The sequence below is a fragment of the Macaca thibetana genome, chromosome 5 (genome assembly GCF_024542745.1).
Source record: "Macaca thibetana thibetana isolate TM-01 chromosome 5, ASM2454274v1, whole genome shotgun sequence".
Lineage (NCBI taxonomy): Eukaryota > Metazoa > Chordata > Mammalia > Primates > Cercopithecidae > Macaca > Macaca thibetana.
Genome location: NC_065582.1, coordinates 78,145,857 through 78,217,945, shown reverse-complemented (window position 1 = coordinate 78,217,945; position 72,089 = coordinate 78,145,857).

The window sequence follows — 72,089 nt, the reverse complement described above, 5'->3', positions numbered from 1 at the left end:
TTACTCAGGGTGAGGCCAGGAGGAGCTTGTCAATGCCCTTCAGTATGTCTAGAAAAACTTCATGGAGACAGAGATTAAGAAGGGAGTGAAGTCACTAAGTTTGCAGAGAAAGAGTGTGTTAGATGTAAGATATGTGGTCATGAAGATGGCTTATTATTATTAGAGTAAGAAGATTAAATAAGGAAGGCAAAGGGTAGATTTGCTTCCTGGGAATGGTATATAAAAACACAATGATATGTTTTCATGAGCTAATGCAAGCAAAAGAGATTGATGAGCAGAAAAATAACCTCAGCAAAAGTGTCAAGAATCAAATAGAGAGAAATGTACCTGAGTGGGAGAGAGTCAGCTGATATTGTCTAGCTCATAGGATTGAGAGGAGATATTTGAGGTGTGAAGAAAGATGGGACAGGGGTTAGAAATGTCAGGATGTACACTGAAGTAGCTTGAATATGAAACAAGTAAGAGAGGAGCAAAAACTCAAGGAGAAAACATGTGTACTGAAATATTCCTTATACACAGAGAGAGGGAATTTTTATCAAAAGCTGTGGATTCATATGATTTAGTCTTTGAGGAATTAATTTAAAAGAACTGTTAAAATGTGTTCTTTGTGTTCCCGTATAGGCCACAGGGAATTGATAATGTTCTTAGAAGTTGTAATCAGCTCAATTGAGTATAGACCCTTTACCCTAGGACCATAGCCATTATCATAGCCCAAAACACCTCCAAGTGCCCATTGGCCATTTGACCCAGTTCTAGGTACTGTGTAGCCAAGCTTTTGGGACACAGTTTTCAAAATCAGATCAAAATATTTTTGAGGCATAGCAATCATCTAATCTGCCTGAAGAATTATGTTACCGTGAAAAGTGATGTCTTAAACCCATAAATTTGCAATGTTAGAATGAGTCATTTTTTATATCCTTTACAAGTTAAAAAGTACTCAGGCCTGTTGACAAAGCAAAGAAATGGTGTCAAAAATAATTTTAAAACCTTTTGACCTATAAGGTTTAAAAGAATTAGGCACAGATTCTTTGCTTTAAGCCTCTTGGTGACAAGAAATATGGTACTCTGCCAGACTGTTTGATTGACAGTAGCGTTTGTAGTTTCAGCTGCTAATACAGTATGCTTCTTGTATATTCTGGGTGGGTAAATATAGAAGACTATTTGTCACCTGGGTTGATGGATTACAAATAAGTAAGACAATGTGTTTAGGATTCTGAAGCATAAATGAAAAGTCAAAAACCTTATATTATTTACAATATAACGTTTATGCTTTCAGATTTGTTATCCCTATTACATCAATAAAACTGGTTGTGTTTTAAAATAAGCATGCAACTCATTTTTTTAACCATGTCTTTTCATTACATAGTTATTTGCTACAAGATTGCATCAATTAAGTGTGCAAAAAACTGGTTAGAATGAAGAACTTATTATAGATAGTTGCATTTATTTTTAAAGATCATGATTCAAGTATCTTAAAATTTTTCCACTCATAGGACCTATGACTAATGGCATGTTTCTCCACCCTAATAAAGCTTGTTGTTTTCAGTACCTAATTAATGTTCGAGCTTGTTGTACACACTTATGCTTAGAACAGTGGCATTTCTGAAAAGATCTTGGTCAACAGCCCTCTAATAATATTGATTTCTCTTTGTACAACATTTTGAATTTGCTAAAGTGTTACAAGTGGTATAACATAATTTCAAAATGATATCGTGAATGGTTCAGTAATTAATATTTTCAAAGAATCGTGCTATTCAAGATGAAAAGATTATTAAGGTGATATTACTGGGTCTTTGGATTTAGAAAGAAAATTTGCTTTGGAAAGCACATTATCACCTTTAAGGACAAGAAGCAAGATTGGCATTTTTAGCATGCTACTCTTATCTTTATTTGCTGATAAAGAAAGAATCCAGAGTTTTTCAAAACTTTAAATAAAAGCCTATGGTGAGGTTCACATTACCCAATGTTAAAAGAAGAAATAAAAACTCCAGACATAAAGGATGGGAACAAAATCAAAACAATAGTCTTGACATTTTATTTTAGAGCTTTTAAAAAATATTACTATTCGAAACAAAACATAACATATGAAGTCTACTTGTTTTCATCTACATAATACAGTATTGAAGTACATGGAAGTGTAAAAGCTAATGTTCTGTAACTTCGTGTATAACACTATCATTTCATAATGGATATTCAGCTTCTTTTTGAGTAGGTTTTCTTTTGATGTCTATGTTTGAAGACCATATATGTTAAATGGGAGGAAACACACTTAATTCTTATTGTTACAACTTGTGGTTTGTTTGGTTTAGAGAACTGTGGAGAGGCAAACAGCATTTTCTTGTGAATCTCTGTTATGAGATAACTGTTACTTAAAACTGCCTGCATTTGACTGTGTGTGCCATCAGAATAATGGGAGAAGTCAGCTTAAGTTGTATTAAGTAAATTACAATTCAATATTTTGAAATACATAATATTTAAAAAATCAGTACCATATAAATTAGAACTATATACCAATAGTACACATTTGGTTAAATACAACAGTTAAAAATTCTTTCAGTGTGATTTTATCATTCTTTACAAATTATTTTTGTGTGCTACAAAAATTCTTTTATATTCTCATTCCACAAGCATAGAACCATAATCCAGACAGGAATTGTTAGTTGCTACATTATTTGAATATCAGTCTGGTTACTGACATGCTCAGAGAAATGTTAGATTAGTTTACAAGCTTAAGTTGAATGGCTGACATTAAATTCACTGTATATCTTGTTAAAATTTGAAACCAGAGACTTTAAGTTGTACATTAAGATTTCAAACTAATGAGATCAAACCAGAATAGCTAATAAACTCAGATATCAACTTCTTATTTTGTTTCTTAGAAAAAACAGTGATTAGATATTACAATGTTAAATATCTTATAGTCTAGTCTCCTTACTATATGGATAAATAAATGCAGGTGTGAGGTAAGGAAGTATTGTGATGAAGGTAACGTAACAGTGAGGGGGCAATGGAACTAAAGAGCAATGCTGCTTTTACTACACAACATGGCTACTAATGGACCAGGATAATTTAACCTAGTATTTCCTGGAACTCTGTAAATTCCCTGATTCTCTTCACAGAAATACTACACTATATGTTGCTTACAGATAATAGTATTTTGGGGATACAACAATAACAACAAAAATAATTTTTAATTGAAAGAGTACAATTTGTAGATCTTTAACAGACACAGAGCTATGGACACCAAAGGAGCCACCTCTGTTTTTGCTCTTGACACATTTATGGTAGAAAGAGTGGAGGGGGCTATGAGACATTTCGAGCTGCATTCACTCTTTAATCTTAGAGGATTAAAATAGAAAGTATTTCTCTTATTTTTGCTCATGGAGATGCTTTTAAGAAGTTAAAATTTGATGATGTTTCATATTTGCGTAGAGCTCATTGTCTAAATAATTTGAAAACACTTAAGTACCATTCGATTTAATGGTTTCCAACAAATTGACACGACTCGTAGAAATAGCACTGAGCAGCCTAGCCAGTCTCGGGGTGAAAACCCACAGAACAACTTTTCCAATTGAGGTAAAATGTAGCCTCTGAGGAATCTAAGAAATGAAGCACAAGGACAATTATGTGTATAAATTAAAGCTTGTGTACCCAATTAGGAAGACCTCTTGTTAGTGTTATTGTTAGTGCTTCTTGAAAACATAGAAATTCCCATTGCTTTACTCATGGGTTTGTTTGTTTGTTGTTTGAATGTGATGTGTTAACTATTAAAATATGAGGTGTGAAATATTGTTACAAAAATGTAAACAATTACAATTTTAATATAATATCTTTAAAGTATTGTCAGGTAGGGTTAAATTAATTCACCTGTGGGTAGTGGTGAATCTAACAGCCGGCCTGTGCCTCTAGATTTCTAGTTCATTATCCTCTTAAGTTCGAAGTTAGGCACACTTTATGACATATACAGAAATTAGAAGATGTTTGCAGGTTTAGAGGCTGAAGAAAATGAGGAGACATCATATAGAATGTAAATAAGGACATCAAAAAGAATTGTAAAAGTCAAACAAGAGTTCTGATACTAAATTCATTGAGGACACTGATACCATTGTCATGAATGGTGACACTGGCACTATAAAAATTGTTTTATGTATAAGAATGACTGTGACAACGTTTTAATTTTTGAAAATATAGTTGTATAAGGTTTCTCATGTCTGACATTTTAGTTTTTGGTTTGAGAATTATTTTAAAAGAATATAGGTCGATTCAGTTACTGGATTGGTATTCAAACTACTGGACTTAATATTCTTCATGCAAAATCGAAATCCAAAAGAACAGATTTATTCTCATATCTAATAGGAATCTAGTAGACAATGCTAAAATTAGTGAACTAAGTAAGGCGAATCAAAGTTAGAACCCAAATTATGTTCAATGCAAGCCAACCTTATTGCTTTTGGTAAGAACAATTCAATGTGATAATGTATGTCAATTAATTGAAGCAGTCTGATAGATGAGCTTCTGGTAAATGTACCCAGTTTTATATGAGAAACTCAGGGTTTTATGGACTGTCAAAGTAAGACTTAGTAAGAAATACATCGTGATTAAACGAGTATACAATGTGTGAAGAATGTTTACACCAGTACAAGAAAACCTAGTTGGTCATCTGCTAGAAAGTCAAATCGGCAGTGGTTGTTTCTAACATATCTTTTTTCTGTGTGATGTGCCATATGTATGGTGATTGTATTTTAGGTAGAGTGAATGACTCTATCAAACATTTATCAGATACCTTCACTGTAAGATGCCAAGGAGGTGCCTCATGTAAACCACCATAGTTAAACCTAAAGAGCAGCCCTATGGATTTGGCAATTTTATTCTCAACTTCATTTTAGAGGTGAGGAAGTTAAAGCAAAGACAACTTAAGTAATTTTTCCAAGGGTCTAAGATTGTGCTCAAAGACAGGATTTTAATTCCAATGTCTTTTTTCTTTCTATCACATCACACAGTGGTTGCAACTTGCTTTTCTGTAAATGTAATGAAGGAAACATCACAGACCTTGTACAAAACTCATCTACAAATTGTTTGGTAGTTAGGTCTTTTTAGTGCTACTTTGATAATGAATTCTGATAAAAAACGTTCTTTTATAATAATAAAATGTTTTGAAAAATGCTCCTTGAATTTTCTTAAGTGTGATAGCAGATAATGCAGCTGTGAATGATAAAAATACCTCACTGCACTGTTTCTATGTGTCATTGCTCAGCTGTGACCATAGCTTAGAGACTTCTGAAAGTTATTTTCCCATTTTAATCTACCATATATTAAGTGGTTACTTTGTGCCAGCTAGAATGCCAGTTAGATACTCTGTGTTCATTTTTTTAAAAGTAGTGTAGCTTTATTGTTTTCTGGTTTTGCCATTTTAAAAATTCTTCTCCCTACTCCTCGCCTACATCAGGCCATCTTCCTCTCACACCACTGAATCAGGGAAGAATCTGCTACCGTACAATAGTATTTACTCACCGAGAGATAACTGTACCTCATTTTGAAGGTGATTCCTCTTGTTACCTAAACTGTATTAGTATTTTTAAATCTTCAGGTAGTGTACATCAGAATCACTAGTTAACTTGTAAAAAGGCATAGTTTTAAGCACCACCTAGGTATTTTAAATCACTACATTTTAAATGCATCCCAGTTTACTGCACGTAAAGAAGGTTTGCTTCTTGATGGAAAGGCATCTTTTCCACGAACAGAATCTAGAGACTAGTTGGGGATCCTGGTGGGAGGATTGTTTGGAACAGAAGCATCCCAAGAATCATAACATTATAGGCTTTCCATCTCCAGAGTTATGCTTTTCTTTTTCTTTTCCTTATCTATTCATTTATTTATTCATCCATTCTTCAGGCATTTGTGATTTGCTGGCAACAATGGATAAGAAGCAGTCTTGGCAAATAAGGAGCTCACAGTCTAGCCAGGAGACATACACATCATTCCTAAAAACAGCATCACCCTTAGGCCCAGGGAAGAGGAGGCCCTGCCTTGGCCTGTGTGCTTTAGAGAGCTTCTCTCTGGTCTGCCAGTTGGCTGTGCCCCTTCCCATGGGAGTGGGAATTTGGAGAGACAAAATAATGAAATCAACTGCAGTTTACCTCTCCTAGACGATGGGATTATCTGCTGGTCTAGCCCCCGGGCTGTGCCTCTTTCCTGAGTCCATTCCTTGGACTCTGCCACTGGTTTGCACACACCTAAGCCCAAGGGATCGTCCAAATACCTAGCTGTTTTCAGGGACAATGGATGGAACGTGGACAGGGCTGAGATACCTATGTGTACACACGTGAAGCTATTGTAGTGTGGAATGAAGATAGAGGTGGCAGGACTGGTTCAGAAGAGAAGCTTATGTTCTGGGATTGAAGGGCAGGTCTCCCAGCGTGGCAAGTTCTGACTCAGAGAAGTACAAGGAGTTTGAGAATTCTAACTTTGAACCTAACTGTCTAGAAAGAAATATTTCGCAGGGCAGGAGGAGATAATATATTTTATTTAACAGTTTGTCAACTTGATTTACAACTTTTAAATATTTGAGTATATAACAAGTGAGCATCCATTTGTACTGTTGCCCTAGACCCTGCAAATATTAAGGGAGGGCTGCACTTGGAATTAAGAGAGTCCTGAGGAGTGGTGGCACCCAGCTTGTCTGAATCAGGCAACACTTTAGCTTGATGTTAAGTGATGGTTAATTGGCAAGATAAATGGATTGAAGATGAGAGAAAATGGCAGGATAAGGCGGGGCAGGACATGGAATTGACAAGCTCATTTAATGCATGAACCAAGGCAAAAAGGCAGCAAATGGCATGAAGTGTGTTTGGGCCTTAAAATACAAGTAGAGCAGAGTTTACTAGAAAGCTAGGGAAGTTCCGCCTTTAGGTTTTCTCACTTGAACAGTCCCTGATGAGTTCTGAGGATTTCTAGGGGCTATAGGGGTTTTAGGTAGAAAGGGGATGCTAGATTGCAATCTGGAATCATTTCTGTGTAAACATTTCTATTTAATTGCCAAAGGAGATTTCAAAGAAAGAGACCCGTATTTTTAAGTCCCAGTATTTGTTGTGATTTCTTTTTTGTTCTAGATAAATATTTACTTTTTTCTCTAATTTTGTATCCTTTTACTTCAATAGAACTCTCTCCTAAATTATAGATGCCTCAGATCTCACCCAAAGTGGATTCACCTCTGAGTTCAATATATCTTGGAAAGATGAGGCTAAAGTTGCAGAGAACCAAGCTTGATTCTTTGCAGGCCACGGAGCCATGAGATTTAGTCAGGGAAGTGACCTGGGTATTTATACTTTGGGTATTTTCCACATGATGGACCATTTGGAGACAATATACATATTGGAGAGTCTTTTAACAATCCCGCAGAGTAAAAATGTGGTTTTGAACCAGGGCAGTGGAGAGAAAATATTTATTGAGTAAAATTGGCAAGACTTAGTGTTTGATTAGAAATGCATAGTGGAAAAGTTTAAGGAAGAGTTGGGCAATTTCTAATTTTGGGGTCTTATAAATTATATACAGTTTTAATTGTGTTGAGTTTATGTCTGCATAGAATATGCAAGTAGAGACATCTAGCAGTCAGTTAAGTGAGTGATTCTGAAGCTTGCGGGAGACAGCTGGGCTGGCTGGGGATATCTATGAATATGTGTGTGTTTGTGTGTGTGTGTGTGTGTACTGACATACATTCACACACACATACGAATACCTATGTATATTTGCATCTGCATTTACATATACATGCATATATTTTTGAACCCAAATATATATTTGGGAGTTATCAGTATACAGTTGAAACTACCAGAATGAATGAAGTTAATCAGGAAAAGCATTTAAAATGAGCACACCAGAGAGCTGATATCAGAAACCTGAGAAACGCAAATGCTTCAGTAACGAGCAGAGGAAGAGGACAATAGAAAGGACACAGCAAAGTAAGAATTTACTCAAAATCTTAAGAATCACAGGAGGGCAATTTTTTAAAGGAGGGAATAATTGACAGTGTCAATAAAGCAATGATAATTAAAAAGTGCCATTTGGTAACTAGGAAGTCATTGGAGATTTTCTGGAGTTTAACAGGGAATGGAAAGCAGCTTTCAGTGGGATGAGAAGTGACCTGGAAATGAGGAATGTATCTTTTTTGAAGAATACAGTTACTCTTAAAAGTTAAGTTGTAAACATGTGAAAGATTGTCTGTACTCTGAAGGGAACTGGAAGTCAAGTGAGGTATCTCTTCTTTTCTCTGTTTCTCCATTCTCTGTCTTCCGGCTGAGAGGCTTGGGCATGTTCATGATGACTCACGGAGTCAGGTCCCAGGGTCAGGTATGATTCAAGAGTCTTAGTGGGACTCATTATCTGATGTGCATGAAGGAAATAAGATGATGATGATGCTTATAGTGAAGTAAAAGTGTTGGTAGCTGGTGTTTCACTTTGCTAGAGCAAGATATGAAAACAGTGAGTGGCAACAAATTACTCTGGTATGATATCTTCAGGTGTACTCATTCCTTTGCACAGATAATAGATTTGAGTTTGGTATTCAGCTGGGAGGTGTAATAGACATTAATGGGTAATACGGTTTGGCTGTGTCCCCACCTAAATCTCATCTTGAATCGTAGCTCCCATAATTCCCATGTATTGTGAGTGGGACCCGGTGGGAGATAATTGAATCAAGGCGGTAGTTTTCCCCATACTGTTCTCGTGGTAGTGAATAAGTCTCATGAGATCTGATGGTTTATAAGGGGAAACCCGTTTTGCTTTTTTTTTTTTTTTGTAAGGGGGAGTTCCCCTGCACATGCTCTCTTCTTGCCTGCTGCCATGTACGAGGCGACTTTGCTTCTCCTTGCCTTCCGCCATGATTGTGAGGCCTCCCCAGCCATGAGGAACTGTGAGTCAATTAAGCGTCTTTCCTTTATAAATGCCCAGTCTCCGGTATGTCTTTATTAGCAGCATGAGAACGGACTAATACTATGGGTACAAGAAATGGAATGTTCTAGAACCGTGGTCCCCAACCTTTTTGGCACCAGGGTCTGGTTTTGTGGAAGACAATTTTTCCATGGATGGGGGTTATAGCTTTGGGATGATTCAAGTGCATTATATTTATTGTGCATTTTATTTCTATTATTATTACATTGTAATATATAAGGAAATAATTATACAACTCACCATAATGTAGAATCAGTGGGAGCCTTGAGCTTGTTTCCTGCACTTAGATGGACCCATCTGGGGGTGATGGGAGACAATGACAGATCATCAGGCATTAGATTCTCATAAAGAACATGCAACAGAGACCCCTCACATGTGCAGTTCACAATAGGGTGTATGCTCCTATGAAAATCTAATGCCACGGCTGATCTGACAGGAGGTGGTACTCAGGTGGTAATGCGAACAATGGGGAGCAGCTGTAAATACAGATGAAGCTTCACTCACTTACTGTCTGCCCACCTCCTGCTGTGTGGCCCCCTAACAGGCCACAGACTGGTAATAGTCTGTGGTCCAGGGGTTGGGGACCCCTGTTCTAGAGGTTAAAGTATAGTTAGAAAATCAACAATGGGGATTGAGGTCGAACCAGGAAAAGAGAGAAACCAAGAGATAGTCGACAATCTCAGAAGAACTTGAAAAGGTCAGGACTTTGATAAATTAACGGAGAAGGGTGAATAAAGAAAGGATCTGAGGGAGCTTGGGTGGTAGAACATGGGGTTAGAGTTTTAAGAGTTTAAGATTGCAGAGATGTAAAGATGTGTGATGATGACAGAATTGAGACTCTAGCTGAAGTTTTTGAAGTCTACGGTTGAAATTGGTTGAAAGTGAAAATTATTCAATTTAACAAGGTTTAGAAACCTCAGATGGAGAATGAAAAATTCTAGACTTCCCAAGATACATTAAAAAAATAATTTCAACTTCTATTTAGATTGAGGGGGTATGTGTGCAGGCTTGTTACATGGGTATGTGTTTGTGGTATGGATGATCCTATCACTCAGGTAGTGAGTATAATACTCAATAGGTAGTTTTTCAGCCCTTACTCCCTCCTCTCTCTACCTGCCAGTAGCCCCAGGTATCTATGGTTTCCATCTTTGTGTCTATGTGTACCTAATATTTAGCTTCTACCCACAAGTGAAAATATGCAATATTCAGTTTCTGTTTCTGTGTTAATTCACTTAGAATAATGGCCTTCACCTGCATCTATGTTGTTGTAAATGACATGATTTCATTCTTTTTTATGGCTATGTAGTATTCCGTGATGTATATGTACCACATTTTCTTTATCCAATCCACAGTTGATGGGCACCTAGTCATGTCTTTGCTATTGTGCATAATGCTGCAGTGGTGCAAGTGCATGTATCCTTTGGTAGAACAATTTATTTTCCTTTGGGTATATACCCAATAATACATCAAAGAGTAACTCTGTTTTAAGTTCTTTGAGAAATCTTCAAATTGCTTTTCGTAGTGGCTGAACTAATTTAATTCCCACCCACAGTGTGTAAGTATTCCCTTTTCTTCACAATCTTACCAGCACCCAAGATAAAATTTTGAGGAAGAAAGTGTTAAGGAAAGAGAGAGGTCATTAATTTTCTTTATATTTTGGGTTGCAAGGTTTTAAAAAATCATATTATGATTATTGGATATCAATGATAATATCAACGTTTCCCTTTGAAACAATATTAATGTTTCATAGTATTAATGTCACAGCTTCTTGTTTTACCTTTAGCATATGTGCTGGAAATAGTGAGGAATTTAGAATCAGAAAAACTGCTTAATTCCCATTTCTATTGTGTGCTGGTGGTGGACCTAAAGCCAGCCACTCACTCTGTAGGCCTTTTTCTAATCTAAATAAAAGAGATAATATCTATTTGTAGGGTAGTTAGTGGTAATAAAATGTATGTGTAAGTGCTTGTTTTTGTTTGTTTTTTAAATCATCAAATGCTAGGCAAGACTTAATTGATGTAGTTGTTTTATTCCTACCTAAGGATGTTGAAAATAGCAAAGTTTTGTTGTTCTCTCTAAACTGGAGTTCCAGCATAACTTGTAACATTTGCTTGACTAGTTGATTAAGCAGTAAATTTAAATTCATGTATTAAACAGAAATCTTTTAAACATAAATTTTAGTAAAGTAAATTTTAGGGGTGAATATAAAACTGGCTATAATTTTGTGCTTTAAACATTTTATATCTCTTATATAGTTCACAGGTACAATGTTTTCAAACTAGTTATTTTTGAATACATAGGTTTAGAGATAAGCTGAGATATTTAAAAAATAACTATTATAAATAGGCTGTTTATATGCTAGGCATACTTTTTCTTACAGAATTAAGCTATTAATAAGAATAGTTTTTAGTTAATTAAGCATCGGGAAATCTTCGATATAGTACAAGGAGCTTAAGTTGCACATGTTTCTACGACATTACTTTGTAGTAGGATACAACTGCTCTTTCCGCATTTCACTGTTGAGAAGACACTAAAAAAAGGATAATTAGAAAAGCCAACTAGAACTTTGCTTTGGTGTGGGGCAGATAGAGTTATAGGGGTGATGGGAAGAATGAGTTTTGAATATACATCATACAGTTGGCAAGGCTCCCCCCATATGTCATCTCATGTACTCCTTGTCATAACCCCCTGAAGTGGGTGCACATGGCCCCATTTTATAGATGAGGGCATTGAGAAGTAAAGGGGTTAAGGGAGCTAAGTTCACTTTGACTAGAGAAAGAAAAACTTTGCGAACTTTGACACCAGGTGGAGCTGCAGAAGCTGGGAAGTGTGTTCATAATAAACAAGTTTATGGATCATATTATATTGAAATCATACTAGTAAATGAGCAGTGTCTTTAAGTTATAGACAACAGATTCAAATCCGAGTCCAATTATTTAATACTTAAGTGATCTTGGGTGGGTTACCTAACCACTTTGTACCTGAATTTCCTCACCTATAAAATGAGAGGGGGCATACTACCTTTTTTAAAAAGCTGCTGTGAGAATGAAATGAAGCAGTGTGGCAGAAGCATGCAACGCCATGCCTAGGAGACGGTGGAAGGTTAAAACATAAGTCAATGGGTTTTATTTATTTATTTATTTTCAGGGTTAAACTTGCACTTAGGTTTAAATATCATCTGGTTCTAAAATGTGGCTGAAACTATTATACACTGTTACTAAGCTTGACTGTGTCAGAAACCTTACCTTTTTTTGATTTTTAGAAAAGAAGTCATATATTTGTAACTTTTCCCAAGGACTCAGAAAGCATCATATCTTGAAACCTTTGGACCCATAAACTACATGTGCTTCACAAATAGGTGACAGTTTTTCCTAATTGCAAGCAAATAAATTATAGGGAATAGAGGTCCTTAGTAGCGTTCAACTTTTTAACTTGTGAATTTATTTTGGTAAAGGACAGTAACATCATATAACCAATGTTAACATGAATCCAATATATAAACAAATAGAAGTGGTAACTGAATTTTAACTGGACCAGGGGAACAATGCCTGTCATCATTATCCTCCTCAGCTGTTATATTACTATCTTGACACTATGTACAATTTTATGGTTTTTATAACATACAGTCTTTTGGAATCATGATTTCACTTTGCCATGGAATGCCTTTATTCCTCGGAACGATAGCCATTGCTTTAGAAAAAAGAAAGTGATATATTTTACTGGCTGCAAAGAAAATAAACACAAAAGATCCCTGCTCATTGAAATGAGTGAAGTACCATGTGGCTGACAACATTAAATTCATTGTTTAATATTAATGGTAAGCTTAGGTATGTAAAGCAAGACCTTCTATTATTTTTACATGAATGTGTTAGCATCAGACATAAGTACGTCTTAAAAGGAGAGGAATTTGGTTCATTTTCCATAAGCACCCAGAAATTCAGATGCTTATGTAAAGCTTATCTGAACTACCTAAACACAGTTAAGTCTGCAAATCTTAGCAGAGCAGGACTGCTTGTGAGATTGTCAGCATTTAGCTGCCAACTCAGATACAAATATTAAGAAAGAAGACTGTTTCTGGCATTCTGTTATTTCTACATCTAATTTCCATTGTCAAACTCAAAATGAAAAAGTGAAATTTGAGACCAGGATTTGAGACCCAGTTCATTCCTAGTCCCCCAAGGTGGTAGTTAACTTAGCTCATATTGACAATGAATTGTTGTCCTTAGACACGTGTTTGAGAAAGAGTTGATGATTTGTTTTAATAAGTTAATTGTGTATATAAGCACAAAGAAGCAGAATTCTAACAAGTTCACAAGTATCTTTCATTCGTGGAGGTAAGTTAGCAAGTTAAGTAAGGTGACTCATTGTAATCATACTGATTGGCCTTTGTCACCTTCCAACAGTAGTTTCTTTGCAATGCAAATGACACCTCATGACAGATGGCAACAGCAGGGAGGCCTAACCATCTAGAATAATTTTCTAAAGTTCAGAATAAAAGTAACAAACTGCCAAATGAAGCTATGAGAATTTGCTAAAATTTCTAGACATAAATAACAGTCTAAACATCTTCTCTTAAACCTGCTCTTCTTAGATGACCAAATCTGATTACCCCACAAGCATTATTTTGTCTATTCCAAAGTTGAAGAATTCTGGAAGGGTTATGGAGCAGTGAAAGAAGCATCAAGATGAGTTGATTTATTTCAAAGCGTAAATGGGGCAGGGCCATTGGGCACTACTGGAACAGCCTACAGGGCTGTTCAGTTTTTCAGAGGCTTATTGTTTGATATTTAAAAAAATCTTCATTTCATAGTACAGTAGAGAGACTATAGTTAACAATAATTTATTATGTATTTCAAAATAGCTAGAAAAATTGGAATGTTTCCAACACAAAGATGAATGTTTGAGGACATTCATCTTTGAATGGATGTGATGGATATCCCAATTGCCCTGACATAACCCTTACACATTGTATACATGTACCAAAATATCACGTATATCCCCAAAATATATACAACTACTATAGAGCATCAAAAAAGAAAAAGAATACCCTTCATTTGATTCTAAATAGAATAAATTATAAAATAGAGATTAATATTCAATACAATATCTGCCATTCATTCATATTTAATTTTATTATTTATAAAGATTTTTACATTAGCAATTTGTAGTTTAGGTTCTTTTCTCTTTCGGAAGGATTAGCAAATATGCATTATAATTGCTGAGAAATCATGACCAGCTGTGACTTAAATTAGTTCTTTGTGGTCAAGTAATATCAAAAGGCAAATTATTAAAATCTTGAAATTATATTTAATATGATTGAGACATCATCTTAGTATGTTTGATGTAGTAGGGAACAGGGTTCCCAAATATAAGAGAGCTGAAGGTCTAGGAATGTATTCATTTGGGAAAACATTGGGGAATACTGATTTGAGAATGAGGCATCCTAGATGCATGTAAACATATAGAAAATTTGAATGTTTATCTGCTCAGCAGCTACGAGAGCCTGAATTGTTGTAGCTACAAACAACAGACCATGAGTGTTGGTCAGGAAAGGAGAGTATAACTCTTTGAGTCTAATTAGTGTTGGGTTTAAAGTTTGTGGTTAATGCGTATTTGTTATTTCTTTTCATTTTCTGGTATAATGTTTCCATTTCTTTCTTCAGATTTGTATAAACTGGTATAAATAACTCTTCCTTATTTATGTTATCCAATACCGATTTTTCTTAGAACATATAGAAAGGTATACATCATTTATTTTGGGAAGCCTTTAGTACACTGAGTATTCATTGTTAGGAAGAGGCATGGATTGGATTAAATCATTAGTGAATTGTATCATAAAGTTTACAAGTTAATTAAATGTAGAAGATGACAGTGACTTATGATGATATGTTAAATCTGTCTTAAATGTTCCTGATAGAGTAATGTTAGGTTTTTGTGAAAAGAAAGAATTTTTCGATTCCACCAATGATCTACTTAATATGACTCTGTAGGAGAGAGGTCTACCAATTGAATGTCATCAGATGGTTCTTCTGATCAGATATGCTTGATAAACGTGGCATTAACTCAGTATTCTCAGAAAATATTGTTATTTGGTCTAAAAACTGGAAATACTCATTATGATAAAGTCTATTCTGAGCCACTCTTTAATTTGGCCAGCTTTGTTGATTAGAACATACTGATTATGTGATTGACGGCCAGTTGTCTTCTGCCCCTTTGTTGTGAATTATACTTTTATCTCTGACTTGTCAAAGGTAAGGAGGAGGAAATGAAATACCCAGTAAACATAGATAAGTCAACAGAAATGTGCAGGAAAACCTATAACCTTTTGATACTCAAAATAATTCCAACGTTAAGCTTGTGCCATCTTGTCAGAGGATCGTTGTTATTGTGTGCATGACAATAACACATTTAAAAATAATACCTCAATTCTTGGGAGTAGAGAGCTTAAATATCTTTATTATATAATAAAATTGGAAATATATCTGAATTCAAAATAAAAAATGAGTCTAATGAATAAATACTTAAGAGGGGAAGAAAAAAGTTTACAAACATGTAAAAATCATTTTCACAATCTGATTATTATAATATATGGCAAGATAAAATTAATGAAGTCAGGATCTATAATGTAGGTGTTGAGAAGAAGAAAGAGGAGGCAGGATCTCAATAAAAAAGAAAGCAGTAACAATAATTGGCTTAATTTTCATGTTAATCAGTCTTATTTTATCACATTAAGTCAGTAAGAAGACACTGTTTACTCTTTTGGTCTCTTCAAACTTTATGCAGACCTTTATTTTTGCACCTGCCAACTTTGGTATAGTTTTCTCTCTTTCTTATCAAGGACAATGTTTTGTTCCTAATTCTTTCATCCTCAGATACTAACATTAGCTAATATAAAGCAATAGCATAAACATTCAACAATAATTGACAGATTGCATTTTTTAAAAAACCTGGTCCTTATCCACAATGCTACTCAATATAGACTCAATCAGAAGAATAATTGTTTTGTGTAATTGAAGTTAGTTCTATTATTTAATAGTTTTAAAAAATCATTTTTTAGACCAACTTTTTTCAAAAAGGTGTAGCAGTTATAATAAAAATATTCAAAGACGGCTGGACACTGTGGCTCATGCCTGTAATGCCAGCTCTTCGGGAGGCCGAGGCAGGCAGATCACGAGGTCAGGAGATCGAGACCCTCCTAGCTAACATGGTGAAACCCCATCTCTACTAAAAATACAAAAAAATTAAATTAGCCGGGCGTGGTGGCAGGTGCCCGTAGTCCCAGCTACTTGGGAGGCTGAGGCAGGAGAATGGCGTGACCCTGGGAGGCGGAGCTTGCAGTGAGCCAAGATCGCACCATTGCACTCCAGCCTGGGTAACAGAGCAAGACTCCATCTCAAAAAAAAAAACAAAAAACAAAAAACATGTATATATATATACACACACACATATATGTGTGTGTGAGTGTGTGTGTGTGTATTTAAAGACACCAATCACTGGGTTTTTAAGCTTGAGATAAGCTAAATGTCATCAAAAAGAATTATGGAATGTTGGAATATTGTCATGCGACAATATAGCCTCATGATCCCAATATTTGTACAAAGGAGTCTTCTAACTCTGCTCAGAGATCTCCAGCTCTCTGTCTTGGAGCCAAATCCACTGCATTCTCAGAAAACTTTATTACAAGGAATTTTCTGATTTTGTTTGAAACAAATCTTCCCTCTAACAGTTATTTTTAGATATTGTTATTCTCTGGTAATCTGCAAAGCAAATCTAATCTATCTTATCTATTGATGACCTTATAAATATTTAAGAAAATCATCCCTATACCTGCAGTCTTTCTCATTCTCACATTTTTCATGGTAAAAGCAACACATTGCTCAAAATAAAGTTTGTCTGCTTGTGCAGTGCTGCTTGCTGTTGTCATTGCTGGACCTGTAAGAATAGAGGAAGCTTATCAAAGATCTAGGAATCATTTAGAGGAGGCTGCCAATAGAGTACCTAAAGAGAGAAAATTCCTTCAGTCTGAAAAAAAAGGGATAAGAGTAAACATTATTCTCATGTGCAAGTATGTATAGTTAATATTTTTGAAACTTAATAAACAATTCTGAAAGAGGAAATTTCAAGATAACAGGAATATTTTACATAATAGTCTATTCTTATCACTGTTGTTGCTATTGTCTTCATAGCAGCATACAATATAGGAAAAGCAGAACTTTGTGCAGAGACATGGATTGATTTTAGAGAAATCCAAAATGCCATTTTTTTTTTTTTTTTTCTTGACGCATAGTCACAGTACCATGCTGGGGGGTTTTAGGTCTAGTGACAAGACCCTAGTTGTTATTTCAACAACCCTCCCTGCTGGTAACCTCAGTTTATGAAACAGTCAATTTTGCTGAAAATAAACTGGGAGTAGTAAACAGGAAGTTAAAGACGTTTCTTGAGGCTTTTGCTTCTTCTTAAAAGTAGGGCATTGTGGAAGTCTGAATGAAAAATTAAGGGATTTTCACCGAGAAAGAACAATGGAATTTCCCATCAGTCAACACAAGAGGTGTCGTCTTGGGCTATCACCCTCTTAGCTGGCTGAGAAACTTTCATTGGTCTAGACCAGGACAAGTTCAGTCATTCTGATTCATGCTAACAAAGCTTTCTAAAGACCAATAGATAAAAGCAGCATACCAATATGTTATTTCACAGTGAATGAAGGTCAAATGAACTGGTTATCACTGAATACCCACTCATAACATTTTGTCAGGATGGTCATGTTAGTTGACAGATAGAAAGCACTGAGGGTTAATGTTATAATCCTACAATAGACATACATCTCCATCTCTACATCTTTTGATCTTAGGCTTCAGGGACTGACCTAACTTCTATATAACTGCCCATTTTTTTCCCATTTATATATAACACATCACCTGGTTACAATTAAGTCTTTAAGCCATCTTCTCTATGATCCATTTTACAGTTACTATGCCCTGTGTTCCCAGAATGGAAACTTGTTTCCAAGTTCTTCGTGTGGTGTCAGGTGAGGTGGGTGGTAGTGGTGAGCTTATTGTTAACTCTTTGCTATTATCCATAGAAAACGCTGACAAATATATATGGAAATTATTTAAATATGATTGTCAAATTAGGTGCTTAAGCTCTCATGAAATCAAATGAGTAAATCATACAAAGAAATGAGTAAAAAGAAAATCTAATAGTGGCATCTAATTGTAGTTTTTCCTAGCAAATACTCTTGGGAAGCATAAATCATCCCCTATTGACTATATAGAGAAATGGAGGCCTTTTCACATAGGTTGAATATTTTGGTTGTTGTAAAATATATTAGCTCCTCTTCAAATATTTTGTGGAGTATGATGGAGAGTTTTAATATGCTACACAAATACAGTTCTTTAAACAGCCTCTGTTAACAACTGCCACGCATGACTTTTCACACTAACAAAACTAAGACTGTGACATCTGGTACTGGAGAAATATTCCATTTGGGGCAAACTAGGATGCAGGTACTATGACAAAACTGTTAACAGTTTTGGTCACTAAATGCAGGTCAAATTTCCTTTTCATGTTTGAGTGGGCCTGAAAAATGAAGGATAGGACAATATTTTGTTGAATTACTGTGTACCATGCAAATATGTATGGCATTTTAAGTTGTAAACTTGGTGCCATTCTTCAATATATAAATTTCAGTTTTAGAGACTTGGATTCAAATAATAACTATGTTGTGAATGTAATGAGTGTTCTGTACTTAATCACTTCTCATGATAAAAACACTTTAAGTAGGATTAAGGACCCTAGATTAAGAGGGTCTATTACCAGCAAATTTCACACTGTTAAATTACAACTTGAATGTATTCCACCTCCCTTAGAAAATTTCAGCTATAAAGTAGGAGTCATATTTTCAACAGAGGTTGCTGCATTTTGAACATTAATGCAGCAATTTATCTACTAAAGGGACCACAGAAAGCAAAGCATTGTTTTGCAATCACAGATTTTAATTCAACTTTTCTTTTCCTCTCTGGACAGTTACTGTGAAATGTTTGCAAAACCAAACTTTTCACTTTTAGCACATCCTCTTCTCTCTTAGACAATATACAAACCTTTAAGAAATAATCAAATATAGAAATATTTGTAATTTGTAGATTTATGTCCGTGTCTGTTTTATTGAGCCACATGAATAACACAATATAACTGCACTTTAAAGACAATTGGAAAATTTCATCAAACTCTCAAAAAGGCCTAAAAAAGCCTTGTTGCTTGTGCAAAATTGAGTTTCATTGTTCAAATGATGCAAAAATATGATGAAATAACTTCCTTAATCAACAAAGCTTTGTTTGCTGATTATATTCCTTTTCAAAAATATTCATTTTTTTCTCTTTTTAAAATTTCTCAAATTGACCAATGATGAGAGAAAAATTATTTTGTGAAATGACGAAATATTTATCTAAAAAAGGTGTGTGTGTGCACATGTGTGTATACTGTAGCAGTTTTTACAGTTCTAAAAAACTGATGAATTAGTGTTCTAAGAATGAAAGATGGATTCCAAATACTAGGGCCATTCAACAGCTAATATTTCTTGAGTGTTTTTGTATTTTAGAAAATCATTTCACATATAGTGTCTCTTTAATCTTCAGTGATCTTATAAAGTTGATTTTATGCTCATTTTACAAATAAAACTATAGCTCAGAGAAGTTGAACAATTTGTTTCCTTTTTTGTTTGTGTCTTAAAACATTTACACTGGTCAGTGTTTTTAAGGTTTTTTTCCCTTGGTATTTCATCCAGATAATTCTATTTCTCTTTCTCCTTTGACTCTTTAAGTCCAGTTTAGCCCACCAAATATTTACTTCATTTTCTTATTAGCACTTATCACTCCATAAAATTATATTTTTAGTAGTTTGAACATAATTTAGAAACTTGAAGATCATTTGAATGTAAACTCCGGAAAGGCAAGAAATTTGTCAACTCTGGTTAATGCTGCATTTCAGCTCAAAGAATAGTGCCTGATACATAGGAAAGCCTTAATATTTATCGAAAGAAAGAATAATGAATGAGCATCAACAAGGTGCCTGGTACTTGATTGGGAAATGGGCCTATGAGGATGAAAGAGACACGGCTCCTGCTTTCCAAGAACTCACAACTTAATTTACAGTGACAAGTGGAAATGAGGAAATTTACTAATTCCAATTATGATTTTAGCATTGGGCATATGGCCTAGGGTGCTTCTGTCTTGAGGCTGTGCTGCTTGCTTTCACATAATCACTTCTATGGGATTTAGGACACAGAACACAGAGTGTCATCTGCTGTGAGGTTCTTTGTGTTTCCTCACTCTTGGAGAGACACACTCCTGAGAATTTATGTCTATCCTAAATTATTAGAGGTAGGGTGGGGGTGGGGACCAGAAGGCTGACATCTGCTCAGCGTCATTGTTACTTTTAGGTGTGATATTTAGGAAGGTCAAGTTAAGAATTTCTCCTTTTACTACATGAGATCATGTGTTTATAATTTTATGCTTATTTTTATGGAAAATACTATATATTGTCTTGGCTAAACTGACCAATTGATGATAATGGAATGGATTTAAAATTTCTAAATGACAGGTTGTTAATGGCTAAGTGCTTTTAAGCAAGCCTCTTAGATTCCCTGAACTTCTATTTCCTCATGTGTAAAGTGGAGATGTAAGCGCACCTATACATATTATTACTGGGAGGATTAAATGAAGTGATGGATGTGATCAGACACCTTGACAAACCACTTCAGATCCCCCAGCTCACCTTCTTCCTATTCCAGCTGTGATCAGTTCTGTGCAGGTGCAGCAGCTGGAAGGGAATCAACTTTACAAAAGCACAACTTCACAGCCCTTCACCCTAGGGCCTGTGCCAAATGCATTTCGCTGTTTGCCCTGGGTGTTTCTTTTTGATGCTGGGGAGGAGACGCTGTGGGACACTGCTCAGGGCTCACACATGAACGGCCCAGAAACGTGGGGGCAGTAATGAGCTCTATGGTGAACTCCAGCAATTGGAAGATGGGGTGGAGGATACAATCTTCTCTTTTCTCCTCCTGTACAGACTGTGCTGAGATGTAGTTACAAAGCTTTTGGAAGGATGATGCAATGAGATTAGGGAATTAGTTACACTTCGAGGTGACCAGCCGGTAATGCATCCTCGTACAGGGCTTTCCCTCTTTGCTTCCTAATTGCCTTTGTTCCTCACTGTTGCTATTTGGGATTGTACTCCTTAATACAATAGCAGTCCATAAACTTTTGCCTCAGACTTTGCTTTCGGACAGAATGTAAGGTGTTTCATTCAGTGGCTGGCTCCAAATATGTGCTGAATGTTTTGTTTTATTGTAAACTAAGACTAATAGGTTAGTAATTGCCAATGTCAATGAAAATAAATACAGGTAAAATTTTGTGTAACCAGCTAATTTTCCTTTTCCAGACTCCATGGTCGCTTTCAGAAGACAACACAAAGTCATATAACAAAGGAAGTTCTTATCTAATACTGTATAGACCTAGATAAAATTTATGTCCAATAGGAAACTTTTTAGTACCTTAGAAGTGATAACTTATATTTGACTTACAGTATTTTTCTCAAAGCAGGTCAGAAACCATTATTCACCATGGTCACAAGCCCTCCACAGATACCACACTGGTAAAAAATATTTTTAACGAAGTTCTTAAGTGGAATGTTCCCCCTGCAAAATTAACTATCTGTCTTCGAGTGACATGTGCATTTATGCATGAACTACCAAAGTGGTAAAACCAAGAAGAATCCTGGTCGTTAATGCTAACTAAGAAGTCTACAATGGTGAATACTATGTGAGAACTAATATACCTCCCCTTTTACATTGGCTCATTGGTATGAAGGAGAGTTCCAGGGTGAAGTTTGTAAACTAACTTATTTTCTGGTCTACCCTATCTCCTTTTTGAAGACTCTTTAAATTTCAGGTCCTTTCTTTTAAGATTCTTTTAAATTTATACAAACAACCATATATTGTCCTGAATGTTAATATTAGAGGACTACCCTGGTCTGGGAAATCCATTTTAAAATAAATCTAATGCTTACTTGTATTTTTTGATACATGTAGGTTCTTTCCTTGTGATGAGATGTTTACTAATTTTTTCCCCTGAAATATTCTTTCAGTTTAAAAGACATACACCTTTTTCTCAGAACTGAAAATAATTTCTTATTTCACAGTTACATATTTAGTTGATAGTGTGTTGCTTATTCTCACTAACTGCTTTATAAATATTCTCCAGTTATTTTAGAGACACATGTTTGGAGTTTTCTAGCAATGCTCTTTAATGACAGGGATCATACAATTTCTCTTTTGTGTTCTATAAACTTCCTAGGGTAGTGCCTACCATAACCATGTTAGGGTAATTCATTTTTGTGAAGGTCTAATGAAGACTTTTTTGTTTTTCTAAATGAATGAACTGACTTATGTCTCAATATTTTCCTTATCAATGGAAGACATAATTAGCTGCGTTACAATGCTAAACAAGTATAACCTATTGTTTGGGAGGATCATGATTGTTTTTTAAAGTCATGTTACAAAGTGTAAAGATGACTTTGTCAAGCAGAGTGGTAGGAGCTGTGTGTTGTTAGTAATTGTAAAGGAATAAAGCCCTGCCAATGCAGGCAACAGAAAAGCTGCCAAAGCTGAAAAGTACCTGGCTAGGTTTTAAAGGACAGGAATACAATACTCTTACTAAGACACACTTTATAGAGTCCAATTCACAGCCAAGAAAAACAGCTTTTAGAGCTTTTGGGTGTCCATAAACAGCTAGATGAATGCAAAGAAGCCAAAACCAGGGATGAGTAGGGTATTTAAATGCTCAACTTGCTCAGCTGCCACAGTGTACGCCCCAGCCACCAAGGCACTGGCACAAAGAGTATCAAGGAACCCCCTACGTGTTTGTGATTTATGGAAAATCCACACATGGACGACAAACAAAAAAAATGAAGTATGCATTTAGTTGTTATATTGTAAATTATGAAAAATATCTGGCTCATTTTCTGAAGGCAATCCTATAACATGATGCTAGAGAAAAAGGGAGGATGTTCCAGTATCGACCCTCAGATAATGCGTTGTGGTCATTCAAGTCCTAGGCGACAATTGCTCGCTGATAAGCCAGTTCAAGCATTTTCTTAGCCAAGATACTTCATAAACCTTGCCAAGACAAAAGGGCATGTGGTAGTAAGTTGTAAAGTGATAAAAAGCAGACATGGGTGGAAAGTATTTTATCAAGAAAGATAAAATAAAGAAATTATATGAATATGATAACAGCACAACAAAGAATATTTTATAGAAAAAATCTTGTAATGTTGCCAACTACTAAGGCAAAATGAATGAAGAGCAAATGGATTGTATTTCAAACACATACCATTACACTGAGCAACAGTAACATTTTACTACCCGAGTCACATTTTTTGACTGATGCAATAAAATTTGCAATATTCAAAGAAAAACATAGGAATAATATCTTTCTTAACTTCAGTTTTAAATATGGATTTTATGGTTAACAATGCGATAAAAAAGTTTTTGAAATGTTTTGAATTGTGTTATAGTTCTGAGGAAGCACCACACTGTTAACAACCAAAGCAGAAATATGGAGTTTCCTATGGTTATTAGACTATTAGATAATCCTAGCATGCTTTTAATGGAGAGATTTTATGCTATAATACTTCAATAATTATTACATTTAAATGGTTCATAGTAATTAGAATAATGTAGTAAGGCTTCATGGATCATAAATTGGGAATGTTTTCTATGATTCAGAGACTTTCTTCTAAATGATGAGCCAGCTCTACTTTTATTTATTTCATCCAATTCAAATTGTATTGGTGGGACCCCAAATTAGAGATAACATTCATGAAATATGAAACAAAAATAGTTTTCTTTACATCTTTCCTCCTCATCTCCTTATCTTTTGTTTGCTTGAGGCTATTGTGGTTAGAGAACTCAGCAAAAGAGAACTTAGATTCTGGGTAGCAAGTAAACCTTTTTTCTTTTGTTTAAGTAGTCAAAACTGAAAGCTAGAATAGCAATCCTATTACCACATCTAAATCATCTAAACTCAATGGATCATGCTATTTGAACATTTTTTTAAATTAAATATAATCATCGGTTAAGCTGAGGTAAATTTCTTCCCTTCCTGCCACTCTTGTGTGTGCTGAAAGACAGAGCAATAAAAACATTAATTTTTTTAAAAGCAGAATTTTACAATATCTTTGGAAAGGATTTCTGACTCCACTGTTTTGCCTTTGCTTTGGGAATAAATTTTGCTTTCAGCATTATTCTAACCAGCAACTGCTCTGCCAAGCAGAATTTTATAACAGAGTAGGCCCTGGAAGTTGCTTGCTGCACTCATAATTTCAGAGTTTTCCAAGAGCTCTTCAGGCACAGCCCAGCACATCAACTTAACATGTTTCTAGATGTATATTTGTTTTGGTGCATGGTGGTTCTAAAACAAGAGGCAAAATACCCTGTTAACTGGTCCACAATAATGTACTTTCTAAGGAAGTTTTATTTGCACCTGAATATCTTTTTTTATTTTTATTTTTTTCTGTCACCAAGCTGGAGTGCAGTAGCACGATCTTGGCTCACTGCAACCTCTGCCTCCCAGATTCAAGCGATTCCCCTGCCCCTGCTTCTGCCTCCTGAGTAGCTGGGACTATAGCTACACACCACCATGCCCAGCTAATTTTTTGTAGTTTAGTAGAGATGGATTTCACCATGTTGGCCAGGATGGTCTCAATCTCCTGACCTGGTGATCTGCCTGCCACGGCCTCCCAAAGTGCTGGGATTACAGGTGTGAGCCACCACGCCCAGCCACACCTGAATATCTTAAAAAAATTTGTTTTTCAAATTAACTAAGAGGAATAATATGAATTTGCAGTTCATGTGGCATTAAGAGATATGTGTGTGTGGTGAACAAAAGATTAATGTTAATATATAAAGTTGATGGAACTCTTATGACGGCTATGACCTTTTTATCCGATTTGGGGAGAATCTAGTGTTCTCTTCTGACGTGGAGTGAAATGCTCTAAGCTATGCAGGCAGTTTCATCTTATTCAATGTGTAAGATGCAAGTGTGAAAATTTCTGGAAATTCCTGAAGCTCAGTGTATAGGATACATGGTGTCAAAAACATTTCATATTTTAAAATTTATTTTCCAGACCTTTTCAGTCTCTATATTACCGTCTGTTTTTTTCAATGCAACTAGCTGTCCAGCTTCTCTGAGGCATCCACAAATCCATTGTCACTGCAGCACCAGCCACCACTCTCTAGGAATTTGGAGATTCCTAAGAGAGGCTGCTCTAGCTGTGTGACCTCAGGAGATTTCTTTGCCTCTCTGGACCTCAGTTTCCTCATCGGTGTGGCAAGTGAGCAAAATTGGAAATATTTCCAAAAAAGTGGCTTTCTAAAGGCATAGCTGCCTTTTAAACAGAAAGATAAATATAAGAGCAGTTTGGCTACCCAACTAGTGGTGCCTATGCCAGGGATTAGTTTCTTTAAGGATGAAATCTTGATAATGTTATAGCTGTGTTTAGATCAAGGAAATAAATGTCAAAAAGGTCCTTTTGAAGTTTTTGCTCTCTTTTTCTCAGCTTTAGAATCAAGAAATATTTGAAGTATGCTAGCAGTGGACTCGTATTTGAAGCTGAGATGAAAGACTTGATCTGCCTTTTATTAGTAGTGATTTTCTGGTGGTCTTTTTCTCAGTGGTACCTGGTTACTAGGGGTTTTTATTTTTTATTTCTTTTTCTGGAATGGTTTTCAGACAGTACCCTCTTTACCACCTATCTGATTTTGACCATTCCCTAATGCCTTGTTCAGAGTCCTTTTCCCATATGAAGCCCCATCAGCAACAAAAATGACTGTGATTATCTTCTTTGTGTGAATCCAACTCTTCATTTTCTTCTGCCAATCATTTGGCAATTAATCATCTTCTCTCTTATGGTTGCCATTGCAGTTGAATTTTATCTTTCTCTATACTTTTGTCCCCCAACAAAAATAAAGGTTCTTTGTAAGAGCATGAGAAGGTGATTATGACTTCACCTTTTGGAGTCAGAATTTCAAAGATCAAATGAATCATGTGTCTTTTTGTTGTAGGACCTCAGGAAAGTAATCCCACCCACCCTTGCAAGCCTAACTTTCTCATCTCTAAAATGGGGATGGGGACTATAGTAGAACTCTATTTATTTATTTATTTATTTATTGAGACAGAGTCTCCCTCTGTCGCCCAGGCTGGAGTGCAGTGGCCTGATCTCGGCTCACTGCAAGCTCCGCCTCCCGGGTTCACACCATTCTCCTGCCTCAGCCTTCCGAGTAGCTGGGACTACAGGCACCCACCACCACGCCTGGCTAATTTTTTGTATTTTTAGTAGAGACAGGGTTTCACCATGTTAGCCAGAATGGTCTCGATCTCCTGACCTGGTGATCTGCCCGCCTCGACCTCCCAAAGTGCTGGGATTACAGGCGTGAGCCACCGTGCCCGGCTCCAGTAGAACCCTCTTCTGTCATTTTGAGGATTCAGGCCATAAATCATGTAAAGTCCCTAGCAAAACACTTAGTACATAGAAAACCCTCAGTAATTACTGGTATCCTCTGGAGGCGGGGATGGATCTTGGCAGTTCTTTTTATATCTGTAGCACCTCTATAGTGCCTCATGACCAGCAAGTGCTCAGTTTATATTTGTTGCGTAATTATTTTGTTGATGTCTTTTTAGATGTTTGTTTCTATATGTAACTCCACTTCTTAAGGCTTTCTAGTTTGGCTAGAGTCAGGGATCAGGAGGATGGTGCCAAAAAAAAAAAAAGGCTTGAATTACATTCGAAGTAGGAATGAAAGTGGCCTGAGCCTCCACTGGAGGGATCTGAGGAGTACTCGCTCCTCCCATTCCTCTTTCCAATCGGAAGAGACAAGGGGAGATATACCATTTCCTCTGAAGAGACACTCAATCTTTCTGTCCCAGGATCTCTGTCTTCTCTGATTCTCCATATAAGTATGGGGTCCTAATTGTTTTCTACTTGTTGAGGTTTGTGGCCACCTTTAGAAAATATTCTTTGTTTCAGGTGTGATATTGGCTTAGCCACTCCCAAATCTGGCATCTTGACCAGGTCACACCCCTACAGCAGATATTTCTCACCAAAGCAGACTGGCTCTCATCACCTCAGGGCGAGTCCTTTTCCTCACTTGGGACATTGTCTTGGCGGTTGCATCAGTTATGATTGGCTAGGTTGTGTTGAAATAACAAACAACCTCAAAGTGTCAGAAGTTCACAACAAAAAGAATGCATCTCTTGCTTGTGTTATATGCCCATCAGGAGTCACCTAAGGGCTCTCTTTCTCAGCGTCATTTTTTCTCCTTCTAAAACACCAGCCGAGAACATTGCCCAGAACTATGGAAGAGGGAAAAAACAACTTGGTGCGACACATGTAGGCTTTTAAAGCTCCTGCCCAGAAGTGATACTATATTACTTCTCACACTTAATTGGTCCCAGGAAGTCAGATGAACAAACAAGACTTCAGTATAATGAGGAGGAGGTATAATCCTCTAGCAGGGAGAGAAACCTTTGGCGAAGAGTGATGCATTCTGCACAGAGGCTAAAGGATAACTTTTTTTTTTTTTTTTTTTTAACTTTCCCCCATTATTGGGTCAAGAATCCCAGTTTAGGTGACTAGTCATCAGCTCCAATCGACATTCTTTCTGGGAGGCCTATAAAGACCTTTTTACGTAGTTGCTCAATTTTGGCTTCGGACTTGAGCTCTATACTTGCTCCGGTGGTCATTGTACAGGATAGACTCTTTTTGGGACTCTTGCCACAAATGCATTCTTTTTTTTTTTAAAGTACAGAGAGTACTATTTATTTCATATTCATAGAATGGCTCTGCTTAAAGCTGGTGACTGCTGTCACAGATAACATCACTCTGGGTGATACATTATTCAAAACTGGCAGCTGAAAGAATCCCTTTACTATATGAGCAAGTGAAAAAAGCAGTAACATTCAATTTTCAATGCTTCCAGATCACATGGGTTATATACAACCTTGTTATTTCCCTCTTAATTAATAACAATAGTTGCAATGTTAATGAAAAACACTTGTTCTATGCTAGGCACTCTCCTAAGTGCTATATATAAACTAACACATTTAATGTTCACAACAATCCTGTGAAGTAGGTAGTTTTATTATCACAATTTTACAGGTGGGGAAATTGAGTCACAGACGTTGCACATGATTATTCAGCTAGAAGGAAATATATTTGAACTCCATGAAATCTGGGTCCAAAGTGTGTGTGCTTAGCCATTTGCTACATTCCCTTGTAAACAGGATGGTACAAGTAAAATGCTTAAGAACAGCGTCTGGGTTAAGTTCCCAGTACATGATCACTGCTGCTAGTGATGCCAAGGTTGGCTCGCTTAACCTTTCTTTCTTTGAAGAAGTAGGAGGTACTTTTTATGTAATGACTCTTCATTCTACACAGAATGACTATAAGATGTGTGTGAACCAGGCAATGCTACTGTCATTTAATAGGAGACAGCTAAAAAAACACTGTGATTCCGCACTTAGGCTTGCGTATTTTCTTTTCTGCTATTGATCCACTGACATTGTGCCATATCCAAAATGCAGTGGGGACTTCACCCAGAAAGGATAGAGTTCAAGATGAGTAGGCTTATCTCACTCTGCTACTTCTCTGGCTATACAGGAATACAAAGCTAATTTGTAGGTGATATTATATTTTCATCTCATGTTTTATATGCAACCTCTATCCATGTTAATGGGAATTTTTTTGTGCTTACTCTAGGGAAAATTGATTCCAATTATTGAGTATAATTTATTCTAACCCCTTGATGGAATAATTTATACTCTTGAGATACTCTTGAAATATGTAACCAATAGGGAACTCTATTTACACATAAGTTTTTACACATCTTTCAATTAAAGAAGAAATCCAAGTGCAAAACTCATCATTCAAGGAAAGCATATGAGTTTGTAACACTCCCGAGAGGTTTTTTGGTCCATAAACCAATAAATGGATTACACTTACAGGGCAAAATTCTTCTTTCAGGTCTCATGTGAAGCTCCTATTGACTTACCTGTGAGGCAATTCACAAGGGATGTGAGATATTTTAGGCTGCAAGGAGAGAAGTGGTCATTTTTTCATATAATCAATTTTAGGGCTCCGATATTGATTGTTATAAAGAACATATTCATTAGGAGACAAACTGTTACATGTTTAAATACAGATTTACTTGGTTATAAATTCTACAGACAATAGGCATTTTAGCAAGGAAAACTGAGTGTATCTTTCTAATATAAAGGACACAAATGTATGTGTTTTTGTAAGTAGAAATGAAATCATTGGATAAGACCACTATGTGGTTTATAGTGTAGCAGTAATTTCAGAATACATTTAATGTGAGATAATAGATAGTGTATGTATTTTTTCACCTCAGCGTTTTTGGAATTTCATGAAAAAATAAAGTGAAAGTTTCTTGCACTAAACGTTGCAGTTTATATTTTACCTAAATTGTATTATTTACAATAAAATTCACCAATGGAAAAAATGTGATTAATATAGATTCCAGTTAACATAATTTTTGAGAGCAGCTGTAAAAAATTATTGAAGTGGTTTGTAAATCTCTATTATATTTTGTATTAAAATTCAGTTATAATATTTTTGGGGAGGAAAGAAAAACATCCATTTTAGAGAGTCACTGTTTTATAGAGAGATTTAGGAACCATAGAGATCTCTGCTTCTCAGAATTACCATTGTGTTTTTTGAATGAGTTTCACAATTTCAAAGCAATTTACAAATGTGTGGAATTGTTGTCGAATGCCAATTTACATTTGATTGTCACCCAACTATTTCTTACAAGTGTTGGAGACCTAACACCGCCAGAGAGATGCCAATCCCCAACTCATAGTCTGAGAGTTTAAACTATGGTTTCTAATTCAAGATTTTGTCAAGACAAATAAGAACATTTATGGCATTAAAATAATATTTCAAATTTTGTAAAACTTTACATTTTTGAGTATATTTGCAGGGTCTTTTGGGAACTTGAAAAGCTCATCTTCTGGGTGGTAACTAAGTAAGCATAAATGGCACTTTAAAAACTATACCTGAGGATATTTAATATATTAGTACTATATATATTGTAGGTACTATATGACAATTTAAAAATCCTTGTCTCTTGGATGTGAAAGATTTAATACATAAAGTCAAATACGATCTTTCAGCCTGTTTTTTCTGCCACCCACTGAAGTTGGCAGGCGCTGTGTGCTTGTTGTTAATAGATACGTTCAGATAATTTGGTTGGACTTCACAGTTTCATTGGCTGACTTTATCCTTCTTGAGCCTGCTTTATTCTTGCAAAACTCAGTGAATTATCTTTGTCGTCTGCTTCTTTAATATAAAAATGATTTCGTTGTCGCTAAGGATGTTTTGAGACTGATGACATGATGAACGTTGGCCATCTATAGAGACGTGAGCACTCACACGAATGTCCCTGGACACACACCACAGTGGCATAGGTCCTGTTGTCTCACTCTTTCCAGGACCTAGACATTTGCTCCACTCCACTCATGCTAATAAAGCTGAGGAGCTCTGGACTTTCTTTTCTGTCCACATACCCCTCTGCTGCCTTATCTCCTGTGACTGACTTCTATGGGATGTCCAGCTGATGGTCCTGTGGCTGTTCAAAAGCAGAACACAGGAGTAAGTCACTATTTACTACCCTGGGCTTTCTTCCTCCAATGCCATTTGGTTCCCTTTTCTTAGTATCAGAGAAGTACTTGAGCACATTGAGAGCAAAACTGCTTAGAAAAGAGAGAAAACTATATATATATACACACACACATATATATATATATACACACCCACACACACACCACAAACACACACATATACCTTTGGTCAATTTAACCTGGTTGAATGCCACTAAACCTCTCGTAATGTTGAATTTAAAATGTCAAACTTTTCTTCTTCTTCCTTGAAGAAACAAACCAGGAAAAGATACTCTTGTAATAATATGTTTTGGATGTTAAATGGTGTCCTTTTAAATTATGAGAAGCTAAGTGCTATGAATTTCATTCTGTTGTAAAGAGTATCAAGTTTAGGCTTGTGTTTAAAAATTAAGTTTTAAAATGATCTTAATATATGGAGAAACCAGATAATTTTAGTTTTATAGTTTTAGGCTCAAGGAAATATGTATTTTTTAAAGAAAAACCTTGTCTTCCATTTAAATTTATGTCATAAGTACTAGCTAAGTGCTAAAACACAGCTAACTATGTCACAGTAACCCTTCATAAGCCAGATTCATTCAGTTTCTTGTTTAATCACACAGGGACTTAGTGGTGAAATCAGGGCTGGGATCCTGATTTTGTGATCCTCAGTCCTGCATTCTTTCTATCCCGGCTTGAGACAAATTCGAGTGTGATCATCCCCACGGGCCTGGCACCAAATATTTTATTTTTTAGTAAAATTATTTAACCAGTGTAAACCATAACTATGTATAAGAAGGGTCCCAGATAGCTGAGTCACCATAGTACAAAGAAATGACAGCCCAAGAAGACTAAGGTGTTGAATAAACATGTATTGAAGGAGGCAGGAGTGCCCAGCTCTTCTGGCCGCTTGCTTTACAGTCACACAGGCTTTGTTTGAGGTCCTAGTTTGCTATTTACAAATTTTGGGACTTGGGAAGATTATGTAATTTCTCCTAAATTTCAGTTTTTTTCATCTGTGAAATAGTAGTGACAGTATCTATCTCATAGATTGATAGGGAAGATTACATGAGACAATACTTAGAACTGTGCCTGGCTATAGTAAACACAATATATGTTGTTGATATTGTTTTAAATTATTGTTCTTGTTTTTGTTGTATCAATGTGCAATTATGCAGAAACAGAAAATAAATGACACACATAGCTGTATACTGGAAAGCCTTCCTATTAGATATATGTCAGAATTCACATGCTAAAACTTACACAGTAATAGTTAAGAATATTCATTTTATTTTAATCTAAACAAACGTTTAGATAGCATTTACTATGTGCTAGGCATTATTTTTAAGCACTTTAAAAATATTATCTTCACAAGCCTATGAAGTAGGTGCCATTATTTTCTTCATTTCAAGATGAGTAAATTGAGGAAGAGAGATGCTGGTAGGTGAGGTCACTCAGCTGGGAGGCGAAGGAGCCAGAATTCAAAACCAGACAATGTGGTTCGAGTGTCTGTGCGCTTAACCACCACCCTCCCTGCCTCTGTGGAAGGCTTGACTCGCAGTGTGGCATGGCTACGCTTATTTGTGGGCACATGACATTCCAAAACAAGAGGAACTTGGATTTAAAAGCCAACGTAGAAATAGAACCCTAATTACATAAATATTTTGAAGCACCAGTGTAAACAATCTACTATTTCAAAAGAAAAATAGCACAGTTGAAAAATTGTGTCTATTGAGAGAGTATAAAATAAATCATTAGACGAAGGAGATTAGAGGTAGTATGCATATGAACATAGTGTATATTCTCTGTGTATAAATATTTACAAACTTTTCCTATTTCTTGGCTCCACTCTTGTGTATATGTATATTTGCAACATCACGTGAAAATGTAAGAGGATTTAACATCGGGCAAAAATAGCTTTTGAATGTTTTTACCTTTGGTCTTTTGTATGATTTTAACAAATACCTAATTTCCATATGCAATTGTTATGGCAATGTGATGATGCAGAACTTTTTCTAAGCTAAAATAAGGGCAAGTATGATGAATACAGAAATGTGTATTTTTGCAGGGATCCTTACATCTAATTAATATGCCACATCTCAGTTGCATTCTATTTTAATTGTTGCCAGTCATGGCTTGGAAATAAAATGTTATCGAGAATGATAATAAAGTTCACCTTGGTGAAATAATGTGGTTAGACATCCTTTTATATCTTTAAAATTCTCATTTGATGTTCCCGGAGTAGATATCTTTCTCTATCTGAATTAGCAGTTTGTTACTTTATATTGTAGTTTGGACTAAGTTTACATAGCTTAGTTTAAAAAATGAAATCTTTATTATTTAATGAAGTACTGAAAGTTTTCACTGAAGGTTTCCTTGCTAAATATAGCTAGCAATATACACTCAGACATATAAGATGGGTAATTGTGCAAATAAATTGTTCCCTTTTTTATTTGTTTGCTGCTAGTAATGAGTAACTGACAGTTCTAGCTAAGAGCTCAACTTTATTGCAGGTCATCCAGTAGCTGTTTACAAAAGTCAATAGTTAGGTTGTAAGAAATAGAAAAAAATGTCAATGTCTGTCAAATGAAGACAGATAGTAATCGTTGTTCACATTTCAAAGTATTTATCACTGCTTACTATCATTTTTCTCTCCGAGCAAATGAATCATTTTAAATAGAAGCAAACTGATCCTCCTATTAGCAAGTCTAAATCAGTAGAACAACATCTATTTTCAGAATCTTTGTAGCTATAAAGGGACCTTTACAGTTTGCAACACTTTGACCCGTCCCAAAATGACAGCATTCTGTTACAAATAGATTATTAGGGACTTGGTGCCAGCGTCTCTATTGTGGAACCTTTGGGTTGGGAAAGCCGACAGCTGGGAGAAGTTCAGTGTTTTGAAGGTTATGATCACAGCAGTTTCATAAGTGCTTTATTTCAGTTCTCTTCTGGCTGCAGAAGGGACAGGTGCGGTCTGGTTCTGATTTCACTGGTCTTAATTTCTTATCTGACCTGGTAGTCAATCAAGGGCATGAGAGAGGGAGAATGAGGGAGAGGTGGATGGGTGGGAGAGGAGAGCTGGGGACTCTAAGCTGCAGGGGGAGGGGTGCATGCATCTACGAGGCACTGTGTGTGTGTGTGTATGTGTGTGTGTGTGTGTGTGTAGTGCTAAGCATCTGACTTTTCTCATCGAGGAACTGGCAGCTCTGCCTGTCATTCCGCACTTCTGTGTGTACGAATGCTGCCCTGTGCAAAATGGATTTCTGAGTGTTAACCATCATGTTCTTCTTTTCCAAAGGGTCTTCTGTAGGATTTCATTTGCAGAGCACAGAGGGCAATATCTAGGGTAATTCCAGGGCTTAGTGGCTGTGATCTTTTGTCAACTCTCCTTGTGAGAGAAATTAAACTTGGTATGAGCACCCACCATTGCAGCAAGTGCAATGCCATTCCTGGCCAATGGGCGGGAAATCATAAACCTGACAAGTATTTATGAGAGGGAAAAATGAGATGTCATAATATGACAAGAATATATTCATTAAATCTTTCAATTTCTCAGAAACAGAGAATTCCCACTTCAGTAAAAGGCTTTGAGCAGATTTATCAAGTCTGACATTCTTACTTTTATGAGATTTGAGTCTCTATGCTAAAATGAGATATATTTAAAAGGAGGACAGCCTTGCCGAAGGAGGAAAACTCCTAAAAAGGTGGAGGTAATATAACACTAGCCATTGTTCTTTGATGGAATACTAGATAATGCCCACAATATGCACCGAAAAAATCAGAGCACAAACATGAGTACCAAAATAAATTATACCTTTGAAAGTATAGAAGGATATATTGACGTATTTCATGCTTTCTTTAACAGTAGCCTCTTATAATTGTCAAGCAATTTCATTTCATTTCAATACAATCAAACAGTAACAGCATGCATTTAAGGTATTTGCCAGAAATATAACTTTCATAATTGCAGTGTGTCTATAGACTGATTTTACTAGGATGACTGAAGCAATGTATGCTGGGAAATAAGCACATGGGGCTACACCCATCAATATCACCCCATATATATATATATATATATATATATTTTTTTTTTTTTTTAATCTGTGAGATCCACACAGGTATATTATGACAGGGACCACTCTGCTCATGATAGGTTTTCATGAAATATTTTTAGGTTATTTGTACTGAGCTCAGAATTGCCTAAACCAACTTGTCTCATTTTTGGTGGATTGGAAAACTGGACTTTTCTCAGTTTGAATATTTTAGAATCGAACCTAGATTTGGACATCTGCCAGTGTGGAAAGCACATTGGAGCTGCTTTTGAAGCCGTCTTGTTACACTCTTGACCTTGGAGATACAGACGCTTGAGTCTCAGGTTATAACCATGACTGTGATCTGATTGGTATTCATGTTGAGATGCTGTGTGTTCTCTAAGAAGGCTGTGCATATCTTTGGGAAAGTATAAGTGGTTGGTATGCCTGAGGGAGGGAGACAAATTTGTGGCTTTTAATCTAGATTCAGATCAAAGGGGGAAACTTCAGCGGGCAAAATTTAGCATTAATTCCATATTCTGGATCACTCATAATATCCTCCTAATGTTTGGTGATTAGGGTTATTACAGTACGCCGAGTCCTAAGAGTACATCTTAGAATGGAAATACCTATAATTAATATTGTGTATAATATTTAAAAGATGTTAGCTATAATACACAAAATCTCGTAACTTAAATAGGGCTCTTTCTTTATAACCTCAAAAGAAAAAATGTTACCCCTTAGAATGAAGACACAGATAGGGGATATTTGCAGCCAGAATCCTCTAATGTAAATAAAACATAAACTTTTTATTATCTATAAAGTCAGGGGCTATTTGCAGCCAGAATACACTAACGTAAACCAAAAAGTGAGTACCTCAGATCACAATGGTAGTGTCTATGATAAGAAGACAGAGTACAACAATAAAACATACTTTCTTTTAAAAATTAATTTAGAACAGTTTGCTTCGTGTGCACACTTCTTCTTCTTCTTTTTTTTTTTTTTTAAAGCGTGAGCTTCTGGTGAGCAATGGATAGAGTTTCTCTTTCTTTGGGAGTCAGCCCAGTGCATGGTGTCTGTACACGTGGCAGGGAACGTATCTTCCTCTTCTTGGCATCCTTCTTACATGTTGCAGTCATCAATACACATCGGAAGGGTTAAAGGTATATTCTCTGCAGGGAAAGTTGTTTGGCATGAAAGGGAAACCTTTATTTTAATATTAGGTTTATGCAAAATTAATTGCGGTTTCTGCTATTAAAAGTAATGGCAAAAACCGTAGTTATTTTTGCACCAACCTAATAGTTGCCTATTCACCGTGAAATACTGCCAAATCTTTTTGTCACATTTCAATTTTACTTCATTTTTTAGTATTAATATTATTAAGGATTGTTTATAGGTCTCTCTTATAGACTAAAATCTTTCCTTTTATATAAAGGGCCAAGATCACATATTCAGTTTTATATTCTATCCCTAATTTTTTTTTGCACTGGCTTCTTTCATTTACTACCTGTGTGACCTTAGATGAATTACTAGGCATCTCTGTGCCTCAGATTCTTTATCGGTAAAATAGAAATGATAATAATACACAGCAGGGTTCTGATGAGAATCATAGTTAATTTGGTGCTTATATATAGTGAACACTCAATAAATATCAATTATAGTTTTATAGCTATATTAATGTCTTCATAATTGAATGGCACAGTAGCTGGCACCAAATGGGCATCTGTAACTTATTTTACTTGTTTAAATGACATTAAAGCATGAATCGCAGTAATCACTAATGAAAAGATATTTTTCTGTAACACAGAGAATTTGTAGCTGAATTGCTAACATGCTGCAGAATTATAGACATGTCACTTTTTTCCTACAGCCTGTTTCCTGCCTGTTGAAAATAGCAAAGGAGAATTTCTCTTTCACTTTTAAAGTGCTATAATCTCTGTGGTAAAAAAAATAATAAAACACAATAGTATCAAATTTTATTCTAGCATAAACATGTGAGATCTGGGTATAGTAAAGTCCATTTATATTTAGTTGTAGTTTACAAATATTATTGGTTCCCCATTCTCCTGTATTAAATTAGCATATACAATAAGTTAACTACATTCAGGTAGTCACTGCTACTAAAAACAAAACTTTTTTTTTTTTTTTTTTTTGAACTAAAGTAGCCCCAAGTTATGTATGTGTAGGCAAGTCATGGTTAGGAAGAAGGAAGTAGTTTGTTTACCCTTAGCACTTTGTGGTAGTCCTGGCAGCTGTTCATGCCATGTGTCACCTTCTCTGGCCAGACACAGCATCTGTCTCATTTAATTAGCAGGACAGTCTGTTACATATGTGGTTTGGAAAAATGAAAGATTTCCCAAGGGCTCTCTGCCTATGGTATTTTGGAATGTTGTTATTTGTGGATGGATCTGATAGCTTGTCATTCTCTTTGTGTTCTCTGGCATGGTTATCGTGTAGACAAAGAACTTTAATTCCATAGAATGTCTGAATACCATGGAACAACTCAACTCTGATAACATTCTGGGAGATGAAGACGATCAAGGGACACAGACCAACCTCCTGCTTTCCTAAATTAGCTGTACATTCCAAAGAAGCATGTTCTATGACCCGTTTCCTGTAAAAAGTTTTCTATTTTATATTTGAATCTTCTCAGTTTTTAGTTGCATTCCTCCCAGAGTATTTTCTGTTTGGTTGGTGTATTAGTCCATTTTCATGCTGCTGATAAAGACGTACCAGAGACTGGATAATTTATATAGAAAAATTTTAATAGACTCACAGTTCCACGTGGCTGGGGAGGCCTCACAATCATAGTCGAAAGGCATGTCTTACATGGCAGCAGGCAAGAGAGAAAATGAGAGCCAAGCAAAAGGGGAAACCCCTTATAAAACCATCAGATCTCATGAGACTTATTCACCACCACCAGAACAGGATGGAGAAACCACCCCCACGATTCAGTTACCTCCCATCAGATCCCTCCCACAACACGTGGGAACAATGGGAGCTACAATTCAAGATGAGATTTGGGTGGGGACACAGCCAGAACATATCATCAGTTGGTATTTACTTTCTCTTAACATGTTTTGTTAGGAACCTGTTATATGCTATACTGTCTCTCTAGCTATCATCCCTTTGTTTGGTGAAGCTGAGAAGCATGCTGAACTCTGGAAAATTTGGTGCCATAAAATGAGTATAGAAGAAAAATTTAGGCCGGGCGCGGTGGCTCACGCCTGTAATCCCAGCACTTTGGGAGGCCGAGGCGGGCGGATCACGAGGTAAGGAGATCGAGACCATCCTGGCTAACATGGTGAAACCCCGTCTCTACTAAAAATACAAAAAATTAGCCGGGCGCGGTTGTGGGCGCCTGTAGTCCCAGCTACTCGGGAGGCTGAGGCAGGAGAATGGCGTGAACCCGGGAGGCAGAGCTTGCAGTGAGCCGAGATCGCGCCACTGCACTCCAGCCTGGGTGACAGAGCGAGACTCTGTCTCAAAAAAAAAAAAAAAAAAAAAAAAAAGAAGAAAAATTTAAAAATTAAAAGCAACTTTCCAGAAAAATAATCTCTATATACTCTATATACTTCTGGTTTGTCATCTTTACTTTTTTCTTTTCTTTTTTTTTTTTTTTTTTAAGACAGAGTCTCTCTCTGTCGCCCAGGCTATAATACAGTGGTGTGATCTTGGCTTACTACAACCTTTGTCTCCCGGGTTCGAGTTTCCTGTGCCTCAGCCTCCTAAGCAGCTGGGATTACAGGCCTGTGCCACCACACCTAGCTAATTTTGAGATGGGGTTTCACTGTGTTGGTCAGGCTGGTCTCGAACTACTCTCCCCAAGTGATCCACTTGCCTTGGTCTGCCAAAGTGCTGGGATTACAGGCGTAAGCCACAGAACCTGGCCTCTTTACATTTTTTATTATTAAAAATTCAATCATAAACATGTAGACAGAATAGTACAACTAATCGTCATATGCCCATCACTGATCTCCAAGGGAGTTTCAACTCATAGCTAATTTTGTATCATTTATTACTCTCCCTCTTACTAACATTATTTTGAAGCAATTTCAGACATTTCATTTTATTTGTAAATATTTTAACAACTATCCCTGAAGATTTAGAAAACATAGCCACAATATCAATATCATAACTAAAATATTAGAAAATGTTAGCAGTAATATTACCTTAGTAGCATTAAATATAGGCACTGTTTACATTTCCAATTGTCTCATAAAAATCATAATTTTTTTTAAGTTTGTTTTTTGCATTGGCATCAAAAACTCTCCAGGTGTCACAACTGGTTAATATGTCCGTAACACTCTTTTAATCAATAGGCTTTCCCGTCCTTCTCTTTCTCTTTTTTCCCCCTGTAGTTTATTTGTTCAAGAAACTACATATTTTTCCTACAGGTTTACCTACAGTCTGAACTTTGCTGATTATATCCCTGTTGTGGTTTTAAACATGTTCTTGTGTCCTATGCACTTTGAAAAATTGAAAGTTGAGTTGGATTCAGGTTATTTTCCTTGGCAATATCATTTCAGTTGTTTTAGATTCTGATTTATAAACATAGTGTGCCAATGTAGTTTCTTAAGTGGACCATTTAGGATGCTTTTAAAATGTTCGACTCCTTTTTATCTCATCAGTGGTTCTCCAAGCCTGGTCCCTGGACCAGACTCATAAGCGTCACCTGGGAGCTCTTAGTGATGTAAATGCCTAGGCCCCACCCCAGATTAACTAAACCAGAAACTTTGGGGGTGGGGGCTAGCAATCTTTTAATAAGCTGTCCAGCTGATTCCGGTGCAAGTTATAATTTGAAAAATCACTGTTATAAATCATTAGTAGTCATTGGCCATTTGCATTTTTCAAAATTCAAAACTTGTTGGCACTTAGCAAAGAAATTGTGTATATTAGTGTTTGCATATTTAACATCTTGACAGATAAGATCTGTCTTTTCTAACTCTTCTTCTAACCCAATGTATGGCCCCAGTTCTTGTATCAGTCATCTCAGTAAAAGGAAGATAGGAAATCTAGTAAAGAATTAGTATCATTAATTTGTCAGGATTCTGTTCTATTTGCTAGTACCCTATTTAATCTGACTGCTGGTGTTAACTATTCTGCTGCTCTCTGTTACTATGCCATGACCTACTTATCACACAATTTCCTATTATTTTTGGAGCAAACCCAAGATCCTCACCCTGTACTGCAAAGACCTACACCTTTGTGCCTCCTTTCCATCTGATGCTAACATGTAACAATTTAACCTTTTTGTTCTACTTACCTTGTCTTGGCTTTCCCTTAGAAGAGTTCCCTTTTCATAAAAAGTTTTTATTATTGAAATACCTAAGCATTTATGTTATATAATAATATCCTAGACCCTGTCTTTTGAAGAATTTTCCTAGATTTAAACATATAATCTGAATATGGAGCTCATTCTTGGCTAATCTCATATTTTTCAGCAGCCTCATACTCCTAGACATATATCGGTGGCATTGCATCCCTTTACGGGCAAGAGGCAGTAGTAGAGTGTAGGGGTTAAAAGCATGGACCCTGGGATTTGAATCTTCTGCTTGCTACTTACTATCTTTTTGTGTTAATTTCTTCATCTGCAGCATGAGGAAAATAATAGTATGAAACCCATTGTGTTGTTGTGAGGATTAAATAATTTTTTATATGTAATATGCTTTGAGGAATGCCTAGCACATGATTATCAATTATTCTCTTAATATTTTATTTGATCACATAAATTTTGGTTTATGGGTTTCCATGACTATTCTTCACCCTAGAAAATTATTGTAGGTTAGGAATTACGCTAATAGGTTTCTATTAACATAACATTTAATTCAGTGCCACCTGCACCCAAGCGCTTTTTGAATTTAGTGCCATTCAAAATGCAAGTCCTTGAAATGAAATCTTAGAAAAGGTGGTTGTAGGGGGGAGAACTTAATTCAGAGTAATGTAGGTGACCTAAATAAAAACTTCTTAATCATGTATCAAAAGAAAAGAAAACCTTGTATCTAGCATTGATTATATTAATATAATACAATATAATAGACTTTTACTAGCCTCTCCTTTATGCACTGTGAAAACAGGTAGTTTGCAAAAATGCACCTTTATTCTGCAGTAAGGCTGCTTTGGGTAACAGGGTGAATCAGTGGCCTGTTCTATCATCACTGGCAAATCATAACAATTAATTGTGTTGAAAGATCTCAAAGTCTAACTAGGAGTTAACAAACAAAGCTTGAAAACTGAGACAAAGTGTTAATGGTCATGTGAAGGTAAATTTAACGGCCATATTGACAGTTACAATTATTACTTCTGGCAACAAGGTATTAGCAGGTTAAATACTGTAATGAGTTTCAGTGCTTGCTTTTTACTACACTATGAGAAAAACTAATTATGAAATACTTACAATTTATGATATATATAATTTACTATTCTTCATATGGCTCTCATGTTGGTCAGTATTAAATCGCTTTGTCAAACATTAAAGCCAATAGGCTAGTGCTCAGTTTGGCACTATCATAATTTACAACTATTTAATACTGTTATTTTTTTTGGCGGGGACAGGGTCTTGCTCTGTTGTCAAGGCTGGTGCAATCTTGGGTCACTGCAGCCTTGACCTCCCAGGCTCAATTGATCCTCCCAGTTCAGCCTCCCAAGTAGCCTGGACCATACACGTGTGCCACCATGCCTGGCTAATTTTTGTATTTTTTTTGTAGAAACAGGGTCTCACTTTGTTGTCCAGCCTGGTCTCCAACTCCTGGGCTCAAGTGATTCACCCACCTCAGCCTCCCAAAGTGTTGGGATTACAGGCATGAGCCACAGCACCCGGCCTTTAATTCCTTTTTAATATTGAGATCAAATATTTTTCTTTCTTTTTTAAAAAATAAATTCAGATCAAATATTGTTGTTGCTGTTATTTTCATATTCTGAATGTGTGGCCCTCTTGACACCCTGAATGCTACTGTGTGCATACAGGTAAATAATTTATGGAGCCGCTGAGGGGAGTCCCTCTCATTGTTTTCTGACCCCAAGTCAGGAACTGACTTTCTATGTGGAAGATTAGATTTAGTACCCAGTACTTCAGTCTAAAGCCCATAGGCAGATTTTATGGCTCTGTTTGCCTTCCAAAGGTTCCTTCGATGAAAGGACTCAAAGGGGCACACGTTAGTTTTCTTTTTAGTGGCCCAAAAAGGTGTGGGGAGGAAAAGAATATTGCTGAAATATCTGCTTTGAAATTAAAGAAAATAAAGCATTTCTTTAGATTAGCTTAGAATCATGAGATGTGAGAAGGAAAGGTTAAGGTAGATTAAAAATGGGGGCAATTTATAATTTGTCATAAAGTTGTTACAAGGATGGAATGTGTTATTATTTATGAAGAGCTTAGAATAGTGCCTGGCAGAGAGTGATTTTTATGTAAGGGTTAGATATATAGTTAGTATAATCTTTTGGCTACTTTTATTATCAATTGATTATGAGATTGATCAGAAAAGACATTTGGAGATAGAGTGGGGCTGGTGAATGTGATCACTTTTCCCCTCTTAGACTCTAATTTATCTTTGCCCCTCTTCTTTTTAATCCTTCAATCTCTCTCTCAGATCTATGACTTGATGCCTGTAGACCCTAGGTAGTGAGATCTGTGTGCCTCTGAGGACTATGACGCAGCACTCCAACACAAATAGTAGAATTCTGAATAAGTATTCAGTCAGCGTGTTCCTGTACTAAATGCTTTAGGCCACTGTTACACAATGGTAAGCATTTGTGTATCTAAACATTTCCAAACAGATAAAAGGTAAAATATGGTATAAGAGATAAAAAATGGTAAACCTGTATCGGGCACTTAACCATGCATGGAGCTTGTAGGACTGGAAGTTGCTCTGGGTGAATTAGTGAGTAAGTGGTGAGTGAAGGTGAAGGCCTAGGACATTACTGTCCACTACTGTGGATTTTATAAACATAGTGAACTAGGCTACACTAAATTAAAAAAAAATCTTTCTTAAATAATAAATTAACTTTAGCTTACCACAGCTTTTTTACTTTATAAACTTGTATTTTTTTTTACTTTTTGACTCTTTTTGTAATAACATTTAGTCTAAAACATAAACACATGGTACAGATGTACGAAATGTTTTCTTTCTTCATATTCTTATTCTATAAGCTTTTTTCTTTTTCAAATATTTTATATAATTTTTTTACTTTTTAAACTTTCTTGTTAAAAACTAAGACAGAAACACACACATAGCCTAGGCCTCCACAGGGTCAGGATCATCAATATCACTGCCTTCCATCTCCACCTCTTGTCCCAGTAGAAGGTCTACTGCTTAAGAATGGAAAACTGGAAATAGTAACAGAAATGGAGCTGTAGTCTCCTATAACAATGCCTTCTTCTGGATACCTCCTGAAGGACCTGCCTGAGGCTGTTTTATAGTTAACTTTTTTTTTTTAAATAAGTTGAGGCAGTATACCCTAAAATAGCAATAAAAGTTTACTATAGTAAATATATAAGCTAGTAACATATTCATCGTTATCAAGCGTTATGTATTGTGGATAATTGTATGTGCTATAATATTATATGACTGGCAGCACAGTAGGTTTATTTACACCAACGTCACCAAAAACACATGAGTAATGCATTTGCTATTACATTATGATGGCTGCAATGCCATTAGGTGGTAAGAATTTTTCAGCTCCATTTTATTCTTATGGGACAGCTGTCATATTTGTGGTCTGTCATTGACTGAAACTTTTTCATCTGGCTCATGACGATATGATCAATGCAGAAGTTATACCATAGATTAAAAATGGAAATTAAATCTCCATGATATATGAGTACATAATACATATATATATACACACACACATATGCACATGCACACATACATACATATGTTCATAAAGTATGTACAAAGAGGCATTGAGTTGGAAATAAGCCTTTGTTCAGGCAGATGGCCATGGGTTAAAGCCGTGAATTTACAAAATGGGGAAAAGGGAATCAGAGTAAAAAGCTATGCTATTACTCCATGTTTAATTTTAATTGTGGTGCGTATAGAAGCCTTTTGGCATGAAGAGGAAAAGGGTATATATTTTAAATTTTCATGCCAATGGTAAATATTTCACATGCATTAAAATCTGTAAAATATATTGTATTTACAGGAGCAAGTCACATTGTAGGGGGAAATTGCCTTTCCTGCAGTTGTATTTTTACATTACCCCAAATACTTGTGAGAACCAATTAGTCTCCACAACTTGACATGTTCCTGTTAAGTGAACCTGGCACAGGAACATCCAGCTAATCCTTTGGCAGCCTTGTGTGAAGTACTTAGGAAGCCTTGTGTGTCCTTGCTCCAACCTTACAGCATGGGAGACAACTCTGGCCACTATTGACCCATTATTGTGCAGTGGTGAATTTCTGACACAAAATGAGTTGTGGAGATTACTGAGGAAGGAATGCAAAGTTGCAAAGTGATTCTGTGGGCTCTCTTTTGGGCCTGATCTTTAAACCTTCAGAAAAGATTGGCCTCAACCTTACAAAGATATGGACAAGGAAGCACGAAGTACTCAATTGTATAAAGTACAAAAATGAGTAATACCATCATTAAGAACAAAATACTCTCAAACAACAGCCCACTGATTAAAAATGGAAAACTGGGCTGGGCGCAGTGGCTCACACCTGTAATCCCAGCACTTTGGGAGTCTGAGGCGGGTAGACTCTTTGAAGTCAGTAGTTCAAGACCAGCTTGATCAACATGGTGAAACTCCATCTGTACTAAAAATACAAAAATTAGCTGGGCATGGTGGTGGGTGCCTTTTATCCCAGCTAGTCTGGAGGCTGAGGCAGGAGAATCACTTGAACCCAGGAGGCGGAGGTTGCAGTGAGCCCATATCACACCATTGCACTCCAGGCTGGGTGACAGAGCAAGACTCTGTTTCAAAAAAAAAAAAAAAAAAAAAAAAAAAAAGGAAAGGAAAACTGGAAACAAACTGCCTGGTCTCAATCTTGGTTTCTCAGCTTAATAGCTGTGTGACTTTGGGCTAGTTATGTAACATCTCTATGCCTTAGTTTCCTTATCTGGAAAATATACCTACCAGATGAGGTTGTTGTGGGATTAGACTAAGATAATGTTGGCCATGCATATAAGCAGAGCCTGTCACTTGTGTAAGTATCAACCAAAAAAACAAACAAACAAGGAAACAAAAATTCTGTACAAATCTTATTTTAAAAAGTTATAAAGTTATAGTTATTCTTAATTAATAGTTGAACGAGTAGAATTCAGATCTATTATTATTTTTAAAGAATGTAGACTTGAAGTGTAGAAAAGGATTATTTTAAAATATAACCTTTCAGTTTTGGTGTTCTGTTTCACAGTAGAGTGACTACAGAAAATGCCAATGTATTGTATATTTCAAGACAGCTAGAAGATTTTGAACATTGCCACCACAAAGAAATGCTAAGTATTTAAAGTGATAGCTATAACTACTCCAATTTGACCATTATACTATATGCACATGTACTGAAACATTATACCCAATAAATATGTACAGTTATATGCCAATTATAAATAAAAAAAATGAAGAGTTCAAAAAAAAGCATTTTCAAAGCTTTGAAAATTTTTTCCTGCAAGATTGAATTGAGAGTTATTTTGAAGGCAATAAAATGTTTAACATTTTACTCAGTGATTTTATGCACAGCAAACCAAATGGGCAATCCTTTGGTTCACTTCTCTCTGTGACCAGAAATACCTGGGTTGCCTTCATATGGCCTCAGGTTGTAGAGTTGTGAAGCACCCGACTGGGGTTGCATGGGATGTGGCAATCCTTGTATTTAATATTTCATATTTTTAAGAGAATGAGAGTGGTGCAGGCGGGGTAAAGGGTTCTCTCAAGAAGGATAGGGGCAAATACAATTGCTTCTGTCCTAACTGGGAGAAAAAGGGGACTGACAAGGTCAGAAAGCTTTGAATTTCAGGTCAACTCTCCCACTGACTCCCATTTCAACTCTGATCAAGTAATTTGACATTTCCTACCTCAGTTTCCTCATCTGTAAAATGGCGATAATAATAGCACTCACCTCAGAGGGCTGTTGTGAGGGTTAAAGAAGATAGTGAATGTTCAGAACTCAGCATAGTGCTTGGCTCATACAGAAGCCCTTATTACATGTTAGCTAATAAATCCTACCTTTGCTCTTTGCTTCAGTGCTGGAAGTGTAGAAGCTGACACCTGGTCCCTTCTTTATTTAGGTTCATCCCTAAATAAAGGAAAAACACCATGTTGAGTAAATGTGAAAGAGACAATATTCCCTGAGACTAGCAGAAGTCGTAGCTCTTAAATGTGTAAAATTGACTTGGTTGCGTAGAAATCCTTTGACAAGTAACAGATGGAACTGTGATAAATGATACATTAATAAGTAAAAATCCACTTTTATTAGGCTTGCCAGGTAAAACACAAGACACTGAGCTTAATTTAACTTTTGGATAAGCAATAGCTACTTTTTTGTTGTAAGTGCATCCCAAATGTTGCATGGGATACATGTACACTAAAATTTATTCATTTTCATCTGAAATTCAGATTTAACTGGGGATCCTATATTTTTATTTGCTAAATTTGGAAATTGTAACCTTTAAATATCACTCTTTTCTGATCTGATATTTTAGTTTTATACTTTTCCTCATAGATTTTTTTTCTTATAACTGGTAATTTATCAACATTTTCTGTCACAATAAAGCTAAATCGTACATAAAATATTAACATAACTTAGAACTTTAGGAGATGAGAAAGTTTATGAGAGGCAAATTAAAAGCAACATTAAACAAACCCAAGGATTAATCATATACATAACAACATACCTTTTCATATTTCCAGTAAACTTGATACTAATCTGATCATAATAGTACAAGCAGTCAGTAATAAACATGAGGAATAAATAAAAATGTGGAAGAAGCATGAATTGTAGCTACACATGATAGTTTTGACAGATTAAATGCACAAAACACCCAAAATACAAATTTTTCTAGTTCACGTTTTCTCTTAGCGTTATTTGTATCTTTATTTCTAAAGGTATACTTGTAATATACTTATTAACATTAGTATATTTAAGTGTCTCTATTATTATTTTTGACTTTCAAATAGTATCTGAAATTTACTCTGAGATTTATCTGAGATTTGCAAGCAAATTCCAAAGTTAAAAAAAAAAAAAGTCATTGAATTAGGCAGTTTTAGAATTGTTATTTTGAAACCAACATGTTATAAACTAATGTTTTAAAGTAGGAGATATGTATATACAAACTTACGTAAACCTGTATGTCTTCATTTTTATTTGCAAAATCTTTATGATTTTACAGCTCTAAAAGTAATAAAGTACTAATATGATTTATTAATATATTCCCGTGAAAATACAGGTTAATCAGGATTCCTGTTCTTAGATGGTTAAATCTTAAATTTATCTGAAACAAAAGTTTTGAGTTGACAGAAACTTATTGAAAATAGATAAACAATTAGATGTTCAAAAAATTACGATTTGTTGTAGAAATGCAACTAGTAATTTAAAAACGACTTAGAATTGTTTTAGATAATTGTTGCAGACAGAATATGGATGAAAAAACGCTTGTGTAACTGAGTGAAGCAAATCATATAACATCCCTTCAGCTTAAATCTATTGAATTTGTTTGTCTTAAAATAACATTAAAAGTATTGTGTTTTAAAAATGCTACTATTTTTTGTAATCCATTCCATTTGGATTTTTGCCTTTTCTTTATTTTGAAGTCTAAATGGATCTTCTGAAATATTTAACTGGCTTTGTTTATCTTCCAAGAATAAAGGTTCTTTAGGGGACTATGCCACCCAATTGCTCTATTGCCCTTTTAATTTCCTTTCACTTTTTTAGAACTTCTCTCCTACCCTTCGTTATCATAGGAATTAAATTAGGATAAAACCAAATAGCTCTCATATAAGGACAAAGTTAAATGTTTCTTTCACATGCCTGATAACCTGCTCTATTGGTTTTCCTGAATGTGAAAAATTTTTTGATGTAAGGGTGTTACCATTTTTGTGATGACATTCTGTGACTGTTGTCATTATAAAAGATCAAACTGTAACAGTAACACTGTTTTTTTGTTTTGTTTTGTTTTGTTTTTGAGACAGAGTCTCGCTCTGTCTCCCAGGCTGGAGTGCAGTGGCACGATCTCGGCTCACTGCAAGCTTCGTCTGCCGGGTTCAAGCCATTCTCCTGCCTCAGCCTCCCAAGTAGCTGGGACTACAGACGCCCGCCACCACGCCCAGCTAATTTTTTGTATTTTTAGTAGAGACGGGGTTTCACCATATTAGCCAGGATGGTCTCGATCTCCTTACCTCGTGATCCACCCGCCTCTGCCTCCCAAAATGCTGGGATTATAGGTATGAGTCACCGCGCCCGGCCTAGAGTTCTTATATATTCCTACATTAAACTCTATGGAAAAGATAATGAGTTGTACTCAAAATAAATTTCAGCACTGTGTTCTTAGATCCCAATAATATTGTGCACTTTATTCTTGTGACAGTAAATAATATTGAATATTTTTATGTTTCCATACAACTGTAATTCATTTCCCCACCAATTCACTGTTAGTCTCCATTGTAAAGTTTTTTAAATAAAATTCCTGTTTTCATGGCATAGATAATTTTTTTATAATCAACTAAGAAAAATGTAAGTTCAAAATTAATTGTACCTTAAAAAAACCATCTTCAATGTTAAAGTATCTTTTACATATCAGGAAATTTAAAGCAGCTGTAATTTTTTATAAAAAGCAAATATAATCTTAAACTATTACTTGTAACATGTTGACTATGAAAGATAGGAAATATTTACAAATAAATAAGTCCTTTAAAAGAATTATACTATTATTAATGGCTAGTTAAAATTTTAACTTTTTAAAAAAATAATAACCCCCTTTTAACCTAAGCTGATGACTTGCATTGTGATGAATGCTTTATTTCAAGATTGCATATAAGTAAAATCATTAAGAGATGAGGGAAAGGGTGAGGTAAAACCTCATTAATGTGCAGAAGAATCCAGGTGGTTCTGAAATTGGGATTTCTTCCAAGCCTTTTTGGCACACTTCACTTCCTGTCATAGAAAGTGGCAAATTCTTGAGAGCTGGCTTTTAATTGTCCTATTGTGTTATAACTAGATGGCTGTAGAGGTAAGAAGGATAATTTATTTGACAGAATGGCCTGTTTTGGGCTGTGAGTAAATAAACTGGCTTACCGGAAAATATGTCCAAGTCATAATGCTTTCTCGTTACATAAAATTATGAATGTAAGCTTTATAATAGTAGAGAGTTAAGTCTGTTTCGTTTACTGTGGTATCTGCAGTGCCTTGTAACAGAGTCCGGAACAGAGGAGGTGCCCAGTAAATGTTTGCTGAAGGAAGAAATGGAGACTTGGTTGCACCAAACTGGAAGTGTGGAGAGTTTCACTTCATTTGGGAATCCCTGGAGTTGGCCGCACCTAGCACAAGGAAGTCTGGGGGTCTGCCTCTGGCTTTTCATCCCCAGGGCTAGTCCCCCAATTCGCTAGTGCTAGCCCTTTACTTGCCTAAGATTCTTATCAGCTGCTGTGAGATGATGATAGAGAAATAATACCAGTTTGTGTAATGCTTTGCAGTTCATAAAGCACAGACCCTGTATTTGTACTAGGATCTAATTCTTGAAAGTGAGACCTCTGTTTTCCTTTGCCTGCCCTGGCTTTGTAAATTGTTGGAATCTATAACTCCTTAAAATTAAGGAAAAGGCCTACAATTACTGAATAAGAAAAGTGATAGTCTTTAAGCTTAGAACTAGTTCAAACAAGACAATTTCATAGTCCTGAAGGTAGCTGTGGTTGTAGGTCTTGCATAGCAATTTCAAATAAAATGACATCAAAGGATCACTAAAGAACCACAGCATTTGTTTTAAAGAACATATATTAAGTGCTAATGCTAGGTCCTCTCTATTCTAGAATCTCAGTCTAGCAGGGGTGGCGGACACATACAGAAGAGGCTAAAACACTAATGAAGTAGGTGCTAGTAGTTTAAAAATGCCGAGGAGGAAGTAATTAACTAGGTCTAGAAATATTGGAGATGGCTACACAGAAGGTTTGGTGGTTGAACAAACTGTTGTCAGAGAAGTAGAAATTTGTTAGACTCCAAGGCTTTGGGGGAATGGAGTAAAAAAGAACTTTGCAGGCAAGAATAACAAAATGGATGCTTGAAATACAGCGTTCATCTGGGAAATTGTAAATTTTTCTGACATGGCTGGAATATAGATTGCATGAGAAAGTGAAGGGTAGGAAAATTCACATAGGCATTTAAGAGGAGCTTTTATGCCATACAAACAAAAAGGGATGGGGGAACCTTGATGATTTTTGAATAGAGAAGTGACATAATCATATTTGCAATTCAGACCCAAATTCTGGTGGTTTTCCCAGTTAAAGTAAGACAGAGGGAGAGATTGGGCACAAGACTTGGAGGTTTTCTTCTTCTTCTTCTTTTTTTTTTAAACAATCTAAAAAAATCCTGACTAAACTTCCAATAATAAAAATATTAGTAACAATAAACAGAATTCAAATTCCAGGTAGTGCTTTAGACTTTTAATATGTTTAATTTCAGTAATCCCTGCATCAACCCGTTGACTCACTATTACTATCCCCAGTTGATAAATGAGCACATTTAGGGTTGCAGAAGTTAAAGAACTTGCCCTAGGTCAACAGGGAAGTAAAAAAAAGCCTGAGTCCAAGCAGTTTGATTCCAGAGCCTGAACCCTTGTCCCTGCCTAAGGGTACACATGGGCCTTTTAATGCCAATATCCCCAAATTTGTTGTCGTTTCTGCCTGCTGTACAAGGATGTTAAGCCCTTCCCCTACATCTCACTTGGTTATTTCTGGTCCTCTCCAGAAATTGTGTCATGTGAAACTCAGGACTCTCTTCTCATGTTCTGCTCTGGAGGCGCATACCCAGGTCACAGATAGGCCCAGACTTGTCTGCAGCCTAGATTAGGTTCTAGCTGTAATTACTGTCATGCTATTACATACCAACTCCCTGGGGAACTTGTCAGCCTTTGAACAGCTATTCTGGCCTGCCTGCTCAAACTGTCATATTTCTTAGCTATATTAAGATGTAGTTATTAGTTTATAGATTTAAAAAAAGGGATTGAAGTAATTCTCTCCCTACCTTCCTTCCACTACCTTCCTGTCTTCTCACCATTATGGAAAGAAGAAATAAAATAAAGGGGATACCATGTTAAAACCACAGAAGAAAGTACTAGGAAGAATTATAGAACATATTTTTCCCTGATTTGAAAATTCAAATCTTAGAAAAGGCAACCAGAACAAGTTACCCTTTGTTTTATCTCAGACCAAGAGCAGAAATAAATTCCAAATTCTGATCATACCTCAGATCTCAGGCATAACATTATTTCATCAGAAAAGCCTTTGTATGGCCCCCAAACTAGGTCAGTGCTTCGGGTTTTAGCTCTCATTTTATCTTTATGGAACTCATCTGCCTAAAATTAAATATTTAATTGACTCAGATGTGGATCGATGCTTATCTCTTCTGATCAAATGGTAGTTTTTTAAGGGCAAAACCATTTTTTGTCTTAGACACAACTGTAAGTGCTGAGAACAGTGCCTTACTTCTGACAGACTTTCAACAAATATTTAAGGCATACAAGGAAAATGAACGATGGAATAAACTGATAGTATTATCTGCCCTTCACAGACCATAGGAATGAGTAGGAATAAGGAGGATCTCTGGCAGACTGATACAGTTTGGCTATTTATCCCTGCCCAAATCTCATGTTTAAATGTAATCCCCAGTGCTGAAAGTGGGGTCTGGTGGGAGATGTTTGGATTATGGGGGCGGATTCCTCATGTTTTGGTGCTGTCTTCATGATAGTGAGTGAGCCAATTAAACTTTTCTCTATAAACTACCCAGCCTCAGATGTTTCTTTATAGTAATGCAAGATCAGCCTAATACATACACCATTTCAGAAGGAAGGGGCTTATTCTCTGAAAGGAATGGGCTATATCAAGGTGTGATTATATATCACGATAGACTGTCCCCTGACCTCTTCAGCATTTTAAAAAATTAAACCATCATATATAACCTGAAATAAGGCTTAAGTTAATGTTTAACTCTTTTCTAGTTTCCTGGGATCAATAGTGGCAGCAGGGAAAAGGATGTCTTTCATTTGAAAGGAAGCCTCTATTAATGTGATTCTTTGTTTAATTGTTTCTAAAAGACAATTTCAACAAGTTCTGTACCAATTGCTTGCTTGTGAGTGATTTGTAGAAAGAAGGCTTGCACCTTATCCTTAGTGATAACTCCAAATAGCTTTCTAATACCCAGACTCTCACAGTTCTTAAAGAGCACAGTCCAGACTTTACAGCTGCACAATTTGAAGATCCTTTAAATAACTGCATACGGTTTAAATATTATTTCTGGCATATTTGATGATTCGTATCCCTGCTCTGAATCACCAATAGCCTCATTTGGCAGAACTGTAGATTTTAAAAGCAAAGCCCTCCAGAATCTGTAGGACCTGTGAATTCGCTCTAAAGGAATTTAAAATTCTTTGTTCTTTTTTGTGGTGGAGATAAAAATCTTTTTGAATTAAATAAGCACACATTCTGGAAGACAGTATTGAAGAAATAACTTGTGTCTAGGCTCTGAACTATTTAAATATGAGTAGATGTGGTTACTGCTCTCAAGGTTATTGCCCTCTGTATATTTCAGCCTGAAATTTATTAATAGAAGTACCTTCTGCCATATTTACTCTCATGTTCTTTGGTAGCTCTTTGTTGTCCTGGTACAACTCCTGATATTTAAGAAGCCATGAAACACTTAGCACACTTGGCAGGAGACCTAAAATAATGTTATGGACACTTAGAGTAGAACCTCAAGAACTAATTTGTCTAAGGTTTCCTGAAAGGTCAAAAGGAAATCTAGAAGGAGAATGAAAGACATCTCTATTTGCATATCATCATTACAATTCATTGTGCATAAAAAGTATTTTTCATATTTCTTCTGATCAAGCTTCAGACACATACTCCCACCCACATATGCACATACACATAATCTGTATTTCACACATCTATGAGAATGGTGCGGTGTCTTTTCATTTCATGAAGTTATTAGTCTTTCTACATGGAGTGGGTAGAGTCACAGAAAGGAAGTGAAACTGAAATCAATCCATTTGGTTTCTATTTTATTCTTAGTTTAATGAATACTTTCACCCTTACCCTAATTTCATCATCATTCTTTTCTATCTGAGGAAAGGATCCATGGAGATTATAATTTAACTTTGATTCCACCTGGGGCAAAACAATATTTTCTTTCATGTCTCCCTTCTCCTCTGAGGGATACAGCAGAAAATGAGGACTGTTGTTGAAAGAACATAACCACTGGCCTAGTAAAGTTATGGATGACTAGGGTTTTCCAGAGTCACTGAAAGGGAAATGTTGCTGACAAGCACACTAATATTGGAAACAGTAGCTCTGGAGTAATAGCTACCTCCTGTTTTGTTGTGTTGGATCAAAAGGGCATGATATTGATGCTGTTTGTAAAAGAAGTTGCCTTTGTCTTTGCTGGGACTGTTCCAAGAGCAAAGAGAGAATGAAAGCACTAAAAGGAAGTGACAGTGATGACTACAGCCTCAACTGGCACAACTTCAAAACACTTTAGAGGATAGTGTTCCAAAGAGATATTGCAGTGAAGCTTCAGTAAGTGCTATACAAATAGATTTAGTGCTGCTCTACAGGAGGTAAAATAAGTCAGAGGAATAGAAAATGAATAAAAACAATACCAACAACAAAAACCTCTTGTCAATAAGCTATTGCATGACACAACTAAGTTACAGAATCGTAAGGCAACAATATCCTCCAAATATGAAAATATCTCTGGAAGGGATCAGAGAGGCTGACGGATGGCTCTTCAGCCTCCACTGGACACATATCTGATGAAGACGACTTCCTTCGTTGTGAGGCAGTCAATTCGATTCTTGAATGTTTTTAATTGGTAAATAATTGTCCTTTTCATTGAAGAAATGTCTCTTTCTGTATCTTCTTTTGGGTCCTAATTCTGCTTGTTAGGGCTACGGGAGCCTCCATGGACTTGCCCTTCACATTTTTAAAAGCTGCCATTGTCTCTCCTCTTAGTCTTCCTTTACCAAGGTAAATATACTCAATTTGTTTCACCATTCTCTACATTGCATAATGTTCAGGCCTATGTTGCTGATAGCTCTCTGAAAGGATGACTTTCAGAAAGTGAGCAGATGTGATTTTACAGAGTATGATAACCTCTCCTGAGTATGGGTATGTTCTCATTATGTTAGCCCAAGTTTTCATTACTTAAAAATATATCTTCACATTTTTGGATAAAGTTGAGTTAAAGTCAAATATTTTTCACAGTCTTCTTTCACATAAACTATCTCTAACATATAAGTATAGCAGAATATGCTTGTAAATTAATGTTCTTAAACTAAATTTAGGCCATTATATTGATCTCTGTTAAATTTCATTTTTTTTTTATTTCATTGAGGAGAGTTTGAATTTTGATTGTTAAACAAATGAAGCAATAAATCCACCATTTATTGACTCCCTTCTAGGTGCTGGTGTTAGAAATAACAAAATCTAATGGAAGTTTTATATCATAAACATTTGATAAAGTTATTAAAGAGTTATAATAAAATATATGACAAGTAGGACACGTGTATATTCTGTAGCCCAGAAAAAGGAGTCTGTGAATTTTTAAAAATAAGTTAAATTATGATTCTTGAATTGAGTCCTAACATATGAGTAGGAGTTTTTCAGGACAAGCGGGTAAGACTACTATAAACAGGTGCTCAAATATTAAAAATGTACAAATGTGAAAGAGAAGAGTCAAAGAAAAGAAACAGTGAAAAGTATTCCTTGGAGTTAGCAAGTTCATTGGCAACTTTAAGAGCAGTTTCATTGGAGTCATGACTGCAACAATCAGATTTCACAGTTAAGATCTGAACACTAAGTAAGGAAAATAGCTTTGAAAAAGCTTATCTGAAAAGTAATTTGCATGTAGGAGTGAAGGTGGTGGGTTACGATGGAAGGAAGAAACCTCAGTTTGTATAAAAGCTGATAAACAGCAGCCAGTTAGGAAGAAGGAACCTAGAGAAGCTAGAAGACACACCCACACCTGATAGGGCAAGGATCAATTAGTTTTTGCCGCTTAGTTAACTACTCCAAAACTTTGAGGCTTAAAGCAATACATATTGATTATTTCTCACAAATCTGTAAACTGGGCAGTTATTTTGGTCTCAGCTGCTGAGATGGCCTCTGAGCTCAGCTGGTGGCTTGTCTGGGTTGAATTGTGTAAGAAGATCTCTTACAACTGACAGCTGGCTTAATATCAGCTGAGGCAATGACCAGGCCACGTGTCTATCATCATTCTACAGGCTAGCCTGGGATTATTCACGTGGAGATGGTGGTAGGATTCCCAAGTGCAGCAAGAGAAGGCAAATTTCAATGCCCAAGCTCTTTGCAAAACTTATTTGCATCACATTTGATATTGTACCAATGGCCACAGCATGTCTCATGGCCAAATGGAGAATCACCATGTAAGGGTGTGAATACTGGGGGATATGGATCACTGGAGATCATTGCTGCTGCTGTTTATCAGAGTAGAGATGAGATGTCTGTCTTATGAGAAGGGAGGCTTGGACAGAAGGAAGAGCATAATGTAAGGATGGCTCTTAAGGTAGTTAACTCTGTGGGTAGGAGGGCATTAGGTTGAGGGGGTTTGCTACTCATAGCTTCTTTTTACCTCTTTGAAGTGGGAGGCTGTGTCATCTCCTGGTACGAAGGGAGTAAAGATATGAAAGGGGATTTAAGGAGAGTCATGAAATGCTTTCCCTGAAGTCTGAAATACTTTGAAATACTAGAGTCATGAAATACTTTGAAATATTGGAGAAAGGAGACAGAGTTGATCAGAGACATGTGAAAAATGATTACCACTAAATATTGAAAGTCCTTTTTAAGGTTTGAAAACCACAGAGTTGTAGTAGTGTCAGTCTAAAGGTTGTTTTCATTTTCTTCCAGCTGGGCTTAATAACTTGATTGTAGAAATGGAGAAGATATAAGGTTGAATAGATCCAAGGTCAGAATTTTACAAGATAGGTGAATGTTGTTGAGGTGGGACACTTGCTATGGTATGGAACAAAACCAGGAGGGGGAGGCCATATTCTAAATAGAGTCAAGAGGTTTTTGGTCCTGACAAATTCAAAGTGCCAGTGTTGTGGGACCCAGGGAACTGGAAAAGGGAAGTCCATGATCATCGTAGGCTGTTGGAGCTTATGCTCACAGAGATGAAGCAGTGCTGGATTAGCCACGAAGTGGGTTTTACTGAAGTGAGGTATGGGTGAAGGTCATTCATGAGGAATGTAGTGGAGCAGGAAGGTTTATAGTATATGTAACATCCATGTGGATATTGGAGTTTCTCAGGAACAGGATAACAGGAGTTGAAATTGAAAGCAAGACTAAGAACCACCAGTTACAAACTCTTGTCTCCCATGTCTAGGGAGTGTTTTCAGACTCCTCTTCTTAGTGGAGATGATGGAGGCAAAATAGGCCTTGGGTAAGACTTTCGTCTCTCTGTTTTCTGTAAATATTAGACACCTTTTATAAACAGTTGCTATTTCATTTTCTTTTGAGGGGTTTCCCTTTTATCAGAGTTTTAAAAGTCCTTTTGATGACTGAAATTTTTCCTAAGCCTCGGTGCATCCAGGTTTAAAACTTTGTTACACTTTTCCAACAGATGTAAGCTCTTCCCTTTCCTTCCTTTATTTTCACGTTAGTGCCCTTATTTCCAGTCTTTACATATGTCCTTTTGAAATCTGAATTCATCTGAAATGAGCCCAGACTGTGGCCCTAGATAATAATGTGGGGCAATGTAACTTGATTGATTTCTCTAAATGAATCTCAATTTTCTCATTCTTGGGACCACATTCTCTTCTAGAATTTTTGCTCCTGGGCTGCTACCTGCTTTTTATCTGAACTTAAAAAAAAAAAGGAAAAAATCTGCTCTCAAATTCTGGGGTTGATATCTGACAATGACAGCTTTCTTTACTTTTTATGCATTAAAAAACACACATAATCAGTTTTTCCTAAAGTTTACAAAAAACTATGAACTTTGGAATCAAATAGATCTAAATTTAATCCTAGCTTTACCATTTATTATTTGGGAATCAATGAGTAAGATGCCTTTCAAATCTGAATTATTATTTATCAAATAGATGGAGGAATAAAACTGCTTTTCTTGTTGTGATAATAACCTGAAATAATGTAAATCTTTGATGTGTAAAGTCTGGCACAGAATAGACACAAAGTAAATGTTAATTTCCAACTCTGTTCTCAGTCCCAATCATTTATTTCTTATTAGTCAAATTTAAGTCCAGATATTATGCTTTTTCTAAATTTATAACTATTCTAAGTTAAACTTCAATAAGATAAAAAATGAAAAATTTTAAGGTACTAATAAACGTGAATGTAAAAGAGAGTAAAACATGTCATTAATGTTTTTATCCTTAAATTGATGCTTGGAAATATTATTGCAAGCATTACTACTACATTTGAAAGCGCACATGGAATGATAGGAAAGGTCTAGGAAGACAGTCCAGCTACAATATCGCCAAACAGATTGCCACAATTTCTGAAATTTTCTATACTTATTGAAGTTTAGACATTGTCTATGAAAACTATTCAACTAAAGCACGTTATCACCCGTTATCAGGAATTACAGTATAATGCTTAACAATGAGTAAGGTTCTAGAAAAGAGGAGATGGGACATCAGACCGATATGTTTTTGAAGGAGAGGTAAAGGAGAAGTCTGAAGTATTTGACTTTGTGTAAGTGGAAAATATAATGGCTAAATACTATTGCCATTATCTGTGCTTCTTACTACAATTTAAGGAAATGTTAGAGTTTCTAGCTAAAATATAAAATTTTGAGGGGAAAGAAATGATAGAAATGGAATTTTTTGGCAAAGTATCAGTGGTCTTGACCTTGCTCCTGGGTGGACAGGCAAGAGACCGCCTCCGCTACCTCTAAGATCTCATGTTTTTTCCTCTCCATGTTGAAATATCTGTGAAACTATTAATTGTCCATCAAGTAGAAAATAGATGATAGTCACAGAATGAATTATTCTCCTGCAGATAGATGATGATGATAATAACATCTAAGAATTCAGACTGAGGCATAAGGACAAAAAGAACTGGAACAACTAGAACATTCTTTTGAGAAAACCAGTTCCATGAAGCAAATAGTTGTTAGACTTCTTTAAACCTCATACAAGTGTGACATGTATATGAAGAGAAAGTTGGGGATTGATCTAAGTTTAAAGAAAAAATATATCACATTTATCCTCCAGTTATTGATTTTCTTACTTGGAGATGGATTTGTTGTAAATAAAATGTATTTTAAAATATCTTGAGTAGAGTTTTCATGGAATCATATGCATTGCTATGTCAGGCTAGATGAAGCATTTACATAGCCATACATTTTCAAGATTCTTGATAGTACCTTTTCAGCCTTTGATTGAGACATCTCTGGTTAAGTAAATTAATGTTTCTACTTTCAGTGTCTCCCTTGGAATAACACATTCATTTTTAAGCCTGCACTGGCCTTTGTAACCTTTCTACTAAAAAAGAAAATGGTGGTTCATCATCTTGATTTTTATGCTAGCAAAGCATAAAAATCCCGAGAAGCAGGGAAGATTTCCTTTTCTTGTGTCTCACTGTGGCACCCACTGATCTACACCTGGCACTCTCTAATATGCATGTGTTGTAGATTATAGCCGATGAAAGGTCCTGTGCTGTCATCCTAGGCCATGCTCTGTCATATCAACCTGTTGGCAAATTATAGCTGTTACTCCCGCCAAATTAGTCAGCTGCAATGGAAACATCAATCTAAGATGTGTGCTTTCTGTCATAGAATGAAAATTAGAGAGGTGATATGATTGTCACACATGTGAATGTAAGTTTAGATTTAATAGCCACTGCAGTGGAGGCACAGGAAAAGGAAAAGGCTGGGAGAGATATTTTTCGTTTTATTAACATATAAAAATGGTTACTTTTCTTAAAACAAAAATAAAGAAAATACTGGAGTCCTCTTTTTTTTTTTTTTAATTTTTCTATTTTTGTTTTGTTTTTGAGATCGAGTTCCGTTCTTGTTGCCCAGATTGGAGTGCAATGGTGCGAAGTCGACTCACTGCAGCCTCTACCTCCAGGGTTCAAGGGATTCTCCTGCCTCAGCCTCCCGAGTAGTTGTGATTACAGGCACCCACCACCACACCCAGCTATATTTTTGTGTATGTGTATTTTTATTTTTTTAGTAGAGACGGGGTTTCACCATGTTGGCCAGGCTGGTCTCAAACTCCTGACCTTGTGATCCACCTGCTTCAGCCACTCAAAGTGCTGAGATTGCAGGCATGAGCCACAGCCCCACCTGCCTGGAGTCCGCTTAAAGGGAAAGGTCATGTCTTCTCTAAATTAAAAAAAAAAAAATTTCCTCTTCAGTCACATAATAATAGTTCATTTTAGTTCATTTTTATCTTGGTGGATATCCATTGATTTTGACACAGTTTAATTCAATTAGACATTTTTATAGCTACTTAAGATAATTATATAGAAAGGAGCAACCGTGCTTAATAAATAAGACATTACCTACAAAGCCTAAATACCATATTAGGGTCAGATACTATGGAAAACCATTCTTTGCTTTTTTATGTTTTAGAGTCTGTGTTTGGTGCTGGGTTAAATATTATTCTTTTCTTGCATTTCTGCATGAATGTCTACTTGAGTTTTGAATTTGAACATACCAGTTTTTTAAAAAAAATTAAAAGAGGAATATTTTGGAGGAGAAGGCAACTGTTTTTCATCTCAGTAAATTCAGAAAGCAACACTAATGTGTTTTGTAAATACTGGTATAAAAATAGGAATGAAGGGGTACTTTTTTTTTTTTTAGATAAAAATATTTTTATTCATAATATAGTCACTAAGCACAGCTTATGTAATGAAATTTACTTTATAGGAGGTGTTGCTAATCACAAAGTTTTTATTTTATTTTATTTATTTATTTATTTATTTATTTATTTATTTATTTATTATTATACTTTAAGTTGTAGGGTACATGTGCATAACGTGCAGGTTTGTTACATATGTATACTTGTGCCATGTTGCTGTGCTGCACCCATCAACTCGTCATTTACATCAGGTATAACTCCCAATGCAATCCCTCCCCCCTCCCCCCTCCCCATGATAGGCCCCGGTGTGTGATGTTCCCCTTCCTGAGTCCGAGTGATCTCATTGTTCAGTTCCCACCTATGAGTGAGAACATGCGGTGTTTGGTTTTCTGTTCTTGTGATAGTTTGCTAAGAATGATGGATTCCAGCTGCATCCAAGTCCCTACAAAGGACTCAAACTCATCCTTTTTTATGGCTGCATAGTATTCCATGGTGTTTGAGATATTTCTAAACACTATTAAAACATTTGTTAACACAAGCCTTGTTTACTTCACATAATTAATGTACAATTTAATATATATTTTTAAAAGGTAAAATTATTACTCTCCTCTGATATAAGATAAACATACATCAAAAATTTTATTTAACTAAAACAACTTATTTACCTGATTAATTTTTGAGAAAGCCAGTGAGACGTATAGCAAGATTAAAAGAGAAATCAAAGGACCACACTCTTATTGTCAGATTAGGAATGCTGAAATAAATTTGCAAATGAATGCCAAACTTGCAAAACTGGTCAATATCTGCAGAACAATAATCAATTGCATTTCACAGACACAATTTACATTTCTATAGGTAGGAATTATTTGTATTACTATCACATTTCTACAAGTGCTCTACAAGTTAATGTCTATCACTACAGTTATAAAATAACCTGCTCAAAGACTAAAATTTTGTTAAAATTTTGCACATCCCTAAAATTGGGCATATAAAGGTACACAACTCAAAAGTATCAGACTTTATTATTCCACTAAAAAGATAGCCTGTAATCTCTTACTCATTTGGAAAACTTACACATTTTTTCCTGTACTAGATACAGAGAAAACTAAATATTAATACATAGTTTTGAATACTGAAAAAATTAAGCAATCATAGGGATGGTGGTTATTCAGAAGCTGAATGAACATCAAGTTGTCCGTTGTTCAATACTGTATCTTCATTATTACTTCATCATATATGTATTTCCCTGATTCTACTTTCTACCTTTATCAGTTCCAAATAAAACAAAATAATCTATGATCTGAAACCAGGTACTGATAGTGAGATCAAATGAAATGACAACATAAAAGGTCATTGCAAACGAGTAAAAAAAAAAAAGACAGAGAAAAGGCAAATAGAAAAATGACTTGAAAGGATATGTGTTCATTTATTCTTTTATTCAATAAACATTTATGGAGCAAGCATCACACAATATGCTGTGATCGAAGATAAAATATAAGCCTTGACCTTGAGGATTTCTTAGATTTTAAAGGAGAAAAATAATCAGCCTATAGTAACAAAAATATATAAAACTATCTGATAAGGATATGAAGAAAATTACTTTTTTCCATTGTGTATATTAGCGTATCCAATATGAAATAGTTTAGAATTTTATTTTTATTGTGTGGTCTTGTGTATATCTTACATGAGAGAAAAAATTACTTTTAATCATTGTGTATATTAGTGTATCCAATATGGAATAGTTTAGAATTTATTTTATCTTTATTGTCTCATATTATATTGAAAGATTTAGAGCAAGATCCTAATTTTACTTTAATTTTGCTTTTAATGAGAATCAAAAGCAAAAATAATTATGTGTCTGGCATGTATAATTTAAAATTTAAAAGTAATGCTTAATTTGTGAAAAATACTAAATTAACTTTTATGATTATTTGGTGTCACAGATATTAGAATAGAAAATCTGAGACTATTCTGATCTTAGAAATTAAGGACAAGGACGGTGTTGTGTTTATTATTGATCTCTAGTACTTACTTTAGAATCTGGAACATAGTCTGACCCTAGTCAACTATGGGTCAAACACAGTTGTTTGCCCACCTTTTTCCTTGACTCAAGCCACCCCCATTTTGTTTAGGTATTGGGGAACAGCACACTCAGAAATGATGTGTCCAGCCATGTGAGGTAGATCATGCTTGGTCTAAGCTATCACAATAATCCCATTCCCTTTTTGTTGTTTCTATCACATGGCTCATGGCTGGTCTAAGTGATCATGCTCTCCCTTTTTGGACAATGAGATGTAAAGAAGAGTGTGCTGAGGGCTTCTGGGAAAAAAATAAAAGTTTCTAACCTGATTAACAGAGACATGAGAGGGGCCCCTCTTCTTTCCTTCTTGAAAGCTTTCGGGTGAGTTTTTGTTGTAGAAACTGTGAAAGCCATGTGGTGATCAGGAGAGATCTGGGGCAATTTCAGAGAAAGCTTTCACTCTGTTGACTTTCTTGTTATTAGGGATGATAAAATTTATGGCATTAAAACCCCCTTGTGGTTGGAAGTATTTTAATTTAATGTAAATTTGATGCAATTTTGAAGTTGTGATTTAAAAATTACCATGAAAATATTTTTCTTATAGGATAGTTAATGCAGGACCTCAAGATCCTAGAAGTGGATTGTAAACTTCTGGCTTCTGTGATAAACTAATTAAACTGTCTTATTAGTAAACTGGGAAGAATAGTGTTCTATAGTGAAGTTTCTTAAACATAAATATGAATGTGTTGTTCAAATAAAAACATAAAGCTTACAGATAATGAGCTATAGTGCCATATTTGTTCCTTCTTTTTTCCTGAAATAAAGTAGATAATTCAACATTTCATCACCAGTGTTTACCGACTTTCTATGCACATGGCTCTGTAGTGAGTGCTGGTAACGTGAAGGGATAGAGATAACTTGGTACTCACTGGATTTCATGGCTCTGTGGTGCTTTACAAATATCCACGCATTGAATCCTTAATACGATCAAATGTGACTATGTGGCAGGTACTCATATATTACAAATAAAAGGAAACTGAGGCACAGGGATGTCAAGCAACTTGCCCAGGGCCAAACAGCTGGAAAGGGTAAAGTCAGAATTTGAACTGAAGTAGCAGTGCTCCAGAGGTGTTGTCCTTTTATCCAATATGCCACTTCATCTTTCATGTGATCTAGACTGTTAGATGCTATTTCCTTGCTCTCCCACTGGCCCCCATGTGGACTGCCATTCATCAACATCACCCATACGGAAATTACTCTTGCCAGAGTGACCCACTTTTTTTAAAATTGACTTTCTTCTCCATGTCAATGGTTTAAATATTCCTGACTCACCTTCCCTAACAATGTAGCAATACATTTTCCTGGATTTTTCCCATTTCATATGGTGTTACGTGCTTTTTTTCTTTAACATTAAAGTTATCTTTAATAACTTTTACATTTCATAACATACCATCAGTTTTCTGAACTAGATGGTAAGTTTAAGTATGAGGGTAGTGTTCCTCCCCCTGTATAACCAGTATGCTCAGACTGGTACCCTCTTCAGCTTCTTCTTCAGGCTGCTGAGCACCGCCAAGGAAGATCAGCCTCAACTCCATGACTGGAGTGGGTAGTGGGAGAGGTGGAGGTGGCCCTTTGACTGCCTCTGGCTCTGGCTGGCTGTTTGAGGCTCAGCTGTCCCAGGTCAGGACGGAGGAGGGCCTGATGGCTTAGAAAATTGATACACTAGCACACCTGATCTATTCATTGCTCACAGCAATTGAAAAGCTCTGCTATAGACAGTGGAAACTATCAAAGTTTACAAAGTGCCATCTGAGGGAGATTAACCTGACTGTAGTATGTATGTGGGGAGAGTATTTGGGGCAGGACAATAAAATAAGTGATTACCAAACTCCAGGTGTGAAATAATGCATACCTGCAATGACATGGCATAGCAACAATAAAAAGAAGGGAGTCAAGAGACACAAAACTTGATGGGAGACAGAGGAAGAAATATGATATCCTAGTATTGAACCTGGAAGACTAGGGAAATGATGCTTCTACTTAAAGGGCAAGGAAGAGAAAATCCAGAGGGTAAACTGGTTTCTGTGAAAAACGATGATAAGCTACGCTGTACATATCAAGTTCAAGGTAATGGAAGACAGCCAGATGGAAATGGAAATTAGAGATGTGAGAATGAAGTTTAGTGGAGGCCTCAGGATTCGACATAACACTTCAGGAGCTGTCTATGAGAGGCAATAATTAAAATCATCAGAGTAGATGGAGTTTCTGAATAAGAGTTTGCAAAAGAAAAAGATAGGACTAAGCCTTAGGACAGGGTTTTCAAAGTAGGGATCCCAGACTAGCAGCATCAGCAACTGGGAACTTCTTAGAAATATGAATTATCAGGTTGACATATATAAAGGCGGATATATATAAAGACTGTGCCAACTCTGGGCACACTGCCTATGAGTTAGCCCTGCTCCACAAGGAGTGGTTAAAAAAATACTGGGTCTATAGATAAGACAATCCTAAGCAAAAAGAACAAAGCTGGAGGCATCATGCTACCTGACTTCAAACTATACTGTAAGGCTACAGTAGCCAAAACAGTATGGTACTGGTACCAAAACAGATATATAGAACAATGGAACAGAACAGAGGCCTCAGAAATAACACTACACATCTACAACAATCTGATCTTCAACAAACCTGACAAAAAGAAGCAATGGGGAAAGGATTCCATATTTAATAAGTGGTGCTGGAAAAACTGACTGTGATATGCAGAAAAAGAAACTGGACCCCTTCTTTATACCTTATGCAAAAATTAACTCAAGATGGATGAAAGACTTAAATATAAAACCTAAAACCATAAAACCCTAGAGGAAAACCTAGGCAATACCATTCAGGACATAGGCATGGGCAAAGACTATGACTAAAACACCAAAAACAATCGCAACAAAAGCCAAAATTGACGAATGGGATCTAATTAAATGAAAGAGCTTCTGCACAGCAAAAGAAACTATCATCAGAGTGAACAGCAACCTACAGAATGGGGAAAATTTTTGCAATCTATCCATCTGACAAAGGTATAATATCAAGAATCTAGAAGGAACTTAAACACATTTACAAGAAAAAAACAACCCCATCAAAAAGTGGGTGAAGGTTATGAACAAACACTTCTCAAAAGAAGACATTTATGTGGCCAGCAAACATATGAAAGGAAGCTCATCATCACTCGTCATTAGAGAAATGGAAATCAAAACCACCATGAGATACCATCTCATGCCAGTTAGAATGGCGATCATCAAAAAGTCAGGAAATAACAGATGCTGGAGAGGATGTGGAGAAACAGGAATGGTTTTACACTGTTGGTGGGAGTGTAAATTAGTTCAACCATTGTGGAAGACAGTGTGGCGATTCCTCAAGGATCTAGAACCAGAAATACCATTTGACCCAGCAATCCCATTACTGGATATATGCCCAAAGGATTATAAATCATTCTACTGTAAAGAGACATGCACACATATGTTTATTGCAGCACTCTTTATAATAGCAAAGACTTGGAACCAACCCAAATGTCCATTAATAATAGACTAAATAAAGAAAATGTGGACATATACACCGTGGAATACTATGCAACCATAGGTTCATTTCCTTTGCAGAGACATGGATGAAGCTGGAGACCATCATTCTCGGCAAACTAACACACAAACAGAAAACCAAATACCTCATGTTCTTGCTTATAAGTGGGAGTTGATCAATGAGAACATATAGACACAGGGAGGGGAATATCACACATCAGACCTGTTGCAGGGTGGGGACAAGGGGAGGGAGAGCATTAGGACAAATGCCTAATGCATGTGGGGCTTAAAACCTAGATGATGGGTTGATAGGTGCCTCAAATCACCATGACACATCCTATGTAACAAATCTGCACATTCTGCACACGTATCCCAGAACTTAAAACAAATAAAACTTTTATTATTATTATTTTTGAGGTGGCATCTCACTGTGTTGCCTAAGCTGGAGTACAGTGGTGTAATCTTGGCTCACCGCAACCTCTGCCTCCTGGGTTCAAGCAATTCTCCTGCCTCAGCCTCCAAAGTAGCTGGATTAAAAAATACGGGGTCTAGCTGTCACCCAGTTTGAAGTGCAGTGGCACAATTATAGCTCACTGCAGCCTCAAACTCTTGGGCTCAAGCAGTCCTCCTGCCTCAGCTTCCTGAGTAGCTGGGACTACAGGTACATACCACCACACCCGGCTAATGGGCTAATGTGTGTGTGTGTGTGTGTGTGTGTGTGTGTGTGTGTGTAGAGATGGGGATCTCACTTAGTTACACAGGCTGGTCTCAAACTTTTGGCTTCAAGTGATCTTCCTGCCTTGGTTTACCAGAGTGTTGGGATTACCGGTGTGAGCCACCACACCTGGCTGGGAAAACATATTTTAAGTTAATTATTATTTTTTTCCTGTGATATAGGATAGACTTGGGCATATTGTTAGCAGAAGGGAAGGGGCCAAAGAGGAGGGATAGACACCAAGTTAAGCAAGCCCCCACTTTATTCACTCTTTCTGTAACCTCTATTTGTAAATTCGTATTTGTAGACATTTATATTTATCTCTATATTCGTATCTGTACCCTGTTTGTTATTTATCAGTGATGCCTGTTTCATGATGCTGAGTGAACATCTTGCAGAGACTGAAATCTCCAGGACAATAATTATAGAGAAGTCAGAATAGCCAAAGAAAGTATCTTATTAGGATTATTTGATGAATTTAACATCTGTAGGAACATTTTCTGAGAATCCACTAATCTGTGCATTCTCCATTCAGAAAATAAAAAAGTGCCCTTTAAGATTGATCCTTACCTAACTAGCGTAGCATGAATCCTAGAAAACACCTTTAATTTTATTTTTCTCTTAAGGGCAAAGTGGTTCAGGAGGAATTTAAACAAACCCCTGAAATAATAATCTGTTTTATAACACTTGTACTTTCTTTATTCTCCTATATATCTACAGAGGCACCCTAATCTGTATTTACATACATAGTTTGTTCTTACTGAAAAGTTCAGCATTGTACAATACTTCTTTCAAAAGTTTTTCAACTTTTAAAAAAGTTTTTTCAACATTTAAAAATATAAACATTGGAGTAGATGAGGTAATATTCTGTTTTTGCTCTTATCTTTTGTTCTTTATAATCTGTTAATGCTATTATGTTTATATAACCTTTTATTCTTTTAAAGTTATTTTCAGTAATTTAATTTAGTTCTCAGATGTGTGATCCTTGGTAAGTTATCCAACATCTTTGTACATCAATTCTCTCACCAGAAAAATGGGTTTATAATATGAACCTACTTCAAAGCGTTTCAGGGATAATAGTAAAAATAACATTTTAAAAATATAATGATGATTATAACTCAACTAGACAATTTCCAAAATAATCAGTACATAAAAATAACACCTTTCATCCAGATTTATCGTTGGGAATATTGTGATTGAATGAAGCAATGTGCTCTATTAAATTCTAATTAGAATTTAACTCCCTATGTTAAAATATCAGCAATTCTCTCTGTCATTCATAGCATAGCTTATTTACACAGGTACATAGTGAGTCAAATAATTTCTCTTCAAACTTAATAAGTATATAACAAAAGTATTGTATATACATAAAAATAAATATATATGACAGAAGGCATTCTAACTTTCAATAGTATTGTAAAACACATACACATAATATTAATCTGAGCTAATGGAGAAACAAATTTTGTGGCCCACAGCTATTTATAAGAATGACAGTGAAGACTGGAGCAGATTAGAGAAAATTGTTTGGCAGAATTCTTGTATTCTCAAGAAGTCATTAAATGCAGTAGTTGAGGAAGTATGAATGATTCTTAGAATTCAACCCTTGGAATCTTCTAATCTTCTAGATTAGGTCAGTGGACAAGATTGATACTTGTGTTTTTCTATCAAATGTTGGAAAATGCGACACATAGACATATCTTCCTTTTACTTGTTGAACCAGAGAGAAGGCAAGATTGTGAGTGTGCGTGCATCCCCACACCCACACATGGGTATATGCATGTGTGGTTTGGGGAGGAGAGAGTAAAAACAAGGGTTTATGGGCATGTTGGCCTCTTCCGGTGATTCTAATGGGTACCAGGTAGAATTTGTGATTTTGTTGCTGTTTGATTAAAGATAAGACATGATGCCATATGGAGACACTGAAAAGTTCGTACTCTGATCTATATGAATTTGGATCATTTGGTTATGTAAGTTTTTCCATAGCATTCTTGCTGAAGCACAGCTTTCTCTGAAATACATTGATAAGATGTTTTGGTTCTATATAGATTCAGAATTTTTTTTCCTTTAAATAGATCTTAGTAATCCTTGCTTTCAACCTTTTTATTTTACAGATGATTACTTTGAAGCATAAAATATGTATGACCCTGTATTATAGTCAGAGCTGGCTACTGTCATGAAGTATCATAGACTGCATGGTTCATACACAATAGAAATTTGGTTCTCACACTTCTGGAGATGGTAGTTGACCAGCTGGAAGTTCTAGAGGCTGGGAATCAGGGTGCCAGCATGGTCAGGTTCTGGCGAGGACCCTCTTCTGAGCTGCAGACTGCCAACTTCTCATTGCATTGTCACATGCCCGAGAGAGATAAATCATCTCTCGTGTTTATTCTTATAAAGGCACCCATCCCATTCACGGGGGCTCCAGGCTCATGGCCCACTCACCTCTGGAAGGCTCCACCTCCAAATGCCATCAAATTTGGGAGTTGAGATTTCAACATACGCATTTTGGGGGGATAGCAGCATTCAGATCATAACAGTTGTTTTCCCCCACCTCCTCCCCTTTTAAAAATAATAATTTTGCAAAATCCAATTTGGCTGTGCATAGAGAATAGCAGAATTTCATTTTGTACCTTTTATTGTGCTTGGTCTTTAAATATTAGGCACTTTTTTTTCAGGTTAAAAAAATAAATATAAATATGCTTCATATGCTGCTTTTTCTTATGTATTTTAACTTTATCACTCTGACAATATCTGCAGAGAATGAATAATTCATCATTGGCACCTCTATTTACTATAGATGTTTTATCTTTCTACTCAGCGTTTATTAAAGAATTATTTGTCGGCCGGGCGCAGTGGCTCACGCCTGTAATCCCAGCACTTTGGGAGGTCGAGGCGGGCAGATCGCGAGGTCAGGAGATCTAGACCATCCTGGCTAACATGGTGAAACTCCATCTCTAATAAAAATACAAAAAAAAGAAAAAAAAAAATTAGCCAGGCATGGTGGCGGGTGCCTGTAGTCCCAGCAACTCGGGAGGCTGATCCAGGAGAACCTGGGAGGAGGAGTTTGCAGTGAGCAGAGATCTCACCACTGCACTCCAACCTGGGCGACAGAGCCAGACTCCGTCTCAAAAAAAAAAAAAAAAAAAAAAAAAATTATTATTTATCTTGTCAGCTGGGCACAGTGGTTCATACCTTTAATCTGAGCACTTTGGGAGGCTGAGGTAGAAAGACAGAATGAGCTCAGGAGTTTGAGACCAGCTTGGGAGACATAATGAGACCTTTCCTCTACTAGAAAAAAAAATTAGCTGGGCCTGGTGGTGCACGTCAGTAATTCTAGCTACTTGGGAGGCTGAGGTGGAAGGGTTGCTTAAGCTCAGGAGGTCAAGGCTGCAGTGAGCCATGACTGTACCACTGCACTCCAGCATGAAAGACAGAGCAAGACCCTGTTTTTTTTAAAAAAAAAAAAAAAAAGAATTATTTATATTGTCATTTCAGTGCCATAGAAGCATAGAATTATTAGCACTCAGTCTTCTTTCTGATCTTTTTTTTTTTTTTTGGCATTTCTTAGTTCTCTGATTACAATGTCTTGTAATACATAAGATAAAATGCTTAGAATCATTTCAATTGTTTCTTTCTAGCAGATATAGTTTATCATAACTTAATTCAGGTAAACCTGGCCCTGAGTTTAGACTTATGTAGATACTTTGGATCTAGTTAGCATATACTCAGGACATTGTTACAGAAGTAAAGTCAACCTACTTTCCATGGTCATTGGTGGATTTTTGGATACAACCTTACAATTGTCCAGGAAATTCTTTGGGAGGATGCCTTCAGACATAGTTGTTTTAATTGTTTTTACACAAATTGCATTTGCTCCTACAGGGAGAAATTGGCATGGTGAAAATTTAATAAAGTAAGGGAGAAAAAGGTGATACTGAATCACGTTTGTAAGTGGCAGCTAATAAAAAAGGCAATTTAGTTATTTCTTTTTTAATTGCAAAATAAACATACAAATATTATAAATGTTATATATCTACATTTAAAAAATATGAAATGCTTCATTAATTTTTCTAATTACTGTATATGCCATGTTAATGTTTTGTTTTCTTTTTATGTTTGAGACCCCTGATTCTTTCTTCAAGTCAAATATTAGCTCTACTCTTGTTTGCAAAAGTACCTCAGCATCTCTACAGATTTCTCTCTTCTACTTTCCCACCCTCAGAGATTCTAATTATTTTATCTGGTTAAAGCTTGGGCATCAGAATTTTTAAAAACTCCCCCGGTGTTTCTGATGTGCAGAGATTTTTGAGACTCACACTAGAGTCTGGTGTATCTTGCTATATCCCGCTTCCCTTTCTTTACATGTGCTAATTCCTCCTCCAGCCCCTTGATCTCTTTTTGTCTCTTGCCAGACTCACTCATCCATCACGACTGCCCCTTGATGCCTCTCTTCTTCCTTATAGACTTCCCTGACTTTTTAAGGAAAGTTGAACATTTCTTACTTTGTTTTTTTTTTGTTTTACTCTTCAAATCTCCCTTAAATCACCTTTCACATCATTTTACGTTTATTTTTATGTGACATTATTTTCCATGCAGGGACTCTGTCATTCCATTTCGCATGATCAGAAAAGGTAGCCTGGAACCTAGCCCATTGTAGACATCTTCCCCAAATATCATGCTTTTCTTTATCCTACAAAGAAAACAGTTCACTTTTCTAGTTAATTAGTGCTAATTAAATTATACTCTTTGAATGGATTTTAAATTTGTACTCTATAAAACAATAAGAAATGTTCTTAGTAAAAACATCTTTTCAATTACCTCTGATCAGCATAATTTACACAAAGTGTGAAAAAGGTGTGTCTGCTTTAGTTCGTGTTTGCATTTCTAAACTGTACTTTCTGTTTCACTCTTCTCTATCATTCATTGCTGCTTTCACAGATGGTAGTGTGTGGGGGAAAGCGTGTCAGGCCTTGTAGTCACACAGACAGCAGCTGGAATCCTGGTTGACCACTTCCCTAGCTCTGTGAGCTTGCTTAAGTTTTAAAATTTAATTTCCCTGACCCTTAGGGTAGTCTTCTGAAATTAAAAGTTATAAAATCCATAAAGTTGTGATATGAGGAGTAAGTGAAATAATACATATAAAGCACTTAACAATCACTAAGTACTAGGTATTATTTAGATATCTAGTAGAGGTGCAAATACTTTTGCAACCTCAGTACTGTTTAAATAAGATATTTTACTTTGAACAAAGTAAATGGTGATTATTAACTATATGTATGTATGTATGTGTTGGTAATTTTGATGTTTAATGGATATTAATAGTGTAACATACAACCACTACTCAATTCTCTTCTTCCTTCCCCCCGACCTTTTTTTTTTTTTTGATGTAGTCATCACAACACTGAGACTATTTTGTAATGATAAACATGGAGGTTTATACTACTTAGACGCATTGTAAATGCTTAGAAGTATTGGTAATTCTTACCGCTAATAATACTTGGAAGCACTGGTATAGAGGGCTTGTATTTCTTTGCTTTGAGGAAAATGAAAAAGTGTCAAAGAGACATAAGTCAGAGGATTTGCACAATACATGGAATCTTTGTCCCCAATGCTATACAGTGGAAGAAACACTCACTCCAGTGCTTGGTTTAATCTCCCTCTACATTCATGTCAAAACCCGCTTATGTTCTTTGGCAAATGTGAACAAACTAATTTTTTGCTTATATTTCCTTTCTACTCCAAGCTTGGTATTTTATTAATTCTACTTCTCAAATTGAACCTAAGTTCACGGATATCAGAAAAAAAGTAGTAAAATGTTAGTTTTATGTTTAATTAGCCTGTAAGGGCTATCTAGCAAAAAACTTACCAAGCACCCTCCTACCCGCATGTAGTCTATTAACAATATGATATATCAATGGAAACATTGAAACATTATTTTTACTTTGTAATGAATGCCTATCTCTTACTGCTTTTTCTTTCAAACACAGGCCCATGCCTATATTAACAGTATTTCAAAATCTAGTCAAATCTGAGAGGACAATAGCTCTGTAGTGCTCAAAAGGTAACCATGCTTCATATTAAAGCACCATGAGTTCAAGTT